The sequence below is a fragment of the Trifolium pratense genome, linkage group LG2, assembly GCF_020283565.1.
Source record: "Trifolium pratense cultivar HEN17-A07 linkage group LG2, ARS_RC_1.1, whole genome shotgun sequence".
Taxonomy (NCBI): Eukaryota; Viridiplantae; Streptophyta; class Magnoliopsida; order Fabales; family Fabaceae; genus Trifolium; species Trifolium pratense.
This window is the reverse complement of record NC_060060.1, coordinates 52831106-52903194: the sequence shown is the minus strand read 5'-3', so window position 1 is coordinate 52903194 and position 72089 is coordinate 52831106. Positions and strand designations below refer to the sequence as shown.

The window sequence follows — 72089 nt, the reverse complement described above, 5'->3', positions numbered from 1 at the left end:
CTTTCACAAACTTGCGACTTTGGCAGTTGATCCGGTCAATGCACACGCGACAAGTGATTCACATGTCATGTCAGCATGTCTTGTCACATGGACACTGACTCATGTCACGTCAGCATATGTGGCAAGCCATGTTGATGTGGCATGTGAGTCACTTGCCACATGTGCATTGACTTGGTCAAAATCAGTGTGGGTCATCCTTTTGCAAAAGGGGCTAAAGTTAAGGTGCCAAAATCGTAAGTTTGTGAAAGTTCGGGGGACAAAAGTGCAATAAAAGTGAAAAACAAAGATAAGAAGTGTAAATGGAATGAGATAGAACTCATAGCTTACTGGAGTTTCATATCCATTAGGAAGCTTAACAATGAAATCATGTGCATTTGCATCTTTCGCTGCGGCTATTACATCTTCCATCGAAGCTCCTTCCTTTCCAAATAGAATGTTCTCTCTTATGGATGTTGCAAAGAGAATTGGCTCTTGATTTACCAATCCTATCAGAGACCTAAACCACTTAAGGTGCAGTCTCTTTATATCATGTCCATCAAGTAATATCTCACCACATGTAGGCTCATAGAATCTTTCAAGTAAAGAGATTATAGTTGATTTGCCAGAACCACTTCCTCCAACTAGTCCTACTGTTTTACATGCCTGAACTTTAAGATTGAGTCCTTGTAGAATCGGTGTATCAGGCCTTGAAGGGTAACTAAACTCAACCTCTTTAAATGTAATCTCTCCTCTTGTACGCTTCAAAATCCTTCCTTTTTCTTTGGTAGAGTTTATGGTTGGCTTTCTGTCAATCATCTCGAAAATCCGAGTAGCCGCTACTGTTGCGTCTAATATGGAAGCCAGATTTGGGAGTGCACTCATCAGAGACCTGCATATGGTAAATTTAAGTCAACACTTCTAAAAATGAAGTTCCAAGTTCAATTATGAACATGTTTCAGCAAGAGTCTTTATCTTAAAGCTTGAAACATTTATTAAGCCTATGTTTGGTATCACGGTGGGTAGGCCAGAATCACAGTGATCCACCATGATTACTCAAAAGCTTCTGTGAAATCACGGTGGATCACCGTGATTCTGGCGTAGCCACCATGATACAAAGCATACATAGCAAGAAAGTTGAAACAAAAGGGAAAAAATGTTAAGATACTCACAATCCACCCCAAATAATGCTTATTTCAGCACAAAACACATGGCCACCCTTTTCTCCTTTGGTCCTAACCAGAACACTTCCAACCCAAGATTGGAATGCCCAAGTAGCATATAGCAACCCAAAACTTCCAATAACCACTCCCTTTGTTTGACCTTGTTTTATGCCAAGCTGCATACATGTTTCAAGAGCAGAACTAAACCTTTTCAGTGTTTGCTTCTCACCTACATACGAATAAACAGTTCGAACCGATGAGATTGCTTGTTCTGCTATGCTACCAGCAACTCCGAACGCGTCCTTCATTTTACCACCAAGCTCTTTCATAGAATTTCCAAATATGAGTGCTGGCATGATCATCATAATTGAAAATGGAAAAGCAGCTACTGCAAGTCTCCAAGAGAGGAATAGTGCCACTATAAAGCTAGAGAAAAATGCTGACAGATGAACTAGAGTACTAGGTACCTGAAAAAAACAGATACAAATTATTTTAGCACAAAAGACTAAGATGGTTGCTGCTCTTCGCACCCCATGAATTGCTCACACTAGAAAACACACTGCCGGAAGATATCTCCCAGTAAAATTTGCACTACCAGGATATATCTCCCAGTAGATGGGTGGGGGGGAGACATGAGGGGGATTCTGATCAATTTGGGACGGGTAAAGAGCAACCATCAAAGACTAAAAGGACGAGGAAGGTTGTAAAAATATGTGTATAGTACCTTATCAGACATGGTGTCTTGGATTGTTTGAGCATCAGAAGTTATGGTTGCAATTACTTGGAATGTTGTGGAAGAGTTACTTTGCTTGTCAAAGAAACCAACTTCTTGCCTTAGGATTGATTTAAGATATTCAATTCTCATTCGCGAAGTTTGTCTTTCTGCAGTTCTTGTCCAACATACTCCTACTGCAAGATAGTATCATACACACTATTGGAATCAATATTATAGTCTCCATTGGTTCTTCAAACCATCTTGTAAGGTGAGGATTGTCCTCACTTATAAACGAATAAATCGTCAACCAAGCTCGGATACCATCTTAGAATTGGGAGTTGAGACTAACTCAACCTTACAAAATTGACTTGTAAGGTGAGGATTGGCCTCACTTATAAATAGATATTCAGGTCATCTCGCAGCAGATGTGAGACTTCTTAACATATTCAAATCATGATATCCACTTCTTAATGTTCTCAAAACAAATTAGAAAAATTACCTTTGCTAAAAAAAGAAAAAAAAAATGCATTGTTGGTGTTTTTACCAAATTAAATAGAAGCAGATAAAGCAATACTTACCAATAAAAGCAGAAAAAGCAACTCCAATGGCAATACCAACTAGCTTGAGAGCATACTGAAAGAATGATGAACAAATTTTTGTCACATGTTTTTAAGTAATTCAAATTTTGAATATTAACAATATTGATCAATAAGATAACTCACTGATTTATTTATGTACTACTAATAATTACCTTGTTGATATTATCAATGGATACAGTATGATCAGAACCACCACGAGCATAATCATCTATCAAATTACCAAGAACAAGCATAGTGAGTGGAGTTTGTATACCATCTCCAATGCAACCCAAAGTTCCAAAGAATAATAGTAACTTATCAAATCCATCTGCATAACGGAAAAATCCACCTTTGTTTCCCATATTCTTAGCTTAGAAGCATGCCAAGATTAACACAAGTGATTACAGCTTCTATATGTCTTATGAATCTTAATGACATGCATACCTCTTATTATAATTTATTAATAAATACTTTGTTTGCGTCATAAGTTTTATATCTACTGCCTATATGTTGCCAAATGGATTGATATACATTTCATAGTACATACATAACATTGGCCGGCACATCTTAGTGTTAATATATAAAAATCATTTAACTGTCCAACTCAAATTTTCTTTTGTCAAAATGTATGTATGCAGATAAATCTAATTCTCAACCCAAGAGTCTTAAAGAAGTTCTACGTCGATTGCGAGATAGTGTGAATGTGTGTTTATAAAGTGAGGGTAATCTTTACCTTAAAAGTCGGTTTTGCATGATTGAGTTAGGCCCAACTCCCAATTTAAAGACAATATCAAAGCCTCTCAACGATCCGTTGGACCACCTATTATCAAGTCATGCAGCAATATTAAGAATTAGATGACTAATTTACCAAATAATAAAAAATCTCTAATTCTCATAAAATATCCATCATACAAATCAAAGAATGATTCTCTTAATATAAAAGTTTGTATGATCATTCTTTTTTAGCCTAATTACATCACATCACGTCACATTCTCTAATTGTCTTTTTAAAATATATCACATTCTTTGATGTTACATCACATCATATAAAATCATCTAAATCTTTAATCAAACATATAGAAAGCTCAATTATTGTACCCCAAAAAAAAAGCTCAATTATGATATTATGGATGATTTTTAATACGTGAAAAAGTCCACGGGACATCTTAAAATAAACTGCCTATTGTACTGTCAATGAAGTGAGTCTAATGGTAAGAATTTTTTGTAGTGATTAATTCACCTTATTAAGGTGAATAGTGGTGAATTTGACCTCGAACTCCAATCTCTATGTATACAATTTTTATTTTTTTTGTTACAAATCTATGTATACAATATTACTATCGACTGAACTATATTCACCGAGACATTTAATAATGCTATTTTTTTTTTAAGTGGGTTCTCACCTTTTTGCTTTATCTCCAAATACAACGGAAGCCTTGATCAAAGTAATTTCTATTCATTTTCTAGGCAAAAAATAATTTTAGTTTTTTTTTTTCTAATGTAATGTAAATTTTTTTTTGTTGATAGACGAAGTAATGTAAATATTTTAATATTTATCTTTAATATTTTTTTTCTTAAATTTTGTATTAATATTTTAAAAATTAATACACTCATCACCGTAAAGTCCATGCTCTAGTTTTTTTTTTTGGTACAATGCTCTAGTATTTTTTTTAATCAGGTATTCCCGACAATTTTGTATATAAGCAACAAATAAAATTCTGATAGTCGTAAATATAAGCAAAAAATTATTATAATTATTATATTTAATACATCTATTCCAAATATACCCTTAAATTTTTTCATACTCTCAATGTTTTCATCCAAAGCTCTATTAACTTCTAAGGATAAATTTGGAAAGGGTGTGTGCTTTTTATAATAACTTAAATGCACTTAATCCAAAAAGAGTTTTTCTTTTTTTTTCTTCTACTTCTTACTTATCTATGTGACACTGGAAGTAGTATTCTTTTGTTTTTTAAACTTTTTAATACCAACATATGGCATATATTATTGGATTGCCGCCATTCCTATCGATTTTGCCTAATGTAGCATCAGCATGAGGCATTGTAGTTTGAACAAGGCATTCTTCAATTTCTTGCTCATGTTCTTTTGTGTTTTTAGGAGAAATTTTTGCTTGTGTTTATTTGGCGTTACTTTGCAATTTGATAACAAAGTCCATAGAAGAACGACATAGTAAAAGATAACGTTCAGGATTAATGTTCCCTGATCATGATTATTGGGCCTATCGAAGTGTAATTGAATATTAAGATTCTAATTGTCATGTAGACATTATGTCTTATATACATACTAAACTTAAAACTACACTTTTTTTTGTAAGGAAGCTAAAAAAAAAATTATTCATGAAGTAAGAAGGTTCTCCCTGCGTTGTTTAGTGAAAAAATCTGCACATTAATTCTCCTCTAAGTGTGTGATAATTAGAGAAATATTAGTTTGAAAGAGTAGCTCGTTTACACTTTATTTTTATATTACTGGACTATACACAACATTAGTGATTATTCTAATCAAATTAAGTAACTTGGCTATGTGACTATTTTGTCCCGGAATAAGGAGAATAGAGCAAATGAATCACATTCACATGAGAATATATTACTGGACCTTAAAAACCAAAGACATAAGAATGAATTTGACTTTGTAGGGTAAAATGAAACGCTAATGTCCAACAAGAAGAAAACAATTCTATAACAACAACTGAAAAGAAAACGGAGCATCAGGACAAAACCAGCCTGCTAAAGTATCTACTAGGCAGTATTAACTTGCTAGTATCTGTTGGATATTTTGATCTTATAATTTATTTTAAAGTTTATTAAAATAATTCTATAAATTGTTTTAAATGAATTAATGGTATTAATAACTATTTGTTAAATATATTCTACTTGGTCAAAGTGTAACTTATTTTTCATTAGTATCAATACTCATTCATTCCTAATTAATAGGCTATGTAATTGGCAACGTAGAAATTACTTTGGAATGATTTTTTGCGTGGCATTGCATATAAGAGTGTGATAGAAGATAATGGAAAGCGATGAGAAAATACTCATGGAAGAGATTGTTTCCTCTTCCTTTGTTTTATATGAGATAAAAAATCACACTATTAAAATAGAAAATTATTTTCCTCTTCACATACAATTGAGTTATCTTCCTGGATTACATCACCGGTATTTAATTATTTCTTGCTAGTTCTGTCACCTCGGATATGATACATATCCGGGAAGGACCTGTTGAATCCTGGGGGATTTGCGCTTATGAGGCGGATAAATCCTTAAGGACAGTGCGATCAGCACGCCTCAGGTATTATTTCATGGTTTACTATTCTCCCTATTTGAGACTCGGTGGTTGTTTACTTTCGCGGTAGTGCCGACAGCGATATACAACAATCATAGATAAGTTCTATAATCTCTATTTTATTTTATTATCATTCATATTTGTTTAATTACATAAATTAATATGTTGTTTATTATTATGAATATTGTGATTAGGTACAATATTTTACAATAGTATCTTCATTGAAATTATACCTATTGGCTAATTTAATTTTGTTCCATTCCATGTTTAATTACTTGTTTTCCTAAGATCATCAGCAATAGTTCAAAAACTAAACACCCGATTTTTCAACCTCCAACACTCCACGTCATTTTCTTTATCTTCCACCTAACAATTAAACATTCATTCAACTTTTACTCTCTCCAATAGTTTTTCATTCAACACTCTACCCACGAAATTTGCGATTTTCCTGCGGATTTACCTGCGGCACAAAATCTGCGGGGAGTCCCACCGCTTTTCCTGCGAATTTTTGCACTCAGACCAATTTTCTGCGGATTTTGATATTCCAGTAAAATTCGCAGGTATTTCCAAGGATTTTCCTGCGGATTATTGCACCCAGACCACTTTCCTGCGGATTTTGGTATCTAAGGAAAATCCGCAGGTATTCCCAAGGATTTTCTTGCGAATTTTGACACTCCAGTTTCCTGCGGATTTCACTACTTCAGAAAATTCCGCAGGTAATGTTAATTTATTTTTTCTAATTTAAAAATTATGAATTTATGATTAATATAAAATAATTTACCAAAAAAAAGTAACAAATAATTCTAAAAAAGTATAAAAACTAGTACTATCTACCAAAAATTTAATACTACTTTTTTTTATACTAAATTTTAAATACTACTCGGAAGGGGGCTGAAACCACTTGATGCCAGAATTGACCCCCAAACCAGATTAATTAAATTAGTGGTGAAAAAAAAATTAAATACTAAACCACTTTTTATTTCATATTTTTTATTTAAATTTATATTTTTGTTTTTATGATTACATAAAATTATAATTATTGATTAAAATTAAATTAAAATAATAAACACTTAACAATTTATAGGATACAAATCATAATTAATTTAAAATACAACACACAAGTAACGTAATTAGTACAATACAAATAATTTAAAACGCAATGCAACACACAAGGAAGATAATTAATACGATACAAATAATTTAAAATGCAACACACAAACAACGTAATTAGTACGATACAAATCATCTTCAATCACGTCTCATTCCAAACTTTGTCCATATGTGCTTCACTAGATCTGCTTGCAATTCTTGATGACCTTTTGGATCACGGAACTCGGATCTAGCACACACATGATTTGCAAAAGCGGGTATCACCTCGGTCGAGTATGGTTGTGGTGCAGTAGATCCGCTTTCCTCAGATTGCTCAAAATCGGTCCAACGTTGAAAATATGAATCTCGTTCATCCTCAACAATCATATTATGTAATATGATGCATGGCCTCATGATGATACCCAAGTCGGCTACGTCCCACAAGCGAGCTGGTTCACGGATGATTTTAAATCGAGCTTGAAGCAGTCCAAATGCACGTTCAATGTCCTTCCGACATCCCTCCTGAAATTTTGCAAATAACTTATCGGGTTCACTTTGAGGATGTCTAATCGATCTGACGAAAGTTGGATAGGAATGGTATATACCATCAGCTAGATAGTATGTCATATTATAGGGACGTTGATTCACAAAGAAATTCACACTTGGAGTATTTCTCTGTTCCACGTCATCAAACACTGGTGACCGGTCTAGAACGTTTATATCGTTCAACGTTCCCGGACATCCAAAAAATGCATGTCAGATCCATAGATCATGAGATGCAACTGCTTCAAGAATAACTGTGGTGGTTCCCTTATCCCCCTAGTAAATTGACCTTCCCATGCTTTAGAACAATTTTTTCACTCCCAGTTCATGCAGTCAATACTCCCAATCATCCCTGGGAACCCCCGCATTTCACTACAATTCGAAGAAAAACATGTTTTTGCATCCGGTACCGACGACGAAACATTGCATCGTCATATGTAGGTTCATTGGCAAAGTAGTCGTCAATTAGTCTTTGATTTGCCGCTGCATCATCTCTATTGAGATATTTTCTAGTACGAGGTGCATTATCTTCCAATATTTTGTTTTGACGCTCTCTAAATCGATTGACTATATAAGTTTCTTCAATTTCACTATTTTGTTTGTAGGCTGCGATATCAAAATGATATTCTGATGGATCCATTTTTTGTGATATTGAAAGTAGATTGGATGAGATTTGGGATATTGGTACATAAATGGGATATTGGTGGACCACTAACGGATTCAAAATAAGTTATTGTATAGAGTTAATTATCATATAAGGATTAGAATTGTGTGGTGGACACAATAATTTATTCAAACACAATAATTAAAGCAAACAATACACTAACATATCAAACACAATGATTAAATCAAACACTACACTGACATATTCAAACATAATAATTAAAGCAAACACTACAGACAAATATTTGATTGAAATTAATTATCAAACAGTTTTTGGGCCAACTTTTCCAACAGCTCTTTCTTCCGGTCATTGAGATGCTCGTCGGAACTTAACTTTAGATACAATTTCATTTTCTTAGTTTGAGTCTTTTCTTTCATCAATTGGTTAGTCTTTTCGTTCAAGCTCTTTCTCCTTGTTTGTATTCCATTCATTCTTTGTCCAACACATCCAAGGCATCCTTGCTTTTCTTTTTACCTTTTTTTAGCTGCCTCCCTACCCATAGGACGAGCATTAGATCCTATAGAGTTTGAACCACATGCATCACTCTCGTGAGATCTCTTAGATCCGCTACTTACTGAGCCAATATTTCCTCCTACTTGACTACTATAATGTGGTTGATCACAGAGAGCATGTCATTCTGCCATTAAAGTGAATTGAACATTCTTCCCAATTGCGTATATTTCCTGCGCTTTTGCCAAAACATCATTCTCCGACCAACCGCTTCTTTGCAAACGCTTAGCGCCATCATAAGCGCCAAACAATTTACCCAGTATTTTGTTCATATAATTAAAACGGTTTCGGCATGCAACTCCATCACGCGAAGGATCGAATGAGCAATGCTCATTACAATAGTCTGCAATTTTACCCCAATATGTTTCACCTTTCTGGTTTCTCCCGACAACATTGCTTGTTCTAAATTTAATTCACCCACTAATTTAATCCCCCAATAATTTTGTTCTTACTCTTAGGAGTTGAATCCTCTGAATTTGGAGTGACTTCATTAGCAACTGTCATGCCACCAATAGTTATTTGTGTTGAAAATTCGGGAAATTCAGGTGCACCACCACTCGAAAAAATTTCATTCACCATTGGCATATAACCATTAAACGGGAGTGTTTGAGATGGATTTCTCATCATAGATCCATAATATGGATGAAAGTTTGGAACAGAGGATGACTGGTTGAAATTTGGTGCAAAACCAAAATTAGGTATGTTTTGAGGATGTTGGTTGGAAAATTGATTTGGATTTTGAAACTTTTTGGGATTTTGATAATTTTTGGGATAATTAGAAGAAATTTGGGTGTTGAAATGATTATTGGGATCCATTTCACTAAACAAAAAGACTAAAACTTCAAAATAAACACTAATAGAAAGATAATAATAAGATTAAGATAGTGAAAAACTTGTTTTTTTTTTCTGTGTCCAAATCAAATGAACCAGGTCTCTATTTATAGACAAAAAAAAAAAATTATTTTGCGATGAAATAATTGAGTTCAAAGTATTATTGTGATAAAAATCCGACCAGCCAATCAAATAGCAACACGTGTCAAAAAACGCTTTCTCTTTCCGTCCCTCTGCTCCATCATGCGTGCTGTCTACGCGTGTGTTGTACGCGCCAACTTTCAGCCAGCAAGAAAGCGTCGTGTGTCCCTCCTTTTCAGATTCAACATAGTTGAGTTTTTTCAACTCTTCCCTCCTCCACATCATTCAACACCCAATCTCAACACACCTCCTCCAATCATTTTAAACTCTCAACACTCATTCATCACCCGTTGTAAATGGTCTAACTCAAAACCTATATATTAGGTTGGACCACACGTCCACACATAAGGTGGGAAAGTCTGACCTGAATTGCATGCGGTTAAAGAGAGGTGGATGTACTACAGTCGATCATATCTAGACCGTGTAATTAATATCAACGGTCTAGATTTTTTGTAGGAATTTCATATTTAAAAATAATTAAAATCTGATTTTAAAATTTACACCTTTTAATATTGAACGATACATATGTTTTCACACATCTAAACACTCTTATTTTATACTATATATATCTCATATTAATATAAATGAAAATAGAAAAATATATATATGTACATGGGGACTATACCTTACCCCAAAAGTAGTCAAAATAACATAGTACAAAACAACCTTCCCCACGAAGGGAATTCACAAAGATCTCTAACTTCCGGTTTGCCAAAACCGTGTCCCATTTTATAGGGAAATGTGAGATGTGTCACCTCTAGAACAAGTGTTATATGGTTGCCCGATACTCCTAGACAATTGTTTTTTCTTCTTCTTTTGGCTTTTAGAAATAAAAGGGGTGAAAGGCTTCTCTCTTTTCTCCATGGCGGCCCAAGCTTGTTTAATCACTCCAAGCCCAAGGTCTGTTTGAACCACCTCATCAAACTCTTCATATGGCAGTATCACAAGCTTTTGCGTTGTTTCGGGTATAGCGGTAGGATAATTGCTTATGGATAGTTCCACTTGCGTCTCAGGCACATCCTGTGAATCGTCTGACCAATCGGAGCAAACTGAAACCTTTTCTTGTTATCCCACAGAGACCATGTAAATGATATCCTTACCGTACGTGCTCATCATTAAACCGCTTGTTGTCAGTTTCGGGTTCTTGGTGTTGTACAGTGTCATCAGCTTTATCACTATAATGTCCATCGTGAAAAGGATCCCACGGGCTGCTGTCATGTCTGAAATTGGACTTCGCAGTGGTACTGCAGAAATGGATTTTGCAGTTGTAATCTTATCAGTTTCTATGTTAGCAGTTGGAACTATTTTAACCCCTGCAGCCGAGATAGGCATACTTTTTGCTTTCTCACAAATCGGTTCTAACTTTTTATGATCATCCAGTTCAATTGCAATTGGAGTATTAGAATTACCGTTAAATTGTCGCATTTATCCAAAAATCATATTTCTTCTTATCTTATTGTAGAAATTCATGGAGGAGATTTTCTCTAGTTTATTTTTCTTATTTTTATTTCAACTATTGAGATTTTAACTCTTAACAAAAAAAGACTGATTTACCTTGTTATGTCTTTCTTCCACTCTCCTGGCAACTTCAAGGTGGACTCTCTCATGTGTAACATTGAGATAATCTATTCTCAAAATTTAGACATAAAACAATAAGATTATAAATTTGAAACGGATAAAAATGTACTACTACTATAATCTAACAACATCGGTATTATTTGTGTCAAAAAAAAAACATCGGTATTATGCTTATAAAAAAAACATCGGTATTATCAATTGAGTTTGATTTTAAAGAGAAAAAATCATATTTCTATTTGCTTCTATGAATGTTTAGACTCCGCGAAGAAAGAAAAAAACCATGTTTCTTTTTGGTCAAGAAAATCATGTTTCTATTTACTTGAAAATGACAACTAATGTACATTAAAAGTCACCTTCTTCAGTTAAAAACAAAATTTGTTATTCACAATGGACAGGGGATGGAGCATGGCATAGATTATAGAACAAATGCTCCGTACAAATGATGTTTCCAAGGTGGTCTGTCTGTCTTTTTTTTTTTTTTTTGAAGGAAAGGTGGTCTGTCTGGTATCCATTCATTTCCAAGTCTAGTTAGACTAAATTTACCATTTTTTATCATTCTAAGACCATCTCCGATGGTGTAATACCTATTAGGTACTCATGGTACTTATTAGGTACTATTATTAGAGCAATACTCATTTGAGTACTTAATAGGTACTGGTTCTACAATAAGCATTAGTACCTATTTTGTTTTTGTGGGTCTCATTTATAAAGATGTATAGTTATTGGTGAGATGTGTTATTAGTAGGGCCTATTTAGAACTTTTAAAGAGATGTAGGGTTGGAGGGATTGAGTACTTATTAGGTACTATTATTAAAAAATTATAAATGAGTGATGTGTATTCGTGAGGCCCAATTAAATACTAAAAAATGAGTATCTTCATTGTAGATGCTCTAAAAGCATCAACAATCAAGCACTTTAACTTTGAGTACTTAAATGGGTTCCACATAGACACATTACTAATTTAATATTTTTAATAATAGTATTTAATACGCCTTTCGTCCCACAATGAGTGAGTCAGTTGACTGCGTCACGCATGTTAATGCATAACTTTGACGATTAATATTTTTAATTGTACAATAGTACAAATTATAAAAATATAATAGCTTGAAAATATTCATCGAGATAAATCCAACAACATCTTATATGCTAATATTTGTTTTTATTTATTAGTAGAAAAATAAGGTCAAAACAAGATATCTGAATTACATATAGTCAAAATGGCTCACTCATTTTAGGACAGAGGGAGTAGGTACTCAACCCCTCCAATGGAGCACTTCTTAAAAAGTTCTAAAATGGGTCTCATGAATAACTTCACATCATTACAATAACTTATTATTTAATTATATATTTTATAATATAAATTGATTGAATGATAAAATTACAAAATTAGTATGTACGCTTATAAAAACAAAAACAAAAAACAAAATTAGTAAGTACTTTTTTTTCTATAATTTGAAAAAATAATTAAAATTCGAAATTTAATTTAAAATAATATTGCCAAATTTTAAGAATTACATAATTAAAAAATAATTTAAAATAACATTACATAATTTTAAAAATAATTAATTTTGTTGATCATCATGCCCAAAACGTTGTCAAATATGCTCGACAAGATCATGTTGAAGTTGAAGATGAGCTCGCCTATCTTGAATTTGTGCTCTTCTTTGAAGGTATGGTGCGAGATTTGGATGAGGATCATTATGTGTGTCACTTGTTGAAACATCATTGTTGGGGGCTGATCATAAGAATAATTAAAATGACCAGCATACGTGTGTCGTTCGTCTTCCACAAACATGTTATGCAATATAATGCATGCATATAATATATGTTTAATTGTATCCATATGCCAATTACGCACCGGGCCACGTACAATTGTGAATCGAGATTGAAGCACTCTAAATGCACGCTCCACGTCCTTTATTACTGTTTCTTGATGTTGGGCAAACAATTTTCTTTTATCTACTTGTGCCATTGGAATTGTCTTGACAAGTGTAGCCCGTTGTGAATAAATATCATCGGCTAAATAATACCTCATATTAAATTGTGTTTTTGTGATGTACCAAAAAAAAATTGTGTTTTTATATAAATATCTATTAATTCAAATTGAATATATAAAATAAAGTGGGTCCATGAAAAAAAAAATATTTTAATAAAAAATATTTTAGAAGTGTGGTACTCCAATGGTAGTAGTTAGAGCTGTAAAAAGGGCCTTAAGGGGTCGGTCCTTTAAGGGGCGGACCCACTTATTCCTGATTATTAATTTTATTTAAATTTTAAACAATTTTTCTAGTGTCGTGAACTTATTCTCTTTTTCTTCAATCAGCACTGTCCACGATCGGCACCCTAAAAAAACTGTGTTTAAAATTTAAATAAAATTAATAATCAGAAATAAGTGGGTCCGCCCCTTAAAGGGCCGGCCCCTTAAGGCCCTTTTTACAGCTCTAGTAGTAGTATTTAATAAGTACCCTAAGTAGCTAATATATTATGGGATGGGTCTAAGTGGCCAACCGTGTGCCCTTGGTTGCACCATAAAGGGTACTCAAACCATGCCCCATTTTTTCATTACTCTTATTTTTATTTTATGTTGGTAATTTTACAAGAGAGAATTAGAGCCTTTAGACCATTCCTTCCACTGGAGAGGTTTAACTCAATAAACATTGGTATATGTAAATTACCTTTATTAGGGAAAAAATGTGATTGATAGTAATGATATAATAAAGTTATTGGTACATGATATCTAAAAATGAAATTCTTTATATGATGGATATTGGATGCTCCTACTCTTTCCTGAAAATAGTGTAAACTACTACTCCCACAATTTCATTTTTGTTTTTAAATCAACAATTGTAGAGGTATATTTTTGGTAAATGGAAAGACGTGATTGATGCAAAAATCATATTTTAGCCAACCAAAATGAGCTATGGGGGAGTCGGAGGAGCCCAGTTCCGATTCCTTTTCCGGTTTACGGATTTGGCAGAGGTGGCTTTCAATGGGAAGCTCACCCAGGTCTCTAGTTCTTATTCTTAGGATCGCAAATTTTAAATTAAATAGGGTTAACTATTTTTTGTCTTTATAAATGTATCAAAATTTATTTTTAGTCCCTATAAAAAATTTAAACCAACTTTTGGTCTCTCAAATATTTCTTACTTTTATTTTTTGTCACTACTTTTCAGTCAACTTGTGTATGTCATTCGAAATTTTAAATTTATTTTCAATGTCATGTTCGGTACATTATAGGAATCTCACTTGCAGAATTTTTTTTTAAACAATCGATGAATTAAATATGAATTTTTTGCTTTTTGCGCTTAAAAATTCATAAATATTAATTTTATGTTAAAAAAATTTAAATTTTTATAGGAGAAGTTCTTATAATATTATAAGCATGAATTAAAAAAAATCATTCTAAAATATGAAAGTACAAAAGAATTGATTAAAAATTAGGACCAAAAGTTGTGGTCGAAAATATTTGATGGACCAAAAATTGCTGAAATTTTTTTAAAAAATTAAAAATAAAATTTGAAATATTTATAGAGTATTTGAATTATTCGAATAAGGACTCTGCATAAAAACAAAGTCTCCCAAAATCATACAATTTATAATATTGTAAAAAAACAAAAAATTCCCTCGAAATATACAATTTTTTTTTTTTTTGCAATAAAAAGGGGCCTAGACTCAAAAATAGAAATTACATGAAGATAATACGAGGAGTAGAAACTCTTAATGCATCTCTTAATAATAGATGCTTATAATTAAAAATAGAGAAAATATATTAAAAAATAAAAAAATTCCTACAAAATCAATTGAAGAGATATTATTTATTTCTACTGTGAGAAAAAAAAAAAAAAAACAGATGAGAATTGAGAACACAACACATAGTAGCAAGAGCAGAGAAATACTATTTCCCTTGGAATCCAAGAAAATTGGGGTCCGGGAAAAGAAATTGGTCAAACACATAAACGGGAATGACCATTATTTTGATGATAACAACAATACTAGGTTTGAGTTGGCAATGTAAGAATGACGTGGAGATCAATAGGTGGGCCACGTGGCGAAACCCCGGAGTATCATGAAAAGAGAACATGTTAAAATCTGAGGGAGGTGGTGGTATTTGTCCCCATGGATGATAGCTACAGAACATAACGAGGAACAGTGTGCATTAAATGTGGTTACTCATGTAGGACAGAGACATGCCTTCACTAACAAAGCAACCCAAGTGCAAACAAAACATAAGACCCAATGGTGAAAACTTCGTAAAGGTGCAAATGTCCTAAAGATAAGTGTGGTGTATATATATGGCAAAAACATTAGTGATTAATATTAATAGTTCATACAGCAGACACTAAAAATAGTGGATACTGGATACATCATACACCCCTCCCAGGCTCCCACAACCCACCACAGACAACTAAAATATGTGGGTCATTTTTCTATATAAGTTTTAAGATTTTTTATTTTTTTTTTCATTTTTCTATTCAAGTCTTGCTCGAGAATTGCAATATCTTACTTTCATAATACCTCATATCTCTTATGTCGTTCAGCATGTATATCTTTTTATTCACGATCCAAAAACGTAACACATGATTGCTTTGAAGCGAATCATTAGGTACATATTAAGGGCACAAAGTACTCACTGACGACTTACACCTATCTCCCTCCTCGGTTAACAAACTCACCACAAATACTAATGTTAACTTGGAGGATGTCCTTACACCCACAGGTCCACTTCACGTTATTGTGTTTATCTAGGAGATAATTTAGTTTCATGATTTGCTAAACGTTACATACTCTTTCTCGTTCTAGTGAAGAAGCATAGTATCGTTGTGTTGCTAACGTTGTTTCTAAATCTTGTTGGATTCGAAATTTACTCTTAGAACTTCAGTATCCTGTCATGAAAGTCATTGTAGTTTATTGTGACAATGTCAGTGCTGTCTACTTTTCAGGTAATCTTATTCAACATCAACACGCAAAACACGTTGAGATAGATATTTATTGTGTATGAAAAGGTTGTATGTGGTGAGATACGCGTTCTACATGTTCCTTCACGCTACCAAATAGATGACATTTTTACCAAGAGTCTTACGTTGCGGTTGTTCAATGACTTATGAGATAGTCTCAACATTCATCGACCTCCCATTTCAACTTTAAGGGTGTACTAGAATGGAATATTTTTTATATCATTCTTAGTATCTCATAATTTTAGTAATAGTTTTCCCTAAATTAAATAGCCTTTAATTTTGTAGAATCAATAATGATTCAATACTCTTATATATATATATATATATATATATATATATATATATATATATATATATATATATATATATATATATATATATATATATATATATATATATATATATATATATATATATATATATATATATATATAGAGTCAGGATCCGTTGACACCAACTAGTTTGACACCAAATGTTACACCTCTCAATAACGTTTTAACCGATATAAATTTTATAAAATCCACCGTTGGATTGAAAGTTTACATCATATAGATCATTTGTGTAAAATTTTAAATAAATCCAAAATCATTTGATATGTTATTGAGATACATCAAAATTAACGGTTTTTGTATTTTTTTAAATGCCGTTAATCTTTATGTGTCTCAATAGCATATCAAATGATTTTGGATTTGTCTGAAATTTTACACAAATGATCTATATGATGTAAACTTTCAATCCAACGGTGGATTTTATAAAATTTATATCGGTTAAAACGTTATTGAGAGGTGTAACATTTGGTGTCAAACTAGTTGGTGTCAACGGATCCTGACTCATATATATATATATATATATATATATATATATATATATATATATATATATATATATATATATATATATATATATATATATATATATATATATATATATATATATATCTTTGATTTGATCATATGAAATAGAAGGAAATCATTCTTTTCTTTTTTGGTTTAGAAGGCAATTATTCATTATTCTGCTCCCTCCGTCACAAATTATAGGGGTTATTGGTTACATGTAAAAACAATTTTTATTGGTTATTGGTTATAGAAAAGATAAGAGGGAGAGTATTGCATTAAATTTCATGAGAATGTGCAAAAAGGAATCGTAAAAAAGATAAAAGTTTGTATTTTTGCCTTATAATTTAGGGAAAAAATGATTTTTTTTCCCAATATAATTTGAGACGGGAGAGTATTTATGTAGAAACTCGAGTATGAAAATCTTCTCGTCAATATTTCAAGAATACTTATTTTTGCATAAATTATCTGCCTAACTCACTTAAAACTATTAACATAATTCTAGAGATGCAAACTTAAGTTCTAATTAATCTAAAAGAAAGACATGGTGACATATGTCTACATAAGAAAAATGTAACATTTAATCTATTCACACTCCCGCAACAATTAATTGCCCAAATATGATTAAAAACACACCAAATCAAGACACTCCAAACAATACACATGCAAGGAGAGTAGAAAAGAACTCTAACAAACCTAAAGAAATAAAAACTCAATATCCTCTCAAAGTAGAAAAACTAAACCAAGCCAGTGAAGTGGTGTGTTAGTTTTAGGGAGAGCTCGTTATATTTACATTGACAATCTCCCCCGTAGTTTCTGTTTTCTTGAGTTTTGGCCTCATTGTATTCCCAAAAAAATAGTACTAATTGTCCACTTACTACTTTTTTGAGTAAACAGCCACTTTGATCCCTGAAAGTGTCACTCGCTGTCAAATAAGTCCTTGAATCAATGAAAATTTAAAAAAACTCCTTGAATGTTGATTCCGTCAGTCAATTTAGTCCAAAACGTTAAACATCTGTTAAATTTTGAAAATGTGTCATAAAACATGCTGAGGTGGCATATTGACTGTCATATTTTAATAATTTCTTAAATTATTTATTTCCACTTGTCATTTATTCTAATTAACATTAATTTAACAAATAAAAAAATAAATAATAAAACAGAATTAGTTAAAATAAATTCATAGCATTCCTACATAGCAACTCATCTACTTCAAACCTGAAAAATTAATATTCATCCTACTCTTTCACCTTCAAACCTCTTTGTAAAAGAAAAAAAACCATCAAATCTGAAAGCGAAATCATTCATCCAGATCTAAAAACCTTCAAGCCTTTAATTAAAAAACATACATCTACTAACAAAAAATCTCTAAAAAATCTTAACAACAACATGATGAAAACAGAAACCATGTTCAAAGCCAATCCACTTGACTCAGTTTGCAACATATTCGTTTGACAAAGCACAGTCAGAATCCGTGATTTTCAAGCAAGTTGATCTCTAGATCTAGTAAGGTTTGTGCTGATTTTCGTGTGCTGATTTTGGATGCATGAGGATTGTGTTTCTCCTTTATTTTCCAAAATGTTTTTTAAGAAAATGGAAGAAGATGTGAAGATGGGTATGAGGCATTGGTACTTGATAAATGGTTGAGAGGAAGAGTTGAGGAAGAAGATGAACATTTATGTTTGTTGATGGGATTTAAAAGTAAGAGATAGAGTTTGTAAAGGAAACAAAGAAAGAAGAACAATTAGAAATCTCTAATTTTTTTTTCCACTTTTGTTTTGAATTCTATGTTTGGATCCTTTGGCGATGAATGTTTAATGATAAATTTTGGGTTTGATTTTGCTTTAATATATTGTGTTTTATTTAGTTATTATTTTAGAAATTTAATTAAAATAAAAGCAAAGTGGACATTAAAAAAACAACAAATTATTAAAATATCATATTCTTAATGCCATGTCATCACACTTAACAAATATATAACGTTTTGGACCAAATTGACTAACAAAATTAACATTCAAGGAGGTTTTTTCAATTTTCGTTAATTCAGGGACTTGTTTGACAGCGAGTGTCACTTTCAGGGACCAAAGTAACTGTTTACTCCTACTTTTTTTTTGTTGTGAATTCTCACAAAAGGTTCTTTCACATTCACCAACTAAGAATCAAATCTCCATTATTTATTATAATCATATGTTAACCACATTTCCAATGTTATTATATAATAATAATAACTGCCTTAAAAGCAGTCCTTATTTATCCACCGTTAAAATGTACCATGCAATAAAAACTAGTAGATAGAAAATCTTGCAGAAATTTAAATTTGTAAGCTAAGAAAATACTAGTACATCTGAAATGCCAGAAAGAACCTAGAGCATACAAGACATATAGTAATTTAAAAAGGACATAAGAAACTAGTCTAAAATATTAAACGCAAGAAACCAAAATAAAAAAAAAAAATAGTCTAAAAATAAAAAACTGAAAAGTGAGAGCAACGAGCAGCATGAAGTTGAAAGTTGTAAGATGGTGGGGACTTGTGAGAACACCTCAACACAAAATGTGGCTCGTTGCTCAACCAACTTTAATTCTTTGATTTGCTAGCTAAATAAATGCACATTCAATCATGTACACTATTTCACCCAGCTAGCTAGCTAGCTAAGGCTTCATAACTTCACTTCTTCACTTCACATCTGTTTTATCATCATCATCATCATAACCTATGCTGCCATTTTTGTAGCAGACACCGTCATCACAAGCACATCGACCTTCCTCTATCTCATCATCTACAGGAGGAGAAGCACCACCTACTCTTACCATGTTCCCAACTACTGGAATTGGGTCTGTTAAATTTTTACCATCTCTAGGTGGTGAAAATACCACTGGTAAGTAATGCTCCATTTCGCATGGGAATTTTGAGTTCTTAAAATGCTCTTTCATTGCTTCCAAACCCTTTTCAAAACAAAACAAAAAAAAATACAAAAAAGTTATTTATGTCTTAGCTTATTCATATGATGTAGTATCATATTATATATACATGAATAGTATATACCTGAATTCTGGCATAGGTGAGTTGACAAATTTTTCTTGAGTTAAAGACCTCCCAATTTTGGCGGTGGAAGGCTTTGTAGAGTCTTAGCGTTGCCTCTGGAGATGTCATATTCACAAACCCATATCCCACGTTGCACTTGTTCCTATATCACGGATTTGCCATTTTGTATTTGTATATTATTAGTTCCATCACAATAAACAAACACTATATATTGCACGGGTTGTAGAATGCTTTGGAGACATAAACATACTAATAAAATAAGGGTCTTGTTAACATGTGCATATAAGGGCATCTCCAATGGGGGGAACTTAGATGGGTGGCTTAAGTTACTTTTTGTGGACCCAAATTGCCATGTAGGATTTAAGAATTTGATAAGCAACTTTCACCAATTTTACTCCAATGGCATTAAAATAAGCAACTCATATTTGACCCCACCAATTTATATATATTTTTTATTTTCATTTAATTTTGATTTAAATTTTTTATATCAATTATTTTATTAATATATATGGTTAAATCCAATAAATGTTTAAAAAACATTAAAAATATATAATAAATACATAAAAATATAATAAATTTATTTTAAACGATGAGAAATACATAGCGACAATAACTAGCAAGTGACGAAAAATACGCAACAATAAGAAATACATAATAAAATAAAATACATAACAATAAATTATATAAATTAATTTTCGTTGGAAAGCTTTAAATTGTTTTTAAAAAGTAAAACAATGTTTTTGGTTTGACACATAAATTCCAATCCTCCAATTTTTCAATAAAAATAATAACTATGGGACCCACTAATACCTATTAAAATAATGATTTTTATTGTTAAGCCACCCAAGTTAAGAGTTGCAATATGAAGTTCCATCCCCTATTTCTAAGCAACTTCCATTGCCATGTCATCCAACTCCAATGGTAAAAAAAAATAAGACATGGTTGCTTAGCCTTAAGAACTCAATAAGATACTTGCATTGGAGATGCCCTAAGGCACATGATAAGGTATCTTAATATAGAAATTTAACATTTAATGATACAAGACATTTAATACTTGAAAAGTTAAAATGCACAAATTTTAAGACATAATTTCTATTTTTACTACCTTAACATGTGCCAATATGCACATGTTAACTTTCTCCATAAAATAATACACCATAAGGAAAATGAAAAGAAAATATGTCTAATGATAAATAAAACACCTTTTGTGTATGAACCGGACACAAAATTGACAAAAAATATTATATTAAAAAAAAAGCAAAAAGATATATTTGTTGTATATTTGTCACACAAATGTGTTTGAATTGATTAATTCAGTTGAATAAATATCTAGTACAACTATTAACAATGATTTTCTGATGCAATTTAAATTAATCATTTATTCAACTAAATTAATCATCTTTATAGCACCGACACCTCTGATGATTATATGTCTATTAACACCGAGACACATAATTATGTTGAATTAATTCATTTTCTCAAATCATTATTTGTATCTGTCGGACATCAACAAACATAATTATATTCGATTAATTCATTTTCTCGAATCATCGGTGTCGGAATTAGTGTTTCACATTTAACCATATGTGGGTGTCCATGAAAAATATTGAAGAAAAAATAAGCACCACTTACTTGAAATCGATAGGAAGGTAGACAAAGTCATAGGAGGATAGAGGCTGATCATCGCCGTCGCCTATCTGGTCATTGCAGTGTTTGCAGTGGTTATCCAACATATTCAACAGTAGCTTCTGACTATATAATATCCATTCAAACAAAAATATTACCAAGTCAACAAACATTTCATATCAAATATACAAAAATACAATACTTTAACTTAATATTTTACTCAATAATAATGAATATATAGAACATCCCTTCTTCAGTCGCTTTCATAACTTTTCTAATATTTCCATGACCCATTGACCCATAGAATGAAGGGTATGACAGTAAATTAACCCAGACAACAAAAATTCAGGTTTTTATTGATTAAAATAAATAATAAATTGGTCTCTTAACCCAGTTGGTGGAGATTACATTATATATGTATTGGGTCGGGAATCGAACCCCAGTAATCCTAGTTATCCATGGCGGAACTTCTAGCCACCAGACTACATGACACGAAAATAAATAAATAATAAATTTTTTTAAAAAATTTACCTGTACTTGTTGGGTATGTTTTTGATCATGAGAGTTGTTCTAGAATCAGATTCAACAATGGCATCTTCTTTGATAAAAAAACGAGCTTCATGCTTCCTTACTTGTTGCTTCCCTTTCCAAACCCAACTTCTTTCTCCAAAGCTCTCTCTACTTTCACTCCTAACAAAGTTCCTCTTAGCACCATAATGTTCATCACCACCAATTCTATTAGGACTCAATGTGAAACTTTTTGGAGATAATTGTGGTGTAGGACCGAAACAATGCCGTGGCGGAGGAGGTGGTGGTTGATTAAAGTTTAAATGAAATGGCTTATTGGAAACATATAAATTAGGATTATTTGGATGGAAAAATTTTGGTCTACTAAACTCAATAACAACATTTTTTCCATCAATTTCTTTTCCATTCATTTCATTCATAGCTTTTGCTGCATCTCTTATGTCAAAAAATTCCACAAATCTTTGATTCTTTTTCTTCCCTGCAGTGTTCCTCACTTCCTTTACAGCTCCTGTAATAAATAATAAAAAAAAAAAATCAGTAGGTGAACTTGGTTCAGATGACAGCACATTGCATTATATATGTATATAGGTCGGGATTCGAACTCCAATCATCTCACTCATGCATCCTAAGGATAGAATTTATATTCAATGAGCTACTTGACAAAAAAAAATAAAAAAATAAAAAAAAATCAATATTAAAAAAATAATAGAGTCAAAGTGGCCACACACAAAAAGAATGTGATAGAGACATGTCTTAATACAAGCTTTTTATTTTTACTATTAAAAAACACTCTACTTTCAGATCTCACTTCTGAAACAAAAAGCTACTAACAAAAAATAACAATAAAATAATTGAAATTGAAAATATTGGAAAAAAGTAAATAAATAATAAATTAATAAAAAAAATACCAAAAGGCTCGAAAACTCGTCGGAGATGATCAGCGGAAACGTTGTCGTCAACGTTGAATAGGACTAGGGTTCCTTGATTTTCAGTATCGGAGAAAACATAGTGAGCCCAAAGAGGAACGCCGGCGACGAGACCCGGCGGCGGCGGAGGAGCAGAGTAAAATTGCGGATGAGAAAGCGGGTTAAAGAACGAGACACAGTGAACATGATGAGTACGAATAGCAGTAAACGCCGTTTCGGCGTGTCTTAGGTCATAGAAGTGAGCCGTTACGATTCCGTGACGGAAGGAATCGGTATTGACGGCTCTGACTTCACCGAAGGCTGCGAGATCTTTTCGGAGGTTGGATTCAGGGGTAGGAGGGACTGGACTTAGGAGGATTGAACGGGTTGGTATAGGTGAGAGATGCGGCGGAGGTGTGACGGCGTAAGGTGGGTAGGGATAGGGAACGCCGACGGCGATTGTTAGGGGAATGTTGTTTGTTGGGTTAAATTCTTGAGCCGTTGGGTTTAACGTTGCAATGTTACCGGTTTCTCCCATTTGTAAGGGTAATGGATAATAAGAGATAGAGAAAATAGAACACTGGTTTTATTTTGTTGTGTCTCGAGAGAGAGAGAGTGTCAAAGGAGGAGAGTGAATGGAAAAGAAAGGAGGGACACGGAGACGACAGGAGAAGGACAGACAAGGGTGAGGAAGGGAATGGGAGTGGGCTGTTTTCCTCTCATTCTTATTAATTACCTATATCACCCATATTTCCTAAATATATGTACTTTCCCTTCTCCAACAAATATGCTTCCTACTAAATTTACTATAATGACCCTCTTAGGCCTCTTCTCTTTTTTGTTTTGTTTTAACCTATGAATCACGGACACAACACGACACTAACACGTCGATATCGATAAAAATTTGGAAAAGTGACATAATTTAGTGTAATCATAAGTGTCCGTATTGGTATCGGACACGGACACCGACACATGTCCGACACGGACACACCTAATCTAAGGAGTGTCGGTGCTTCCTAGATTTTAACTGAATTGGATTTTGGAGACTCGTTGGGGTAAAAAGTGTTTATAGAAGTATTTACATTTACATATTATTTATTTGGAAGGTTTCTATGCCGGTCAGCGTGCATTGAATATGCGCCGTTTTGGGTTAACGACGAACTTCTTACCAATTTTATATGGTGGTAAGAATCGAACCATTGACTGGATGAATTTAATGGTCAAATTTCAGTTTTTTTTTTTTCCATGTTTGGATGCAAATGAACCATATTAATAAAGTTTGACTTTTATTGGTTTAGATATTTGTTTCATTCAAAAATCAGTCATCAAATACTCGATTAGGTTTTCGTACTCATCGGGGTAAGAAATGTTTATAGAAATATTTACATATAAGTCACTCGTTTAGAAAGTTTTTACGAACTCACACCCTTTATGGGGTTTGGTAGCATTGTAAGAACTAAATCAATGACATGATAAAATCAACCTACGATGTAAGAACTAAATCGATGACATGATAAAATCAACCTACGATCAAGAAAAATATAAAATATCAGAAATTGTAAAAATATATATAATATTTGTTTTTTATCTTTTTAACTTGCATTGACATTTGGTGTGAACGTTTGTACGACCTAATTAAACCAACTGACAACATCAATATTATTAGGTTTGATATTTTTACTCCAATTTGAATTTGAAACATCGCACTTGTGGGTGTTAATTTCAATGGTACTTATCACTTCGTCTATATTTAAAAAAAAATTGAGGTGAACTTGATTTGACTTTGGCATTTACGTCTTTTTATTAAATTGTTAAAATTCTCAAATAAAAATATCGATTTTATTGGGTCATTTTGTATGGTTCTACTTGCAATTCCCCAAGAGTTTGAAACCCTAATTAGGTATGTCGTTCATTTTCATATTTACGTGTTGATTTTTACGTTTTTAATATTTAATTTCAAAGAAAAGTCACGTTGACGGTAAAAGTTATTATATATTATGTCAACAAATGAAGAATATTCAACATAAATTTGGAGGAAAATTGCAAGGGGTACTACTAATCACAAATAGGAAAATATAATGAGCTAAAATTGCTCAAAAATATTGAAGGTCAAAATCACACAATTGTGATACTTAGGCGCTAAAAATGTAATAAAACTTCAATATTTTAGTTCATGAGTTCAGTTAAGATAAAATCATTTGATATTACCAATTGCTACTTAGTTGGTCCAATAGTAATTGACGCTGGACTTAGTAGGGAGGATCATAGTTTGGTCCCCGCAATTGCGTCCGAAAGGGGATGGAACCACTTGATCCTATAACTGACTCCGAATCAAATTAGGCGGTCCGGTTGTGAAAAAAAAAATTAATATTGATATATTAACTCTTAAAATATCTTCAGACCAAAAAAAAAATTAAAAAATCTTTACAAATATGTTAATACTAATATGTGATTGGAGTCATTGCATAGATACTTAAAAAAAATAAACTAATAATTAAACTAAAAATGCTAATTTATTTCTTGATACTTTTTTTGACCAACAATTTTTTCATACTTAATTTGTCAACTTTCCAAATATATTATTTACCATTATTGGGAAAATATGTTCAGGGAATAGGAAACGTGTATAAATTCAAGCTAAATATGCAAATAATATATTTTTGTGTATTAAAATTAACTTTTTTTATTAAAGAAATCACATGCAAATCATCTTATTGATTAGGACACGTAGTTGAATTTTTATATCATATCAATATTTTATTGAATAACTATCAAATCAAATCAAATTATTCCTTTCATTCAGTTTTTCAGTCAATACTTCAATTTAAAAAAAAAATAAAAAAATTGATGAATTTTTCATTAAATAACTTAAGTATATGGCTTAAAAAAAAAACTTAAGTATATGCACTATCGCACAATCTATATAATTTTTTTTTTTATAATTTACTAGTGGTGAGACAGTTACATTCCACCACTTATCTGAATGATTCATACTTTATATGATGTAAACCTATGTCAAAAAAAAAATAATTCAAAAAAAACAAACTCACCAAAGATTTTTGCTGCTAAAAAAAATAGAGTTAAGAAGTGTTGATATTATGAAAAGTTCACACTATATATATATATATATATATATATATATATATATATATATATATATATATATATATATATATATATATATATATATTACAATAAGAGTACTATATGTCTTTATACTAAATATACCTTTTAAATTATTAAGATATTTCTCTCTGTAAAAAACAACTATTAAGACATTTTACATTGAAATAATTAAACTTTATATTTTTATATATTTGAAAGTACCTGTTTATTATTGGAAATTGTGTGAGAGGTGATTTTTTTTTGTGTCAACTTCTCTTAGCTTCGCCTCATATTATTATTTTTTTCTTTTTTTATTTCTTTACATCACACACAGAGTGGCAGACTTGTAGTGTTGCGGCAAGAAGTGATCCAAACATGTTTATTCCACAGTACTTTTCAACATTCTTATTAATTTTGATGAATTACCAAAAAACAATTAAGCAAAGGGATAAAAATAATTGTTTAAGTTTTTTTTTTAAACCAAAGGGTGGAATCAAAGTGCTAACCACCACAAAATATACTCCCTCTCCGTTTCAAAATAATTGTCATTTTTACTTTTCAATGTAATATTTTTCAATTGTACCATGAATAATTATTATATGCATTATTCTCAAGGAAACAAATCTATAATTTATAGGGATAATTTAATAAAAATATTATTTCTTTTAACAAGATCATTACATTTTTTAATATGTGTGAAACAATCTTAAAGGACAATTTTTTTTTGAGACGGAGAGAGTATTAAACATGAGATAGGTTCAAAAAGGAGTGGATATAGTCTAAACTCCATCAAGAAAAGTACCTAAAAACTAAACATTCTTAGTTTGTTTCTCATACAATATTCTCTAATAGTTATCAGGATATCTTGCTAAATACAAAGAGAATTCAAAGAGAAGCTTTGGTTGGCAAAAATGTCAGGCACTTGATTCTCTTTTCTATAGGTGTGAGTAACTATGCAAATCATTTGTCTGAGAAGAATTTGAGCATTATATTATTTGTTTCTTAGAGCCCAAGTAATATGTTGTTTTCCATAATTTTTGAAACTCAACACTACCAAATTTGAGTTTGTCTCCATCCAAAGATTATTTCAGTTTCTTTGATCAGCCTAATATGAAGTAGCACTTCCCAAAGGTTCGGCTAAACAACCAAGGAGATCAGCTGTATAATTCCTAAACACACTAGAACAAGAAATCTCGGGACTACCTTTTGAAGCTCCATCAATATTACATTTTATCCGGTTAATCAAAGGAGGGTTCCAAATAGTTTCTTTAATTAATGGATCATTACTACATTAGGGTAGTGAATATCAACCTTGAAATGTTTAAGAAAAGTGAAATATCTGACAGAGCTAGATGAAACTTTAAGTGTTTGCAATGATCATTGAAATGGCAGACAACTAAGATAATTGTTTCTATTGAATCTTGCTTGATTACGAACAAACCGTATGGTGTTGAGAAGGTTAATCAATAATGACTTTGCATTGAGGAGACCATGATGTATTACAAAGCTTCCAAATTTCCTTCATTGAGTCGAATTGCAGGGTCAGGTTCAGACAACTAGCTAGCCAGCACCAAAGCTTAATGAAATAAGGACACTAAAAAAATGTGTGAAATAAAGACTCCACATGTTGATTACAAAGGTTGCACCTAGTTAGGCAGTAGCTACCATCTGAGTTATTATTGTAATTACAGCAAAAATCAATTTTCTTATTATAAAATGCATATATATTTATATGTATAAATGTCATATATAGTAATAATTATTTTTTGGGGCACAGTAATGTTTTTTTTTTTATGTCACACTACTACTTATTGATTTTGAAATAAAACCAATAAAGTAAAAACTTTTTTAGACTCAATGAAATAAAAACTATTTCTAACAGATTTTATTTATTTTTTATTATAAAAAAAGAGAAAAAGAAAAACTAATTCCTGTATGCTCCTTCAGTTGTGCTTGGGCCTCACTCCAACTTAACCGATGGGCCTTCTTCAATTTTAGTACCTACTATTAAGAAAGAGTATTGCTTTTCGTGCCTCCTGAGATTCTCTACAACTCTCTGAACTTCCAATTTTATACCCTTCACATGATAGATAGCGAGTGTGTAAATAGAAAAAATTGAGAAAATAAACAGTTCGCATTATAGGATATAAAGTAAGTTTGCTACTTAGGATGTGGACCTTATAAATATTAATTTTTTTTGTCTTCTTCACTCCCTCAAAAAAATATTTTGAATGAAACACTGTATGAAAGAGTGATTAAAAGATAAAAAAAAGGGTTTTAATTTAAAGAATTATATGGTGTGTCTCTCTTTGTCGCTCGCTATCATAGGATGCGAGATGAGTTTGCTACCAAATTAGCGAGAGAAATATTTTAGTCATTTCATTGGCTATGTGAGAAAGGGGCACGAAAAGAAGATCTCATTAAGAAAAAGAAATTACAACATGAAAGATTAGGCTTAAGAGAATGATTATTAGTAGATCAATTTCTTAAGAACAATATGAACAAAATGAAATTCTTGGATTAAGGTTGTGGTTGTAGCGTATCCATGTTGAGGTTAATTGTTGAGCATGTAAAATTATTTTACATATGTATCTAATAATGTGTTGCCATATCATTTAATGAATGTAACAAATCATATATTTTAAAATAAATTACATGGTGCGTCAATATATTATTAGATGCATGTGTAAAATAATTTTACACTGACAGTGTATATAAATTAAATTCATCCATGTTTGGAAGAGATTATGCTTAAGAGATTGATTATTAGTGATTTTTTTAAACTCGGTATCTGATTCGAATCCGATGGGACCAATCACAATGTCCACTTGTGAAGACCCCATTTAAAGCTAGGGTTTTTTGCTCTATACTGATTAGTCCACTAAAATTTGCACCAGAGATAATCGAACATGAAACCTTGAAATAAGCATACTCCAAGAACTCAAGTCAACCTAAGTGGTGGGTTATTATTAGTGGTTTTTGTTTGGATCTAATTACTAAATTGTTCAAGAATTTCACGGTTTTGGTGCTCACTGAATTTCACATACTTGGTGTTTACTTCTGCATGTTTAACTTGTGCAGATTCAGCTGAAAGCTTGCATAATGTACAAATTCAACAGACGTTATTGTTCATATTGCTCTTCCTTTTTTGGGTTGAGGAAGAAAGGAAGAACACAATAAAAAAAGGAAAACTTATTTGTATCACATCTAACTTCCATAATATTTTGTAATTTCATTTAATATGTATTAATCAAATTTTCGAGTTTAAATTATTGATACACTTAATTTGAGATCGTTTGAGAGAATCCTAATTCAAATTCTCTTTAAATAATTTTTGATCAACTCTAAATTATTAGAATCTCTTTCTATTGAGAACAAAATGTTTAAGAAAAATAGAGAATCGCTAATGAGTGCCCAAAGACATCGATTATATTCAGGGGTGGCCTAAATGCATGTTCTACGTGGACAATGACATTGGACATCTTAAAAATGAGGCCTCAATTTTTTATAGGGTAGTGGTATTAATCATGCTCAATTTCTCTAAAAAAAATGATTAAAGAAAAGAAATAGTAATAGAGATCAACGAATTAGCGTAACACACTAACAAGAATGATTATTTATTTTTTTATGTTATCAATTTAAATTGAAGATGTTTTTCTTTAAAAAAATTACATTTTTATATTTTGCACATAGTCTCCAAAAACTCGAAGACTACCCAGTTATATTGAAAAGTGAAAACCAAAGAAAATAGTGCACTATACTACATGGTAGTAGTAGTTGGTACTTACTTGGTAGGGCAGAAGTGCACTAGGCACAAGAATCAAGAGTGCATGGCAAGAAATAAGGGAGGTTAGGTTACTTAATAAAAGACAGAAGTGAGTGGAAATGAATAACCGCATTGCGAGGAACCAGCCATCCATGTTTGCTCCCCGGACCCTGTTATCAGGAATGTTTGCCGGTGCTGCAGCATGCAGAGGTATGGCTACAAAAAAAAGTATATACACTTTCGGGTTTATGTTATGCCACCCATTAACATGTTTGGATTAAACTATGAATTTCAATTATTTATGAGAAAATAGTATATGTACAGATGGCATAAATTAATTTTACACTACCATTCAATATTAATCATCTATGTTGTATAGGTTCGGGTATGGTACCGATACGAGATACAACATTTTTAGAAAAATTAAGGTACGTGTACACTCGTATATTTATTTTTAATATAGTTATATGCTTAAAATAATAAAATCATATTCTTAAAACAAATAATTAAACATAAAAAATAGCAAACTTTAAAAGTAGTTATATTATGGTTTACATGTTTAGGAAATTATGATTAGTAATAAGACTATGCGGCTCTACATTTAAAAATAAATAAAAAGGGAAGGAGACTGAATTGATTCTAATTTTAACTAAAGTGAATCTTTATTTTAAAAAATAAACAAATAAAAAAAGAATGGGATTGGAAAGTGTTGCAAAAAAAAAAAAAAAAAAGTTTTTGATGAAATATGCACCACGTGTGTACCCAGAAGTACCACGCGCGTACCTCGGAAGTACCACGCGTATACCCACATGAAAGAAAAAAAAGCATACCGGTACCTGGTACGTATCCGGTACCGGTACTCTGTCTAAAACGGAGTACCCGTGCAACATAGTTAGCCATATATTTCGCTAAATTACTTCATTACACTTCATTTTGATGGTATGATGTTAGAAAATGCTTAATTCATATTAGATGTTAGTGTAAAATTAATTTACAATGGCAGATCATATATATTAAACTCGTTATTTATTTACACGTACCATTTGATAAAATCATGAATGAACTAAAGATTATTGTTTTTTTATAATCAAAGTTATATTAATGGAAATATAAGGGATACGCGAACCCTTATAAATACAGATATCCAAAACCAGCATCATAGTAGATATTAGTTTAATGAAGATATATTGACAGTGTAAAATAGTTTTACACAATTATCTAATAAAAAAAACCATCAATTTATCATGTCATATATTAAGAAAGTGGAGTAATAATGTGACAGAAAATATGATTGTTATTGATTGACAGTGTAATATCATTTCACACTGTTGGTACGTATTTCCTTTTCTCTTATTATTATTAGAAATTATGCTTTAGAATTTGTGCATTTTAACTTTTCAAGCATTAAATGTCTTGTATCATTAAATGTTAAATTTCTATATTAAGATACCTTATCATATGTCATATATGCACATATTAACAAGACCCTTATTATTATTATTATTATTATTATTATTATTATTATTATTATTGCAAAAGTAACTAATGTTGTTCAATTTGTCCAATAATAATTTATGAATTGAAGTAAGAAATACTCTCTTTTATCTCATATAATATTATAAGTCATTATAGGTCAGATACATTAATTAATAATTGAATAGATTCAAAGAGCAAAAATTTGTTTATATATGAGATCAGAGAATAATTTGGTTAAAATATTGTACATGAGAGAATAATTTGGTTAAAATTTTGTTTATGTATGATCTATTATTATAAAGATAATCAATCATAGTATTTATATATGATTAAAAAAAAAAATCATAGTATTTATATAAGCAAGATTTCATGTGTCTGGTTTCAATAATCATTGGAGAATGAATGAGTGGTCGCGTGATGCAGCAGGACCACAAACCAAAATATTGCCATGTCTGTTTATGGATAAAACATTAGTTATGGTACTTTACTACTTTAGGAACTCTTTAATTCATTAACCTCTGTTCAAATTACTATTTTATTTTATTTTATTATGCTTAGTAAAAAAAAACTATTTTTTAACATAAAAGTGGCTCGGAATTACTTCAAACTATAATTGATTTTACAAAATTAATTATCAATAAAAGTGATTTATTTGTGGATATATATATTTATGTAAAAATATGTTGAACAATGTATTTGAGTCTTCAAATCAAGTTTAGAACAACAAAATTTAAATTCTAGTTTCAAATTAGAATCAATTGAAAACAGAAAACGGTTTACTGACTTTTTAAAAAACAGAAAACAGATTTTTCAAAATTGGCAACGAATTAAATTATTGGCTGAGTCGCGTACTAGGTCGCTTTCTTTAAGACGTTTCGCGGAACTACTCGAAGAAGTGCACTGTAGTATATCGACCGCGAAGTCCCCAGGATAAAACAGCCGTTTTCAAAGAAAATACCGATAAACTACTGCACTGTAGTATCGGCCAGAATAACACCAAGTATGGTCGAAAATTTCGAACCACTCTAATTGATATACGAATATCAATTCTACGATTTACAACCGTTCAAAATATGAAACAACAAAATAATTTTCGAAGAAGGAAAAATAAGAGAAGGAAAGAAGCAGTTTTCTCAGAATGCAGAGAAAGGAAGTGTTTTTAAAACTGAAGAAAGTGAAGTGTATTTATAGGCAAGTAGGGAGCTGAAATCAGAGGATTTTTAGGAGCTGAAATAACTCAGTCAAAATTCCAAACGTGGCAAAAAAATAGGACACGCAGGCACACGTATTATTTGACCGTTTAACAGATACAAATCTGTTCAGACTTGGTCTTAGCACATTTAACATGTGCGAATTAAGGGACACACTTAAAAGAAATTTAAATTCAAAAATTTCTTTTTTCTTAGTATTAAAAAATTAATATATCACCCAAGCCCGGCCCGAGCCGGCCGGACGGCGGCGGCGGCGCGCGCGCGCGCGTGTGATATTCGACATTGTGTGTGGTCTCCCTTTCTTACAAAAGTGGGTACCCCAAGGGCACACCCTTGGTTGCCAACTTGTGATATATAAACACTACCAAGTGGTGTGATTTTTCCAATGTGGGACTCAAAGAGCCTTTTTTCAATTCACACTACACATGGTTCTTGCACTTGTGTTTATTTCAATACCAAGTTCCCTCCAAATTCCTTCATCATGTTCCAACAATCCCCCACTTGAATTTAAAAAAGTTGTTTCAGTCATAACGTTAAACGTTTCAGTAGGATTGTGCATAAGCGAAGGTGAGCTAAGTCTTGGAACCTTCACGTAGCCAGTAAGAGCCTGATTAAGCAAGAGTGACGTTTAGTCTTGGAACTCTATCTCAGATTTTCCTCAAACCAGCACACAACCTTTCGTAAGGTGTTTTTCTAAGGCCCGTGCATTAATGGCCCTGCACGTCTATCCCAGTTTCATGAATGCTCTAGGAATTCGCCCCGATACTCCAGAGGAACCGGCCTCAGTTCCACATTCATATAGGTGATTCTATCAAGAGTACTCCTGATGTACTCCACTCCTATAGAGTATAGATTTCATTAAGAGTTTTGCTAACTCAACCTTTCTCATTTCAGGATTCATGCTTCTTAATTTGCATGTTCATCTCATATTACTCACAACTTGTTGTTTACCCATTGGAACCTAATTCTTGGGATCTGCAGTCTTTTAGGTTGGGTTACCATCATAAGTAATTCACTTCATAGGCATTAGTCCCATCTTGACAGATGTATTATGGACTTTCTCTCTAGCCAGTCCTTTCGTCAAAGGATCTGCTAGGTTATCATTAGTGCGTACATGATCCACTCTCACAGCACCTGTAGTGATGAGCTCTCTCACTGTGCTGTGCTTTCTTCTAATTTGACGTCTTTTACCGTTATAAAAACGATTCTCAATTTTAGCGATAGCTGCAGTACTATCACAATGGATCAAGACAGCAGGCATAGGTTTTTCCCATAAGGGAATCTCAGATAACAAGCATCTCAACCAGCTTGCTTCTTCACTAGCAGTTGCTAGTGCTATCATTTCAGATTCCATAGTGGACTGTGCCAAAATGGTCTGTTTCTTAGACTTCCATGATACAGCTCCACCGGCTATACTAAATATAAAGCCACTAGTAGCTTTGGAATCATCTGACAAGGTGTTCCAATCAGCATCACTGTACCCTTCAAGTACAGCTGGAAATCTCTGATAGTGTAATCCGAGATTCATGGTCCTTTTCAGGTATCTCATGACTCTCTCAATAGCGTGCCAATGCTCATCACTGGGTCTGCTGGTAAACCTACACAAGAGTCCCACGACATAGGCGATGTCGGGTCTAGTACAATCAGTGGCATACCTAAGACTACCAATGATGCTCGCGTATTCTGTTTGTCTTACGCTATCACCAGTGTTCTTAAACAGTTTTACACTGGGATCATAAGGTGTGCAGGCAGGTTTACAGTTAAAGTAACCGTATTTCTTTAGGATCTTTTCCACATAATGTGATTGATCTAGGGATATCCCCTTCTCAGACCTAGTGATTTTTATTCCAAGAATCACACTTGCTTCTCCGAGGTCTTTCATATCAAAGTTGTTACTCAACATTGATTTCACATTATTTATGGCAGAAAGGTTTGAGCCAAATATCAACATGTCATCTACATAGAGACATATTATAGTGCAAATGTTGCCATCACATTTATAGTAAATGCATTTGTCACTCTCATTGAGTCTGAACCCATTCAATATCATTAAGTTATCAAACTTTTCATGCCATTGTTTTGGAGCTTGTTTAAGACCATACAGAGATTTATCTAACTTGCAGACCTTAGTTTCTTGTCCATGTATAACAAACCCTTCGGGTTGTTCCATATAGATTTCTTCTTCTAAGTCACCATTTAAAAAAGCAGTTTTAACGTCCATTTGGTGTACAATTAAGTTATAAATAGCTGCTATTGAAATAAGTACTCGAATGGACGTTATTCTAGTGACAGGTGAAAATGTGTCGAAGAAATCTATATTTTCTCTTTGTCTAAAACCTTTGGCTACAAGGCGAGCCTTGTATTTTTCAACCGTGCCGTCGGGTTTTAGTTTCTTTTTCAAAATCCATTTGCAACCAATTGGTTTGCAACCGGGAGGTAAGTCTACTAAGTGCCATGTTTTGTTAGATTCTAGAGAATCCATCTCATCATTAATAGCTTCTTGCCAAAGATCTGCATCCATCGATGACAAGGCTTCTTGAAGATTTGCTGGATCTTCATTCAATGTAAAGGTCGCATAGTCTGGACCATAGTCTTTAGCAACTCTTACACGTTTGCTTCTACGAAGTTCATTTTCTACTTCGTCATTGCTATCATCATTTGGTATCACTGGTAAGTGACTCGACTCAGGAATATTATCCTGTTCAGTGCCCCCACTATTTCTTGATTTAAAGGGAAATTTATTTTCATAGAAATCTACATCATTAGATTCTATGATCACTTTATCATTTAGGTCGAAGAACCTATATGCTTTACTGTTTGCTGCGTAACCAATGAATACACATTCATAGGCTCTACTAGCGAGTTTAACTCGCTTCGGGTCCGGTTTACGGACATAGGCTAGACATCCCCAAGTTCTTAAATAAGACAAGTTTGGTTGTCTTTTCTTTAATATTTCATAAGCGGATTCGCTTCTTTTAGATTTGGGAATTCTATTCAAAACAAAGCAGACAGTCAAAATTATTTCCCCCCACCAATGTTTAGCGGCACCAGAATTTAACATAATAGCAACTACTAATTCAGTAAGAGTTCTATTCTTTCTTTCTGCTTTACCATTCATTTCAGGGGAATATGGTGCAGTCGTTTCATGTATAATTCCGTGTTGTTTATAAAAATCATTAAATAAACTAGAATTATATTCGGTTCCCCTATCACTACGAAGTCTTTTGATTTTCGTATTAAATTGATTTTCTATTTCTTTCACAAAAATTTTGAACATTTCAAAAGCATCACTTTTATTTTTCATTAAATAAACAAAAGTATAATCTGAACAATCATCAATAAAAGTGATAAAATAACGTTTGTTATTCCTAGTCATGGTTCCATCTAGTTCACATATATCAGAATGTATAAGGTCCATTGGTTCAGATTCTCGTATTACTGATTTATGTTTGCTCTTTGTTATTTTAGCTTGACTACAAAATTCACATTTTTCTATGTCATTAAAACTAAGTTTAGGAATTAATCCTAAGTTACTAATATTCAAAATAGATCGTTTATTAACATGACAAAGTCTAGAATGCCAAATATTAAAATCACACAAAGAGTAAACAGAAGGAGAAATTTTATTCATAACATTAAAATCAACATTGAGTTTAAACATGCCATCAGAGGCGTACCCTTTCCCAATAAAAATACCATTCTTAGTGATGGTGTACATATCAGCCCCAATAGTTTGATTAAACCCAGCCTTATTCAAGAGGAAACCAGAAACAAGATTCTTCTTCATCTCAGGAACATGAAGGACTTCCTTCAAGATAAGAGTCTTTCCAGATGTGAACTTCAGAACCACATCTCCAACACCAGCAACATCAGATGTATGAGCATTACCCATCTGCACCTTCTTATTTTCAGCATTCGTGTATGTTTTAAACATAGCACGATCATAACAGACATGGCGGGTAGCGCCAGTATCTATCCACCATCCATCAGTACCACCGACCATATTAATTTCGGTGATCATAGCAGCATATGGCTCATCAGCCACATTCACATTAATATGTGCAAGATTAGCCGGTTTAGGCCTCTTTGGATTTCTGCACTTCTTTGATATATGACCTGTTTTCCAGCAATTGAAGCAGTAAAATGGCTCAACAGCGTCATTTCTAGGAGGTGGTTGTTGCTGATGTTGTTTAGCAATATGGCCCCTAACTGGGTTACCATTCTTAACTCGGTTTTGAACGCGGCTCTGATTCTGATTTTTCAAAGGTTTGCCCATAGGCTTCAGAGCTGCACCGAATTTCTTTTTATTGGTGTTAGAAACAACCAATATCTTTTCTTCCTCTTTCATATCCTGTTTCCGGGATTCTTCTTCTATACGAAGACGGGTAATCAGACCCTCAATGGAAAATTCCTTTGTCTTATGACGGAGCTGATTCTTAAAGTCTTTCCAACTAGGGGGCAGCTTATCAATAATAACAGAAATCTGAAACTGCTCATGTAAAGGCATACCTTCGGTTATTATCTCATGAGCAATTTTCTGCAGTTCATGTGACTGCACTTCCACTGACCTTTCATCAACCATCTGGTATTTCAGATACCTACTCACAGCATACTTCTTCACTCCAGCTTCCTCAGTATCATACTTCTTACTCAGAGCCTCCCACACATCACTGGCTGTGTTATAAGTTCTGTAATAATCATACAGATCATCCTCCAATCCATTAATGATATAGTTTTTGCAAACATAATCATTATCAATCTAGAGCTGCCTATCTATTTCTAGCTGCAGCGCTTTCTCTTTCAGCTGTTCTGCCGTGGCCTTGCCTTTGTCTTTCTCGGCAGAGACAGCATCACCGTTGGTGTTAACGGTCTGTTCATTAGTTCCAGAAGCAGAAGCCGAAGCTTCAGCAGGAACCACAGGAATGGGCTGTTTCAAAACGTAGGCACACTTTTTAAGAGTTAGGAAGAAAAACATTTTTTGTTGCCAACGTTTGAAATGGTTGCCCTCAAACTTAAACGGCCTTTCGGTAGCACCGACAGAAGAATTACCAATAATCTCTTCGTTTGCCATGATATTTTTCGAAACGTCTTAAAATTGAAAACAGAAAACGGTTTACTGACTTTTTAAAAAACAGAAAACAGATTTTTCAAAATTGGCAACGAATTAAATTATTGGCTGAGTCGCGTACTAGGTCGCTTTCTTTAAGACGTTTCGCGGAACTACTCGAAGAAGTGCACTGTAGTATATCGACCGCGAAGTCCCCAGGATAAAACAGCCGTTTTCAAAGAAAATACCGATAAACTACTGCACTGTAGTATCGGCCAGAATAACACCAAGTATGGTCGAAAATTTCGAACCACTCTAATTGATATACGAATATCAATTCTACGATTTACAACCGTTCAAAATATGAAACAACAAAATAATTTTCGAAGAAGGAAAAATAAGAGAAGGAAAGAAGCAGTTTTCTCAGAATGCAGAGAAAGGAAGTGTTTTTAAAACTGAAGAAAGTGAAGTGTATTTATAGGCAAGTAGGGAGCTGAAATCAGAGGATTTTTAGGAGCTGAAATAACTCAGTCAAAATTCCAAACGTGGCAAAAAAATAGGACACGCAGGCACACGTATTATTTGACCGTTTAACAGATACAAATCTGTTCAGACTTGGTCTTAGCACATTTAACATGTGCGAATTAAGGGACACACTTAAAAGAAATTTAAATTCAAAAATTTCTTTTTTCTTAGTATTAAAAAATTAATATATCACCCAAGCCCGGCCCGAGCCGGCCGGACGGCGGCGGCGGCGCGCGCGCGCGCGTGTGATATTCGACATTGTGTGTGGTCTCCCTTTCTTACAAAAGTGGGTACCCCAAGGGCACACCCTTGGTTGCCAACTTGTGATATATAAACACTACCAAGTGGTGTGATTTTTCCAATGTGGGACTCAAAGAGCCTTTTTTCAATTCACACTACACATGGTTCTTGCACTTGTGTTTATTTCAATACCAAGTTCCCTCCAAATTCCTTCATCATGTTCCAACAATCCCCCACTTGAATTTAAAAAAGTTGTTTCAGTCATAACGTTAAACGTTTCAGTAGGATTGTGCATAAGCGAAGGTGAGCTAAGTCTTGGAACCTTCACGTAGCCAGTAAGAGCCTGATTAAGCAAGAGTGACGTTTAGTCTTGGAACTCTATCTCAGATTTTCCTCAAACCAGCACACAACCTTTCGTAAGGTGTTTTTCTAAGGCCCGTGCATTAATGGCCCTGCACGTCTATCCCAGTTTCATGAATGCTCTAGGAATTCGCCCCGATACTCCAGAGGAACCGGCCTCAGTTCCACATTCATATAGGTGATTCTATCAAGAGTACTCCTGATGTACTCCACTCCTATAGAGTATAGATTTCATTAAGAGTTTTGCTAACTCAACCTTTCTCATTTCAGGATTCATGCTTCTTAATTTGCATGTTCATCTCATATTACTCACAACTTGTTGTTTACCCATTGGAACCTAATTCTTGGGATCTCCAGTCTTTTAGGTTGGGTTACCATCATAAGTAATTCACTTCATAGGCATTAGTCCCATCTTGACAGATGTATTATGGACTTTCTCTCTAGCCAGTCCTTTCGTCAAAGGATCTGCTAGGTTATCATTAGTGCGTACATGATCCACTCTCACAGCACCTGTAGTGATGAGCTCTCTCACTGTGCTGTGCTTTCTTCTAATTTGACGTCTTTTACCGTTATAAAAACGATTCTCAATTTTAGCGATAGCTGCAGTACTATCACAATGGATCAAGACAGCAGGCATAGGTTTTTCCCATAAGGGAATCTCAGATAACAAGCATCTCAACCAGCTTGCTTCTTCACTAGCAGTTGCTAGTGCTATCATTTCAGATTCCATAGTGGACTGTGCCAAAATGGTCTGTTTCTTAGACTTCCATGATACAGCTCCACCGGCTATACTAAATATAAAGCCACTAGTAGCTTTGGAATCATCTGACAAGGTGTTCCAATCAGCATCACTGTACCCTTCAAGTACAGCTGGAAATCTCTGATAGTGTAATCCGAGATTCATGGTCCTTTTCAGGTATCTCATGACTCTCTCAATAGCGTGCCAATGCTCATCACTGGGTCTGCTGGTAAACCTACACAAGAGTCCCACGACATAGGCGATGTCGGGTCTAGTACAATCAGTGGCATACCTAAGACTACCAATGATGCTCGCGTATTCTGTTTGTCTTACGCTATCACCAGTGTTCTTAAACAGTTTTACACTGGGATCATAAGGTGTGCAGGCAGGTTTACAGTTAAAGTAACCGTATTTCTTTAGGATCTTTTCCACATAATGTGATTGATCTAGGGATATCCCCTTCTCAGACCTAGTGATTTTTATTCCAAGAATCACACTTGCTTCTCCGAGGTCTTTCATATCAAAGTTGTTACTCAACATTGATTTCACATTATTTATGGCAGAAAGGTTTGAGCCAAATATCAACATGTCATCTACATAGAGACATATTATAGTGCAAATGTTGCCATCACATTTATAGTAAATGCATTTGTCACTCTCATTGAGTCTGAACCCATTCAATATCATTAAGTTATCAAACTTTTCATGCCATTGTTTTGGAGCTTGTTTAAGACCATACAGAGATTTATCTAACTTGCAGACCTTAGTTTCTTGTCCATGTATAACAAACCCTTCGGGTTGTTCCATATAGATTTCTTCTTCTAAGTCACCATTTAAAAAAGCAGTTTTAACGTCCATTTGGTGTACAATTAAGTTATAAATAGCTGCTATTGAAATAAGTACTCGAATGGACGTTATTCTAGTGACAGGTGAAAATGTGTCGAAGAAATCTATATTTTCTCTTTGTCTAAAACCTTTGGCTACAAGGCGAGCCTTGTATTTTTCAACCGTGCCGTCGGGTTTTAGTTTCTTTTTCAAAATCCATTTGCAACCAATTGGTTTGCAACCGGGAGGTAAGTCTACTAAGTGCCATGTTTTGTTAGATTCTAGAGAATCCATCTCATCATTAATAGCTTCTTGCCAAAGATCTGCATCCATCGATGACAAGGCTTCTTGAAGATTTGCTGGATCTTCATTCAATGTAAAGGTCGCATAGTCTGGACCATAGTCTTTAGCAACTCTTACACGTTTGCTTCTACGAAGTTCATTTTCTACTTCGTCATTGCTATCATCATTTGGTATCACTGGTAAGTGACTCGACTCAGGAATATTATCCTGTTCAGTGCCCCCACTATTTCTTGATTTAAAGGGAAATTTATTTTCATAGAAATCTACATCATTAGATTCTATGATCACTTTATCATTTAGGTCGAAAAACCTATATGCTTTACTGTTTGCTGCGTAACCAATGAATACACATTCATAGGCTCTACTAGCGAGTTTAACTCGCTTCGGGTCCGGTTTACGGACATAGGCTAGACATCCCCAAGTTCTTAAATAAGACAAGTTTGGTTGTCTTTTCTTTAATATTTCATAAGCGGATTCGCTTCTTTTAGATTTGGGAATTCTATTCAAAACAAAGCAGACAGTCAAAATTATTTCCCCCCACCAATGTTTAGCGGCACCAGAATTTAACATAATAGCAACTACTAATTCAGTAAGAGTTCTATTCTTTCTTTCTGCTTTACCATTCATTTCAGGGGAATATGGTGCAGTCGTTTCATGTATAATTCCGTGTTGTTTATAAAAATCATTAAATAAACTAGAATTATATTCGGTTCCCCTATCACTACGAAGTCTTTTGATTTTCGTATTAAATTGATTTTCTATTTCTTTCACAAAAATTTTGAACATTTCAAAAGCATCACTTTTATTTTTCATTAAATAAACAAAAGTATAATCTGAACAATCATCAATAAAAGTGATAAAATAACGTTTGTTATTCCTAGTCATGGTTCCATCTAGTTCACATATATCAGAATGTATAAGGTCCATTGGTTCAGATTCTCGTATTACTGATTTATGTTTGCTCTTTGTTATTTTAGCTTGACTACAAAATTCACATTTTTCTATGTCATTAAAACTAAGTTTAGGAATTAATCCTAAGTTACTAATATTCAAAATAGATCGTTTATTAACATGACAAAGTCTAGAATGCCAAATATTAAAATCACACAAAGAGTAAACAGAAGGAGAAATTTTATTCATAACATTAAAATCAACATTGAGTTTAAACATGCCATCAGAGGCGTACCCTTTCCCAATAAAAATACCATTCTTAGTGATGGTGTACATATCAGCCCCAATAGTTTGATTAAACCCAGCCTTATTCAAGAGGAAACCAGAAACAAGATTCTTCTTCATCTCAGGAACATGAAGGACTTCCTTCAAGATAAGAGTCTTTCCAGATGTGAACTTCAGAACCACATCTCCAACACCAGCAACATCAGATGTATGAGCATTACCCATCTGCACCTTCTTATTTTCAGCATTCGTGTATGTTTTAAACATAGCACGATCATAACAGACATGGCGGGTAGCGCCAGTATCTATCCACCATCCATCAGTACCACCGACCATATTAATTTCGGTGATCATAGCAGCATATGGCTCATCAGCCACATTCACATTAATATGTGCAAGATTAGCCGGTTTAGGCCTCTTTGGATTTCTGCACTTCTTTGATATATGACCTGTTTTCCAGCAATTGAAGCAGTAAAATGGCTCAACAGCGTCATTTCTAGGAGGTGGTTGTTGCTGATGTTGTTTAGCAATATGGCCCCTAACTGGGTTACCATTCTTAACTCGGTTTTGAACGCGGCTCTGATTCTGATTTTTCAAAGGTTTGCCCGTAGGCTTCAGAGCTGCACCGAATTTCTTTTTATTGGTGTTAGAAACAACCAATATCTTTTCTTCCTCTTTCATATCCTGTTTCCGGGATTCTTCTTCTATACGAAGACGGGTAATCAGACCCTCAATGGAAAATTCCTTTGTCTTATGACGGAGCTGATTCTTAAAGTCTTTCCAACTAGGGGGCAGCTTATCAATAATAACAGAAATCTGAAACTGCTCATGTAAAGGCATACCTTCGGTTATTATCTCATGAGCAATTTTCTGCAGTTCATGTGACTGCACTTCCACTGACCTTTCATCAACCATCTGGTATTTCAGATACCTACTCACAGCATACTTCTTCACTCCAGCTTCCTCAGTATCATACTTCTTACTCAGAGCCTCCCACACATCACTGGCTGTGTTATAAGTTCTGTAATAATCATACAGATCATCCTCCAATCCATTAATGATATAGTTTTTGCAAACATAATCATTATCAATCTAGAGCTGCCTATCTATTTCTAGCTGCAGCGCTTTCTCTTTCAGCTGTTCTGCCGTGGCCTTGCCTTTGTCTTTCTCGGCAGAGACAGCATCACCGTTGGTGTTAACGGTCTGTTCATTAGTTCCAGAAGCAGAAGCCGAAGCTTCAGCAGGAACCACAGGAATGGGTTGTTTCAAAACGTAGGCACACTTTTTAAGAGTTAGGAAGAAAAACATTTTTTGTTGCCAACGTTTGAAATGGTTGCCCTCAAACTTAAACGGCCTTTCGGTAGCACCGACAGAAGAATTACCAATAATCTCTTCGTTTGCCATGATATTTTTCGAAACGTCTTAAAATTGAAAACAGAAAACGGTTTACTGACTTTTTAAAAAACAGAAAACAGATTTTTCAAAATTGGCAACGAATTAAATTATTGGCTGAGTCGCGTACTAGGTCGCTTTCTTTAAGACGTTTCGCGGAACTACTCGAAGAAGTGCACTGTAGTATATCGACCGCGAAGTCCCCAGGATAAAACAGCCGTTTTCAAAGAAAATACCGATAAACTACTGCACTGTAGTATCGGCCAGAATAACACCAAGTATGGTCGAAAATTTCGAACCACTCTAATTGATATACGAATATCAATTCTACGATTTACAACCGTTCAAAATATGAAACAACAAAATAATTTTCGAAGAAGGAAAAATAAGAGAAGGAAAGAAGCAGTTTTCTCAGAATGCAGAGAAAGGAAAGAAATTTAAATTCAAAAATTTCTTTTTTCTTAGTATTAAAAAATTAATATATCACCCAAGCCCAAGCCGAGCCGGCCGGCGGCGGCGGCGCGCGCGTGTGTGATATTCGACATTGTGTGTGGTCTCCCTTTCTTACAAAAGTGGGTACCCCAAGGGCACACCCTTGGTTGCCAACTTGTGATATATAAACACTACCAAGTGGTGTGATTTTTCCAATGTGAGACTCAAAGAGCCTTTTTTCAATTCACACTACACATGGTTCTTGCACTTGTGTTTATTTCAATACCAAGTTCCCTCCAAATTCCTTCATCATGTTCCAACAATAGAGACAAAACCATTTGTACTTCTGAGCAGCCAAACATGTTAAAATCAATTCTACATGTTTAAAAACATTTTGGCCACTAACCAAAAAATATACTCGTATCATATCTTTTATGACCCAAAAGGAATACACTAAAGCCAAAGGTCTCAAGGACTAGAGATCTTTTTTTGCCGCCTTACCTACTTCTCGTACGCCCTACACGTTTTCATTTTTACTCTTCCACTACTTAAGTAGCGAACGTTATAAAAATGAGAAATTTTGAAAAATGTCGTCCACTACTTAAATATCGGACGTTATAAAGAATAGATCTAATAGGGTGTTTTTGGGGTGTATCTACTACCTAAATAGCAGACAAGGGTATTTTTATAAATTCATAGGCACACGACAAAATGAGTAGGGTGACAAAAAATCTTAAAGGACTAAGAGTTCTACTTCTGGCACCCTCCTGGCATACTATATTAAATAGCAAACTATATTTTAGTTTGCACTCAGTAGCGAGTGACAATATTTTATACTAAAACCCAATGTTTGTGCCCCAATCAATGAAAAAATTATGGAAAAAAGAGTTCACTTCCTATAATGCAAATAGAGTTTGCAAGAGTTTGCATCCTTGCAAACTCTGTGAACTTTTCTTTTTTCATAATTTTTTCATTCATGGGAATACAAACGTTGAATTTGAGTATAAAATATTGTCACTCGCTACTTAAAGTGTGAAAAGTGCTTGCATCATATAAAGTGTGAGGGTTAGTTTGGTCACTTCAGGGGGTGAGTGAGGAAAGCCAAGGGGTGCGAAAAGATGGATTGAAGGACTAAATGTTATGGACTTATGGCCCAAAAGGAACAGACTAAGCCCATGGGATATGAGCTACCTAATTATAAACGAAAATATAGCATGTTTCAGAATAATTCTCTTTACCACCCAAAAAAAAAGACATTTTTGCTAACAAAGTTCAAAACGTATTTTCCAAACTTTTTTTTGCCTTTGAAACTAATGTTTTACACTAGAAAAAGTTCGGAAAATATTTTTCAAATTTCCGAACTTTTCATGCATGTGCAAAGTTTCACAAGAAGGATTTAGAGACGTTTGCTTTGCTAAGTCATCTAATTTTGTTGAGTATGTTTTTTTTTGAAGAAGTTAAATTAGCCCACCCAAATTGGCGCCAGAGAGAATCGAACCTCAGACCTCAAGAGGAGCACACTCCCAGGTCCCAAGCCAATACCAATGCACCAACCCAAGTGGATTAATTCATGCGTGTTGAGTATGTTAGAAGAATCCAAAGTATGTGCTGAATAGGATTAATCCATACATTCTGTTATGAGCCAACAATTATCAATAAAATTAATCACATAAGCAAATTTACATTTACAAGTGGAGTAAAAATTATTTTGTGAAAACAACTTAGAAATTTACTTATGTGATTAATTCTCATTAATTATTGGATAAATTACCGACAATTCTTCAAAGGTTAGTCTATACCTCACCTTGTAACATAGTACATCATGAGTCTTAAAGGAAGTTTGAGTTGTAGAAAACCCATTACTGTTTCATTCTGCATTCTCTTTCAATTCCCAACATCAAAGATCCTTATATAATGTAAGGAAAGGAAACAAAAGAAAAACAAGTAATGCACAAATTATTAGATAAAGTATACTAGTTTGTTAAGTTGGTTAGGAATCAACTAGGTAGTTAGTTGCTCTATTATATAGAGCTCATTGTATCAATTTCATCATCTTTTATTGAAAAGATTATGAGTTTTTCTCATTTTCAAATCCTCATTTTCCAACATAATAGACAGGAAAACTCACTCACTAAAATAAATTGGTGGTGGTAATAAAATGCAAAGAACTTCTATAATATTAAGTCAATGAAATTGAGAAAATTGCAATTCAATCATACCCTGCATAACATAAGGGAGATATAAGGACGATTTGGTGATTGAGGTTGTATGAGTAAGAGAGTGGAGTGATAAGGAAGTCAGAAGTTTGATTTTCACCCTCAGCAAAACTAACAATACTAATTATTAATATCGGTTGTTTAAAAAAAGAGAGGGTAAAATAAAGTTGTGAATATTGAATATTACATACATCTACAAAATAAATAATTAAATAAAGGTAAATTGTGGAATGTTCCCATAAATAAAAAACAAAAGGTAAATAAAATAATAATCCAAAACTGTAAATTCCAAAAGAAAATACATTTTTTGAGCAAAAAGAATCAAAACATACTTTTATAATCATGATTGAATCCCCTTTTTGAGCATGCCAAAATAATTTTTGTACCTTTGAGCTAACCCGAACATGCCCAACGTGCCTCCAGTGTGAAGCATCACCACTTCGGCTCCTCCTTCATCCTCTTCGCTAGAAAGAAGCATTGCCGTATCCCAAGCAGCTAATGTGTACACAGGATCCACTAGAATCCCAGTTTGCTGAGCAATTTGCTGACATACTACCATTTCTCCATCCAAAATATTGCCAAATCTAGAAGTATGTGATTGAGAGGGAACAAAACACGAGTTAGAGACCGACTATAAATGTTCGTTCATACAGGTTCTTACAAGTTTACAACTACTCTCGCTTGTTAATAAAAAAAGGTCTTCTTTAAGTGTGTATATTTTGTGACCTTGCAGGGGCTATGCTTATGCTTAGGTGGTTCATTTTTTATTTTTTTTTAAGTTTTAAGTGAGAAATGCTTCCAAAATCATGATATTCTATGACTATCTGAACACTGCCATCTTTCTTGGAAAACAATTTTGATCTTTGTTTAAAAGTGCAATATGCAGTACATTACTGATGGTTTTGTACTTCTTACTATTTCACTAATGGCATTCTGATGATAACTCTGTGAGGGGAAGTAAATAGAAATATAAAAGGCCGTGCTACAATATTAATGATCGCACACCTCTTCCACGTTTCCCTTCATATCTTAAAATTCCATATGTACCATACCAAACCTAACTCATAAATGTTCATATTAAAGGGTGTGCTTCAGATGTAAGCATAAAAAAACGATACCTTCATCATGCATCCTAGCAGATAAGAAAAAATTTGTCGAAATGAAAATCAATATTCAACAGTCCCTCAATATAGAAACAGAAAGTAGCAACAAAGGACAAACAAGTTTAATTGGAATATTTGAGGACATGACCAAGAGTTCCTTACCGCCAAAGCAGGCTTGAAAGTAAAGAAAGCGGGGAAGTAAATCTGTCTTTAAGCTATTGTTTTTTTGATTGAGCACTGTTTTCGTCCACCCTTGCTACTAAAAAACCGCATGTTTCTGAAAGTGCGTATCCGGGCCGCACAAATTGTATGGACTGATGTTGAGGGTAGAGAAAATAACACCTTTTTTATTTATACTTTTTTATAGGGCCTATTGGACTCAAATGTGAGACAGAAAGAATTGCATCAGGTGTTGGACCTAAGTCTAAAGAAAGAAGGCGCGGATAGATTAGAGTTAGTTTGTGACATGATCAGTAGTATAGCAGGAGATAAAAGGATATTGTGTTAGGGAGGGGATTTGGGAGTGAGGAAGGTTTGACTTTGAGGAGAGAACTATACTGTGAAGGATCCATTGACTCACTGGAAGTATCTTTTTTATATATACCTAACAATCTAGTTGCTGCAAATTCTAAGACGTCTTTATATCATAAAAAAGATTATAACATCTTACTTTCTTGGACGTTCACGTTCCACCCAATGCACAATCCCAGCATCTTTCTTTACATCATGGTCAATGAACTCAACATTGAAATGCTTATTGAATTCAGAAATCAAGCGCTTTTCCTGTTTTCGGTACCCATCAATTTTATCAGCCAGCATGACTGCATATACCTCCCATGGGAGTCTGCATGGAGGCAACAAATGAGATTACTAAGATTTCATATAGCCTTATTCTATTATGGTCCGAAACTCAACATGAATAGTTGCAGAGAAACAGTTTAAAAATACTTTTAACTAAATTAGCATATGCTACAAACTGAACCGCACCCTAAGCAAAGAGCTGCAAGTCCTATACCAACCGCTGTTGTGCCAGTACCAGCATCCACGACAAATTTCACGGCCCTTTGTTTTCCAAGTAAATGATTTTGAGATAAGTATTGCACTAACCGAATAATACCTATACAAAGAAGCAATATTTCCATAAAGTTCTTGCCACAACAAACCATTGAAGTGATTCCAGCGCCAATTTATAGATTAATAAAATGAAAAATCTGAATATTATAACCAAAAATATTATGAATTAGTTGAATATTTTGAACCATTAAAGTAATTATCTGAATATTTTGAGAGGTTTGGATGATTTTTCCACCTAGGGTTGTACGACTTGGAATACGGGTTTCCTTGCGCATAATTAACCTGGCCAGGGGTAGGCTCGGCTAATAACTGACAGTTAGCAGCGACATGTCCAGGGGCGCCACATATCTCACAGCTTGGAGCGGGATTAACAGTAAGATTGTCTAGCTTTTGAGTGATTGCGTCAACTTTTGCATTCATATGGTCGAAGATGCTAACTTCGTACATTCCTCCTCTTGGTTGCGACTTTTCTACCGGATTGCGTTCACTCCCCCATTGGTAGTGGTTTTGAGCCATGTTCTCAATGAGTTGGTAGGCTTCAACAAAGGGCTTATCCATCAGAGCTCCGCCAGCTGCGGCATCAATAGTCATTCTCGTTCGTGTTATAAAGAAGACCATTATAAAAGTTATGAATTATCAACCACTTTCTAATCCATGATGTGGACAAGCTCTCATAAGTTCCTTGTATCTCTCCCATGCTTCAAAGAGTGATTCGCCGTCCGTCTGCCTAAAGCAGGTAATCTGGTTTCTCAACTGGGCAGTTTTGCTAGGCGGAAAGTACCTTGCAAGAAACGCCTTCTTTAGCTCATTCCATGACGTTATGGAATTTGAAGGCAGAGACTATAGCCAAGCTCTGGCTCTATCTCTTAGGGAGAAAGGAAAAAAACGCAATAGAATGGCTTCGGGGTCGACGCCATTACTCTTTAGCGTATCAGCGAATTAAACAAACACGGAGAGGTGCAAATTCGGGTCTTCCGTTGGTTTACCGGAAAACTGATTCTGCTGCACGATTTGCAGCAGAGTGGGTTTCAACTCGATGTTGTTAGCCTGAATCGTCGGGTTAACAATACTTGAGTGTGGCTCGTCCTCGGATGGGAGAGCGAAGTCCTTAAAAGGATGGTTATCGTTATTTGCAAGGGCCATTTGGGCGCGAAGTTCGTTTATTCGGCATCTAAGGACGAGTTAGAACAACCGATCAACGAAATCGAGCGTTTTCTTCACCTTAGACGCAGCTACCGTAGCTGCCGTGATTCCAAGCTGTGAGATTTGTGGCGTCCTTGGACATGTCGCTGCTAACTGTAAGTTATTAGCTGAGCCTAACCCTGGCCAGGTTAATTATGCGCAAGGAAACCTGTATTCCAAGACGTACAACCCTGAGTGGAAAAATCCTCTAAACCTCTCAAAATATTCAGATAATTACTTTAATGGTTTAAAATATTCATATAATTACTTTAAATTGTTAATCTATAAATTGTTAATCTGAATATTTCCATAATTATCTGAATATTATATCCAGATAATTAGTTGATTATTTTGAACCATTAAAGTAATTATATAACCTTAATAAAATGAAAAATCTGAATATTATGGATTAGTTGATTAATAGGTTAATAGGTCCAGGCTCTAATATATAACCTTACTGAACATGAATCGTATCCTATTCCTAATAAATGATAATCAAGAAAGAGGAAATAAACCGTGTGCTACTAATTACACACTATCATTGTGATATATAGAGAAGAGAAGAAAATAGTGAAATATTGTGTCAAGAGACGTAAGGCTCTTGAAAAGTATGGTGACACATAGACAAGAAATATGAGACAAACAACAAAATAATATGCATATTCATGTCAGGCATAAGAAATGTTTCACAGTTCACATATTCAAAAAAAAATTGACAGGTAAATAATTCACATTACTACTCGCACAAATGCATATGAATTATCTGTTCTTTTAAACCCGTTCAGTAATCATTTTCATATATGGTATGTAAATAAGATTTTTGATTCGTTTCGATAATGCCAAGAGCCTAACCTCACTTAACATTATTCTCTATTAAGGCGTTATATATTAACTCTACTAATTAAATACAGATGACTCTTATCTAGGAAAATAATATAGCACTAGTTAAACAACACTCCCTCTTGATCAAGCACTCATCTAAATTTTTATCTAGTTAAGAGAAAATTATCCCAAACATATGCATTGTTGTTTTTCAAACTTAAACTTCCCATTACCTAGTAGAGCAACAGAATCACCAGCCCCTTCATTGACAATTAAAATCTTTTGAAGATGGTTTCCATCACTTCTACTTGCATCCATTTGCATAAAATTTTGAGAAGTGGACAATTCAGTTGTTGAAGCAGCTTGAATAATATCATTGAACCATAAGACAGAATCACTGTTTCCGGCCACTGACTTAGCATAGCTTTTTAGCATGTCTTCCCTGTTGGCGTAAATAGTTCTTGGAACATATGTAACATTTCCATATATCGTAGACATCAAGTTGTAGCCGGTCAATATTTCAGGCTGCTCTCCTCGTAGAAGCAGATGGGACATAATTCCTCTCTCGGCACACAGAACAGCTGCAAAAATAAGCAAACTATGTGACATGGATTCTAAAGAAGTATTAACTATTAAGAATTAAACATAACTTCCACCAAACGTTCTCTTCACATATGAAAACTAAGCATAATTTTCACCATAACCCATAAAGCTACCCACCAATAGCAGCTGTGTGAGCACTCTGACAACCTCCACAGGTAACCTAGAAAATTTCCTTGTTGAATGTTATTTGATCTTGGAAATCCTAAAAGCAAGTTCATTGTTTGATAGAAAAAACACCAATAATATGATAAGGAATAAACCAATGAAGAATGAATGGCATCCCTTTCACTTTATGAGTTATGACTCCAGGAAACAACAATCTAATCAACATGCAAAGAAGCACTCGCGATCTGAGTTATATACTAACCTTGTCATTTACACTTTAAGCTTCTAAGATATGTATATACATATTGTACAGTGTACACTAACAAGAAAAACTGATATCAGTTCAGTTATTTGTGGTAAACACTATCGTTTGAAATAAATTTTGAAATTAGTAATGTATTGAGTGCTGAAGTCTCGGTAAAAATTACTCTTTTTTTATTGCTTAACCAATGGACACTAGTTATAACTTATAACATACCCATTATTCTTACGTCAAAAAAAAAAACCCATTATTCTATATAATAGGAAATTAGGCTAAATGCATCCAAATGCTTTTAAGTTTCACGTTTGTAACAGTTAGGTCTTTAAGTTTTTTTACGTAACAAATAGGTCATCTGAGTTTCTAACTTGTTGCACCATTACCCTTCCAGTTAATCTCCTCCAAAACTTAAAGACCTAACTGTTACCTAAAAAACTTAAAGGACCTAGCAGTTACAAATGTGAAACTTAAAGACCCTCGGATCCATTTGGCCTAGGAATTACTATGAGAAAGAAAATTTCAAAACCAAGATTAATACTATGCTCGAAAGGAACCCTGATAACCCTTTTGACAGATAATGAATTATTTTGGGAAGAGGAATATGAAATGAGGCAGTGTTATGAGTTTAAGATAATGCAATTCACAGAAGCCAATATAAAATGAGCTACCAAAGAAGAAAAAAAACTAAACATTGCTGTAATGAGTTGAAGGATAAATTACCACATCAGTGACTGAATAATCTTGAAGCAAGGGAAGTAATCCATCAAGTTTCCTTGCTTTATTACCATTAATTATCGGATGCAACAAATCATCGCGCACGACATAAAAGTGTTTTTTCTTATGTTTATCCATTTCAGCATTGCCACCACCAAAATCTGGATTGGTGTTTAATAGGAAATTACTACTACGACCATCCAAACCTTGTTGTTTATGAATTACTTGATGAATTTTGGTTTCAGGGCTTGGCAGTGTCCATCTTCTGTTGAGTAAGTTATCCATAGATTCATGACTTATGAGTTTTGGTTTTGAAAGTACCTTATTATATCAAAAAAGGGAAGGGTACAGTAAAAGGTTTGATTAATTCCAACACTCGTTGAAAATTCAAATATGTGTATTTATATAACCTAAGCAATACCAATATAATATGAGTTGAAATTGAAACGATGAAACTAAAAAAGAAAAAGCGAACCTGAAAAGCGTTTGAACAAATACTGTTTCTCATGGTACTTCACAGTTTGCAGTTTGGCAACATTGTCTTCAAATACATACAGAGCAACCTTTTACCCTTTTTACTTTGGATATGGATTTCGCAGGTAGTATACTGTCACGGGAGTAATTCGTTTGGTTTGACTGTCTTCAACATATAAATACTTTCAAATAAAAAAATTAAATAAATAGTTTTTTTTTTTACAACACTCATTCCATGGGTTATATGATTTATAATTTATTTTAGTTTATCGTAAGGCGATTGACCAAAAAATATAAAAAATAAATTATAATAATAGTATAATTTATTTTTTTTACAATAATAATATAATCTCATTGTCTTCTTCATACATTGGGTGAGATGAGTAGTTCAAGTAGGTCCATGATTGAAGTCCTGACCGTTAGGTTTGGTCTAGTGGTGAGAAGTTTGGGTAGTACGCAGGAGGTCTTAAGTTCGATCCTATTTTGCTCCATCGTAACAAAACAAAAAGAATAGATGAATTTGTTAATAGTTTTTTCTTTTTTTTAAAAAAAAAAAGATTTTTAAAAAATATACTTTAATTTAAATATTAAATATTATTTATAACAGCAATCTTGCGGTAACCGATGTGTAAATAATAAAAATTGAAAAAAAATAGTTATTTAATATTTTTGTATCACCCCCTATTTTATAAGGTTCGCATTAGAGAATGTGAACTGTTTTTTTTTTTTTTTCTTTTTCAGATTGTCCGCCCCTGAGTTTGCCACTTAAGTAGCGAGGAGAGTGTTTTTGAAATTTCCGGGACGAACTTCCAGGAGCGCGGAAAGAAAAAAAAATTTATTAGTATTTTTGTCTTAATTACCAAAAAAAATCGTTTTTGTTTTTGGGCTTTATTTTTTAAGCCCAACCCATAGCAGTTAGGTTTAAGAGCACTGAAAACTCTCCCGGCAGAAAAAACAGCACCACACTGTGCTCGCACACAATCAAACCTCAATTCCACAACCATGCCTTCTCGCGGCGGCGTTCCAGTGGCGGAGGCACTTCTCCCCTCTGGCCGAAACCCCGAGAGACTAAGCCTCCCAGCACTCCAATCAAAGATGAAATGCGACCCTGAAGGTTACGAATCAGAACTTCTCCTTATCCGTAGCCAATTCGATTCATCACTCGAACTCTTCAAACAACAAGCTGATATGAACTTCACTTCAATCTCCGGCATCAGCAACGATCCCACCGTCGCTAGAGATCTCGCTGAAAAAGCTATGTTTCTCTCACACGTTACTAGCTTTTTCCCTCAACATCTCACTGATTTCCCTCACAAAGTTGCGGAATTGCTTCATCGTGCTGCACGAACGCTTCCTTCTGGATTGAGAAATGACCTAGCGAAATCGCTTATCTTGCTTATCAATCGAGGGGTTTGTGTTTTTCAAGTTTGTTCGTTTCGGATTTTTTTGGAAAGTAGTGTAGCGTGTTGATTGATTTGATTTTTTTTATGTGAATTTTGCAGATTGTTAGTATTAAAGAGATGCTTCCGTTGTTTATGGAGCTTCAAACACTAGGTGATAAACCGTTGAGGGAATTGGCGTTTAAGCATATTGTTAAAAGTATAAAGCGTATGAACTTGAAGCATAAGGATGAAGCAAAAAACCGTGCACTTCAGAATATTCTTTTTGTTATGCTACAGGTTTTTGAATTTTTTTCTATTCTTTGGTTTGTTATATTATAGGATTATGTTTTGTGTTTGTTTGGTTTAGATTAGGGGCCGTTTGGATTAGTTTATTTTTTAGCTTATGCAAAACAACTTATACAAATAAATAAGCTTTTATGTATTATTTATAAGTTTGTTAATGTATTTTATGAAACAATAGCTTATGAAGATACGATTTTAACTAGCGAGAACTTATGAATTAACATAAAAGCTTATTTATTTGCATAAGCTATTTTTCATAAGCTCAAAAATAAGCTAATCCAAATGGGCCCTAGTTTTTAAGGATTTTTTTTGTTGATTTTATGGCTGTAAAGTTTTTGATTAAAATAAAATGTGAAATGAGTTATAGTTCAAATAAAAATTTCTGAGTTAGTGAATGGCTTTGTATAATTTGAATAGCAAGAGGATGAAGATCGGGCTAGGAGGGCGCTTGTGACTCTATGCGACCTTCACAAGAGACAAATATGGTTTGATGAGAGAACGGCAAATGCAATTTGCACTGCTTGCTTTCATCCATCGTCAAGGTTTTTTTTTTTTTTTTTTGTTCGGTTTAATGTTGAGATTTTTTTTTTAATTTTATACCGGGCCTAAATATTAAATTTTTTATGTCTCTCTCAGAATCATGATATCATCATTATGCTTTCTGCTTGATTATGAGAAGATTGAAAACTACCAAGATAGTGATGATTCAAGCAGTGACGAAGACACGACTGAATCACCGCAAGTTATTCTTAGAAGGGAGACAGTTTATAAGGTGAGATTGAAATGGAATAAACACTGTTAATATTTTCTTATCATTAGCTAAGTTAGCTTTCATATATAATTTTCCCAAAAACTCAAACAGAATGGTACATATAAGTTGATATGAATGATATTGGCATTTATTGTTCAAGTTTGTATATAGGATATTTGAAGAGGGTGGGGTTGGGTGGTCCATAATGGAGTGGTTTGGAATATGGAGTGGAAAGGTAGTTAATATAGTGATGGAGTTTTGAAGAGAATTCATTGATTCATTACATAATACCACTCGTTTATTTGATTTTTTTTGAGTTGAAGCCGATTACAAGTTTAGCTGCCAATACCACTCTTGTAATGTAACCACTAACCACTATGTGAGTTCATAAGTAATACAACAAAGACTGTATCATATGGTCTAAAATAAGTTAAAAGCTCTAATTCATTTGTGAAAAATATGCCTTACAAAAAAACAGATTATGATCTTCATCTGAAGTTATATCATATGCTCTAGAGCTTTGTAGATCTGTTCGGTTTGTCAATTGCAAATTGGAAAAAATGGTGGTTTCTTCAAATTCCACTGCAAAATAGTGCCCATATAGACAGTGATTTGTTTAAATTCCGCTACGCTGTAGCACCCATATAGCTGCTATTTAACAACACTATTCACATGAGTTGTTCAATTTTCACTTATGCATGTCAGGTGGGAAAGTAATACAGAGAGGACAAACTCTTGTTCACAATGATTAGATGTAGAACGAGAAAGGAAACAAACTTTGTAAATTAGCATTTAGAAAGAACGCGTTACAAACAACAGATTTAGGTTTGATTGTCTTAGAAATGGATATTGGGCCTAACTCATCCTTACAAAACCGGCTTGTAAGGTGAGGATTGCCTCTAGTATATAAACACTTAGTCAGGCCATATCTCAACCGATGTGGGACTCTTAACACACCCCCTCACGCCCAGCACTATTGAGCTTGGTGCATGGATATAAACGGTAGGTGGCCCGATAGCGGAAACCTGATAACAGGTGGCCCAACGGATCGGGGAGAGGCTCTGATACCATCTTAGAAATGGATATTGGGCCTAACTCATCCTTACAAAACCGGCTTGTAAGGTGAGGATTGCCTCTAGTATATAAATACTTAGACAGGCCATATCTCAACCGACGTGGGACTCTTAACAAATTGTTATTCAGTAGTTTAGGTTTCCCTCTTTAACATCTCACCCTTTTCTAATAAAACTCCCATACAACAGATTTAGATCATTTTACCACTCCACCCAAGGTCTTTAATTTGTGGTTTCATCGCAATTCTTGGTATTCCATAAATTTGCAGTCAAATACAGCCGACACAAATTGCGGTAGTCAGGAAAAAAATTAATATTGTGGCCATAATTGTGGATGCAGACTGTTTTTGAAAACTTGTCTGAATTACTACTCCCTGCTTCTCCATCCAAATTTAGCTTCAAGTACCTTTTGTACTCGCACTCATTCATGGGATATAAGGATGGTAGGATCATTGCAACATGTTTTAGTTTGTTGATGAATTTTGCAAATTACACTTGGTGATCACTAATCATGGATCATTCTTATGAAATTTTAGGCAAAACACCAAGGTACATTAGCTAGCAAGAAGAAAAAGAAAAACAAATTAGACCGCATAGTGCGCAACATGAAAAAGAAACAGCGGATATCTTCTGAAAGGAACAATAACATCTATTATTCACCACTGAACAATCTGATAGATCCCCAGGTTTGTAAATTTTTGTATCATCATCATCATCATCATCATCATAGATATGTTAGCATTTTGCTCTATTAAATCAACATCTTCATTTCATGTGATCTGCAGGGTTTTGTTGAGAAGCTGTTCGCACGTCTGCAGAAATGTAATGAAAGATTCGAGGTACACATTCTAATTAATACCAAACCAGCTTGCCTATATTGTTGTAAATGAAGACTTCTAATTCCTTGTCAAATTTTCCCATGATTATTGAAGATCACATCTTTACTGATTTGTACAATACTCTTAAATTTTAGGTCAAGATGATGATGTTGAAAGTGATTGCTCGGACAGTTGGGCTTCACCAGTTAATTTTGTTAAACTTTTACCCTTATCTTCAGAAATATATCCAGGTATCATATAGTTAAATTTGACAAACTTTGGTATTCTATAAATAACTGAAGTGTGACAATTGTAACATATGCTTTTTGCAATCAGCCCCATCAACGAGATGTTACAAATTTGCTTGCAGCAGCGGTTCAGGCTTGTCATGATATGGTACAGTATATTGTGGTTTCTCTCGACCAGTTTTATTTTTTATAATTAGTAGCTTTATCTTTCAGATTTTGATTCTTAAGTAATTTTGAAGTATTCTGCTTTTGTTTTTCTTTGTTTCCTATTTCATTCAAGGTGTTATTTTTGGATGTAGGTTCCTCCTGATGCAGTTGAGCCCTTATTCAAACAAATTGTCAATCAATTTGTACACGACCGCTCACGTCCAGAGGTTTTTATTTGAATATGCTTATTATTTGATATAGTGCTATGGATTTTTTATTCTGATAGGGGCACTCACCTATGATTTGTTGATATATTTAGGCTATCACTGTTGGAATAAATGCTGTCAGGGAGATATGCCTGCGTATGCCTCTGGTAACTACTCCAATTTCCTGGTCCTTGGACACATGCATTTTGCTGATTTATGTTCTGACAAAATATATCTTGCGCATCCAACAAGGGTTGGTTTAAACTAGTAGGATTGAACTAATCTGACTAAATGTCTTCCTACATGCTTTCCTTTGGTAGTAGATCATCCATGAGTACCCTGTTTAGTAGGCTTGTGTCATGGTCCTTCGAATGGGATAACTCCCTTGCTTAAAATTTATATCCTGTGTTTTTGTTAGCTTCCTAAGCTCTTTCCTTTGTCCTATAAGTTGATCTTTTGATTGTGGACTGTAGTTGATGAATGAAGACCTACTACAAGACCTTGCTCTATATAAGAAGTCACATGAGAAGGGAGTATCCATAGCCGCTCGATCTCTGATTGCATTATTCCGAGAGGTAGTTACTACCTTCACTCCTTTGTGCGGGAGTGCGTGCATGTGTTATAAAGCACAGTAGCACTCATTCCTATCTTCCAGATCTGATTAATGTTGTTTGTTTGCAGATTTGCCCTTCACTGCTAATTAAAAAGGACCGAGGGCGACCTACTAACCCTACGGCAAGACCAAAGGCCTATGGAGAAGTCAATGTTGCGTCTGACGTTCCTGATGCTGAGTTGTTGCAGACTATTGACGATGATGTTGAGCAGGAAGGTTTAAATTCTGATGATTCTGTATGCAGTGGCTCAGACAATGACCAGGAAAGTTTAAATTCTGATGATGAGAACCAGCTAGGCAGTGATGATGATGATGATGAAGTCAATGATCATGATGTTGTATCAGATGATGAAAACGATGGATGTTCTGATTTTGAAAACAGTGAAGATGTTGAAGACGAGGAGGATGATCTAGAAGATAGTGAAGAGGCTGAGGATGAGGATGGTGAGATTTCGGAAGATGGAGGAGATGGAGATGATGATCTCGATACTTATAGTCATGATGGAAGTGTGGAGACAAAAACTACATTAAAAGGCTCGGCAAAAAAGAGGAAGTTTAGCGATTTCAATGATCAACTTACAGCTGCTGATACAAGTCTCCGGGCTTTGAAGAAATTGGCAGGGACAACAACGGAGGATGCCCTACCAGAAAATGAAGATGGATTTCTTTCTACCGAAGACTTCCAGAGGATCAAGGAACTAAAGGTTTGTTAATTTCTTATTCAGTAAACTCAATTTCTAACTTCTGTAGCTTTTATCATGTTGAATTTGTTTGCTTATTTCATAGGCAAAAAAAGAGGCAAGAACTGCATTAGCACAGCACGGGCTTGTAAAGTCAACAACAAATAAGATTCGAAGCTCTGATCAACTAAGTTTAAAGCGAGTGGATGGTTCCATGCTTGAAGTAAGTAGCCGTGGCTTGTTTACATTGTTATATAGATGATCTTTATCTGCAATCCGGGTCAAAAAGAGAAAACAGAGGCAATAAAATTTTCTTATTTGTGTGCATCTTCTAGGCTCATGTAAAGAGAAAGCTTAACAAGCAGGAGAGGCTGGAAATGGTTAAAGCAGGGAGGGAGGAAAGAGGAAAGTACCAGGCCAGAGCTGCTGTAAAACAGAAAAAGGTATGTTAGTTGCTCTTATTTGCTCATTTTAAAAAATATTTGAATCTCTGCAATTTTAATTGTCGTTCTTATACACTTTTTATCAGAGTTTTAAGTGTGTTTACCCAAACATGGACATCTAGAATTTCTCGACAACCCAGTTATTCTTCAAATATAATATTGTGGCAATACAGTTCTTGTCCATATATATATGCAAGACAAAAATCAAAATTGACAAACAGAACCACACTATTCTTGTTAAATTTCAATGAAGAGTCTTGTTATCAAGTAGAACGTATGTAGGTTATTCTTGCTGCATGATTGCGCACTCAAATCCAATGGATGTGTATTTTTTTTCTATTGAACAGACGGGTGGTCTAAGTAACAAACAGAAGGAACACAAGAAAATTATGCCGATAGTTGCAAAGAGGAAAAAGATGGCAAGAACTCGGATAGCCAAAAGGAAAAAAGATCGGCGATCTGGTAAACAACAACGCGGGAAGAAAGCATGGAAACAGTAATCAACAAATATATGTGGTGGGGTTGCATCATAAGTTGATTCTTTTTTATTCTTAAAATTAACCCTTAAGACTGTTTTTTCCGGACCTCTTTTTTATAGTAAGTCAACTCCAATCAACAAGATGCTACTTGATTTTTGTTATATTAATTTATGGTGTAATATTTATAAAAATTCCTTAAGATTGAATTTTGATTCTGCATTCCAGAGGAAGGAATTTTTCCCTAGTTTTTCGGCATAAACTGCCTTCCCTCGGTACTATATATACTGTTTGAAAACTTTCAATTTAATTAATGGCAACACAATTTGGATGAATTTCGTGAACTGTAAGACTTAACGGTATGAAATGTGTATAAATTCAATACAATTGGGGAATCAGAAATCAAAATGAAAAAAAAAAAACCATTAAAACTCAAAAGGACAATGGTGTAACAAGTTAGAAATTTAAAGGATTGATTTGTTAGCTAAAAAACTTAAAGAACTTGTTTGTTACCTAAAAAATTTAAAAGATTTAATTGTTACAAACATAAAAATAGTTCTAGATGCATTTAACAAATATTTTTGGGTAACTAACGAATAAGAAAATGAAAAGATAAGGGAGGAGACTGGAATCACTTGATGACAGAATTGACTTCTGAACCAAATTCAACTGGTAGTGAAAACAAAAACAAAAAATGAAAAGATCGAGGGAAAAAAACAAGAAACAGTAGAACCGAGAGACATTAAGCGTGTCTTTGTTTTTTAAGGGGAAAGCAAAGCAAATGCAGGCTCAAGCAACAATTTGTAGCTTTAGGAAATTCACAGTAGATGTGAGATTTGGCGTCCAAATGCATATCTAAACAAGTACTAATTTTTTTTGGGGTAAATAGGGTTTTATCCCCTGCAAAATAGGTCAGTTTTGCGTTACCTCCTGCAAAAAATTTTTTTGTGATTACCCTCTGTAAAATGAAGATTCCATCATTTACCTCCCTCAGTCGACAACATGGATGTTGACTGGACAAAATTGATGACGTGGGATGCATGTGTGGCTTTTCATTCATTTTTTATTAAAGTTTTTGTGCCACGTAGATAAATAACTTAATATAATTATTAATTTTTCAAAAAGAAAAAGAAATTTAAAAAAATTGTTAATGGAATTTATTTATAAACATTCTTGTTCTTCTTCTAGGTGTAATCACAAATCAAATCCCACACAATCAACAAAATCTTCTTACCCAAATTTCTCTCAAATTTCACATCTTATTAACAACCCTAAATTATTTATCTTGTATAATCACAACTATTGAAGAAGATGAACCTTCAAATCCAATTACTATCGTTTTTTTCTTTTTTTTTTCAGTTTTTTTTTAATTAAAAAAATAATAATTATACATTCATTAATGAATTGACAGTAAAAAAATAAATATAAAATAAATTAATTCCACTTGTACGTGCCACGTCATCATTTTTGTCCAGTCAGCATCCATGTTATCGACTGAGGGGGGTAAATGATGGAATCTTCATTTTACATGGGGTAATCACAAAAAAAAAAATTACAGGGGGTAACGCAAAACTGGCCTATTTTGCAGGGGATAAAACCCTATTTACCTTTTTTTTGGAATGGCTAAAATAATATTAGATTAAAACAAGGTGTGTATGACAAAGAGAGCAACAGATTTGGCTAAAAGCCACAAGAACAAGATAAGAAAATTTGATCCCAAGGCACTGTAAAGAATTGTGCTACCAAAGAAAAAATAGAAAAATCTTTTAACCTTGACTTTAAGCCACCGCCAAGTATGAATCTTAATTTGATTCATTGTTTCTTCTGTAAAAAAGATGATTGTTGCAGGCACCGAATTGTTCCAAAGAAAATCAAGAATCCATAATTGGTCACCTTCAAGGTCTTTCCAGTAGAAAAGAATAAGCTCCTTTAACTGAATCATCATCATCATATCCAAAGCCTCCAAGACCATTGATCCTTCACATTAACCTACAAAGTAACATTATCCAACAAGGAGCAACAACCACAAACTTTCTCCTCCTCTCACACAACCCTCTCTGCCACCTCCAACCACCACCTCCCTCGACCCCCCCCCCCCCCCCCCCCTACACATCTCTTCCACTGACACATTCAGATCATCCACCAAACTAAACAACCTATTGAAACGATCCCCTAAAGACCTTCCATCCAACCAAGGATCTCTTCAAAAAGAAATCTTCTCCCTCCACACCATATTTCCAATCTAGGTGTCCAACACGATTTATTTAACAAAGCTAAATTAAATTCCCTAACAAGACTCACCCCAAACGAACAAACACTCTGATCTAACTATGATTCTAGCCAATAAACATTCAATTTCTTGTAAATAATCATTCAAAATCAAATACTAAAATCGTTAAAAAAAATATTATATTATCAAATATGCATTTGGAAAATAACTACAGTACTATTCAAACATAAATCAATATATGTTTTTTACCAAAACCAAACAATATTTGAATAAAAAGGTACATTTGCAAATTTTTACAGAGCATAGTAATCCGTAGGATAGGATCGTGCACAGTTAAATATTTGACAAATAGTTATGTAAGATTTTTGTATAGGATCGTGTACTATTATTGTAACTAATACTTCTGAAACTTTATGTGTTGATAATATAAAACTTTTTTTTATCAAAAAGAAAAAATGTAAAACTTTTTACACTTGATTGAACTTTTTTATATCCCAATGAAATCTATAAAAAGTTATTAAGAAAATAGTAAACTTTCTCTACATCGTTAACAATAAAATCTATTTCATGATTTTATCACCCAAAAAATACAATCTAGTTCCGGAAAACGAAAGATGTAACCGGAGAGGTGCATTTTTAATGGAAACATTAGTATGAACAAATTGTAAATAACAGACTGATTTCAATTCTTTCTCCCAAAATGCAAAGATTCGTGATCAAATTGCCCAAAATATGCAGCCAGAAGAAATTTTTATGACAGGAACACGATCTGGAAGAAATATTTTATATATAACTTACAACCTACATCCCAAATTGATATATAGCAGAAACATAAGGGCCATAAAGGAAAATCAGTGTTCAGTAGGATACATTCTCTTCAGAACATGAAGGCAAATCACAACCTTGTCCAAATATATCAGGGATTCCATCCCAATTGTTCTTTTCTCTTGCCTCCCAATAGCCACCCATGTATCGGTAAGAACCATCTTCATCCTTCTTAAACCATCTGGGCTGCCATCCTCTTTCTTGCATCTTTCTTGCCTGAATTGTGAATATGAATCAATCATAAGTTACACAAATTTTCAATGAAGAAAAACGTAATGCAGAAAATAGCATAAAGATTAGCCGTTAGGTGTTAGAAAAAACTTGATAGCATGTCCAAACACTAGATTTGAAGGACAAAAAGCTGAGGTGTAAGTGAATTACCTGTCTCTGCAATTGTTCAAGCCTTAGTTTCTCTGCATTTGCATATTCATACTCCCCATTTTCCAGATGTCTTTGATCTGGTCTCAACCTTGAGTCAGTCGGAGGCAACTTCACCAATAAACCGGGCACTATTTCATTCAAGGAAATTGCAAAGGGAGAGAGGTTGTATCTCGTCTTGGGGACATAGTTGTCCTTTTCCCACAATAATGCAGCTTCTGTCATGGGATCATAACCTTTGGGCTTTGTAGTTGGATCCCCAAGTACATAATACATTGCTTCGTCCCACTTCCCAATTAACATTGCTACCTTCTCTCCAGTTCTGTTGTCTTGAACAAACCCATGGACCTGAAATTACAAAACCCAGAACAACAAAATGACATGAGGCAAAACTAGTTTAAACTAATACAATAAAATAACAGAAATATAAATCATGGTGCTATAAACTTCCATAATATCAACTGTAAGTAGCCTTAAAATCTAACCCTAAATTATAAAAGGAATACAAATTCTAGCAATGGAAATGGAAATTTTTTAGATTTCATTTTCATTGATAATTACAACAGCTGCAGTTTGCTTTCACACTTAGTGTTGTGTTATAACGGAGCTTACGTGGCACTGCTTTATTTGCCACTTCATAATAGAACATCGATAGTAAGCTTTAGTTGGGAGATAAAGTAGGAGAGAAGAAAACATGTTTTGACAAAGATAATATAAAGAGGAAAGCACAATGTATTTAATCAAAATAAAGTTTATTTATAATCAAAGGGAACTTGCAGTCTCTATGTCCAGGTTGCATACTATGTCCAAGTTGCATACACAATTCTACCTGATGTGGATTTCGGTCTATGATAGATTGCTCTTTGAACTTCAGTTTGCAAGAGTAGTTTCCGCTCCCCTTGATGTGCATAGTACCATAGTGGTCACAATAAATTTTACCCAGTATAATATTGTATATGGAAGTAGTGACCTTGCTCCACTGAAATGTTTCACCATCTTCAAACTGTAGGGTGAGAACACCCACAGGATCTAACTGAATAGAACGCCCCCAGAACTTTCCTTTCAAATTGGAGTCTGCCCAGAACTTCCATCCTCTTCCCTCACAGTGACAAGCAACAACCATTGGATGATGACTAACCTGCAGCCAGCTTCTTGTTAGATGATATTAGCAGCAATAGATAGACAAAAAGTACAGCTATTTTTGTGATCAATGGATAGGCAATAATGAAACAATACATTTATGACTAACTAGTCTTATTGCTATGTCTTCATATAAATTTGGCTCATTCCATAAATCTAAGTTGAAGAAAAATTGGGTTACCTTTTCCGAAAAAAATTTAACTCCTTTATCTGGATAGTCAGCTTCGTAAGTCTCCCCAAGCAGAGGATTGAAAGGTTTACACTGTCGACCTTCAGTGGACGCATAGCCAGACACAGCAAATGCTGCAATATTTAGAATTCTCATCAATTCATTCCCCTGCACCATGCAAAACCTTGATTAAAGTCATAATTTTCAAACAAGTTCAACATATAAACATGAAAAATATCAAGCATGCACTTTTTAAAAAAAAAATGCACTTGACAGATGAATATTTTCCTTCCTCAACTTTCAACGAATATAGAATCTCAAATGATACTACATTTGACATCAAACTAAATTGTAATGGCCCTAGCAAAGAATACTTTTTAAGGACCCGCAATCCTATGAAAATCAGTATGAGAGCCTATCTAGAATAGAACAATGTCTACTCAAGCCTTTAAAAGATCAATGTTGAACATGGTGTTGGTGTCGGTGTCAACTGTCAAGTTATGACTTTTACAGTACTCGTTAAAGCAATATGCAACTAATTGAAGTGATTTTATTTTCCATCAAATACTAGTAAGTCCAACAGCAATTACAAGCCTGCCTGATATATGCTTGCCTCATTTTCCTATTAATGAAATATCCTGGCCCTGGGGAACTATTTACCCAACGTAATATACTAGTAGCTTATCTATGACTATGACTATGACTAGAGAGCCTAGTTGTAATATTTGAAACACCGTATCATATCCTTATGTTTTTAGTTTAAATTTGTCCAGAAATCCCCCGTCATGTCAGGAAAACCTTAAACCAAACCCATTAGTCCCTAATGTTCCAATTGTCTTAGAGCAGCTGAGAACAATTTTAAATCTACAACCACTGACATTTATCTTATAAGAACTCAAAACTACACAAAGCTTTCAGAGCAGTAAAAAAAAAACAAGAAATACATAGTAAAATGTACTCTCTGTCCTACAGAGTGAATTTTATTTTGACACAAATTCCTTTTGCAAATGCGTCACTCATTGTGGGACAGAGGAAGTATATTTTAGTCCATGGATGAAATTCGTCAAACTGTTACTTTAACTTCCAGACTGACATTAATATTGAAAAAAACATGAACATTACATTCAATCACATCACTTTCATTCCCGTGGTTGAAATTTCGTGACAAATTCACAATTTTTAGTGGAAAATATATTGGGAGAATAATTTGGTAAAATATAGCACAGATTTTATGGGCCTAAATACAAGATGGACGAATCATGAAGAACAACACTTTACATGTTGAACAAGTGGAAACTATCATGTTATATGAAATTTTTATAAGCAGTGATTGCCTTTGATTTAACCAAACATATTATCTACCTTGACAACCTAGGAGATCATGCTTTTAAAACTGCTTTGTGACAAAAGAAAGCACAGCTGAGGACCTGACCTGCTTTCCCCATTCCAATGCTCTGTCAACTAGGTTTGAGTACTCCAGGTCTTCAAAACACTTTTGCAATGAAGAGAGTGGTTCATTAAAATAAACAGGGAGACAAACTCCAGAAAGATCCTTCCCGATATTGTCTTTAATAATTGACCACAAGCCAACAGGTTTGTCTTTCTCTTTTGGTTCTGGTAAATTATCCCTTCTTTTGACATAAGGATAGCTTATATCTTTGATCGCCATCTCAAACCCATGCAAACCATCATGGAGATTAAAATCTCTATCATATATACTGGCATTGCCTGTACCTTCTCTACTTCGATAGGAAGCACTTCTTAAGGCATCTGAATATAAAGTCTCGTTTGTATCAAAATATGTTCCATCTTCATCATCTGTTTCAGCATCTGCTCCATCTTGACTTTCATTATCGACTACCGAGTCTGTAGCACTGCCTTCCGACATAACAGAATAGAAATCTGATACATGAGTGGTCAAATCAAGGAGTAAGATGATTGCCGCCAACATAGAAACTTTAAAACAATCAGTTGGTAGTTTCGTGGAAGCTACAACTACCCAGAACTCAACCATATAGGTACTTGGGGGAAAAAAAAACTTTTATAATATCAATATTTCAATCTCAGACTGGCATAAATATTGAAAATTATTGAATTTATAATACATGACCAGAATAAACACAACTGTTTAAAATGGTGTTCATACTTCATATTGACTTCTACGCATGTATAGATTTTAATGATAGTTAAAGGCAAAAGACGCGTAAGAGAATATTAACACCACACTCACCACTAAACCTTCTATTCGCTTGTCCGCAATATGACTCACGTTCCTTTGTTTCATCTACTACAGTAGTTTCCAACTCTATTTTCTCCGTCTGCATAATTTTTTTTAAGAGAAAATCAAAATCTTGGCTAATAAGAATTTCACCATTTAACAAGGCACCGACAGCATATACAGGGTCATAATGGGATGTAAATTGAATAAATTCCATAAAAAACAATTAGCATCTCAACAGTATTTACTGATTCAGTAATTGCCACAAATCAAAGTGCCACAATGCTAAAGGGAAAAAATAGTTTAATTTGTATTACTATAAAGTGTAACTTGGTGCTCTTTTTTTCCTTTACTAAGTAATAATATCAATACAATGGTTGACCTCGAGGCAAGAAAAATCTACAGACCACCTCTATCACTAAACATAGGTAATGGGACCCTCTCGAGAAATTTGTCTCTTTTTAAAGGACCCGCTTCAAATTTTCTCCTGAATCAAGTCCTTCTTTGCCAACATACTCTTAATTAGATATTTTTCTATTTAGAGAGGTTTCGATGATATACTCTAATCCTATGCTTATGTAGAATTGAAAGTTGTGTAGAAGTGTAAGCATCCCATGCTTCTAACATTAGGTTTATTAATGCCAGCAGTTATATTTGAAATCTTAAGCCAGACAAGGTGAGCTACTGAGCTAGGCAAAATTAAAAACCAAACACACAAAAAAACTTATTCTGCATCCAGGTCAGAAAACTAATATCATGTTATAACCATCCAAATGCAGATTATGAATCAGAATATAATGTTCCAAGTTGTGTTTAGAAAGCAAAAATAAATACCTCCAGTTGTTTTAAGGTGTCCAACAACATAACATGTTTCTGCTGAAGAAACTTCAACTTGCCTTGAAGATATGAGACTTCAGATAGCATGATAGACTCACAGTCATTAATGATTTCTTCATTTATGCCTTCCTGTGATAATCTTGATCGCAGCTTCTCTGTCGAAACTACGATATCTTCTGGAGTTGCAAGATCGCTGCTTGTTAGAGCTCTGGGAAAAAGATCTTTTGCAGACTGCAGGGCTTCAATCCACATGGCCCTATCTTCTCTAGACACACACCTCAAGTGAAGAGTTCTTGTCCCAGTAAATACGGAAAGCCGCTTGTCATCAGACTTGCTGAAGCGAACTGAAGAAACCTGTAACCAAACATAATTAAATTTGGCACTCACAGGAATTGACAAGCAAGGAAAGTTTACATCGAAAAACAAAAGAGAAAAGCACACCCATCGTAGATTTCATCCACAATGCAATGCAATACAAGTGTATGGATATAATCAAAACCCTCATAGGTCATAGCTATTTCTGCAGATGCGGTTTCAGCAACAGTTGGTAAAAGACACGGAAGACCCAATATTTCAACTACCCAAGTGCCAAACGCAGATATCATGAAAGCTTTTAGCTTTTAACCAATTGTTCAATTAACACAAACATCAATAATATTGATAAACAAGTAAAATAAATGTTCATCCAACCACATAGAGAGTACATATTTCAAAGTAGACGCATTGTTCATGTTTGCAAGCAAATACAACAGCAAAAGTGGTGTATGCGGGTCAGTTTAGAGATTTTTCATCTAACACCCCGCGTTATTTAGCATACAACGATAAATGTCTTCGTTCTCTTACCTCACATCCCATCACCCATTGCATTTCATACATATGAGATATGTTTGACTCAGCGTGTTTGGATAATAATTTGATCCAACACTCAAAACCATGCACTAAAGCTACTGATTTTAAACTTATACTGTATAAAGTTGAAGCAAAATTCCTCATTACAATACTATTCAAAACAAAAAATTTGCAGACCTTATGATTACAAATAATAAGATTCTAGTAGTAGAAAATGCAGCAAAAAATTAAACACTACTATGTATCAAAATCAGCATCTAAGATTTACAAGAACAAACCTTCAAATGTATCTCACCAAAAGGCTTGCATTGCTTAGTAGCTCCATTACCACTTCGATTCCAATTCGACTTTTTCACAAACTTCGACGACTCATCTCCGATGACTCTAACACTCCTATCCTTAGCAGGACTCGTCAAGATCTTATCAGGTCCATGAATCTTATAATAAGAAAGCACACCATCTTCCAAAACAAACCACCTAGACCTCCAACCTTTACCATAATTCACCCATTTATACAATATCCCAGCCACACTACCAGCAACACCGCCATTTAACACCTTACAATCTTTAGCCTCGTAAACAACAACATCATCATCATCATCTTCATGATTCAAACCACCAGCAAAAGATGATTTAACCGAATCACCTGTAACCGACGAGTCATGAGTTGAAAAACTGGATTTGGAAGCAGAGTTAACCGTTTTAATCGACGAATCTAACCCTAACTGACACTGAGTATTCGATTTGGACACTACTGAGTTGCCTCGATCTCGATCGATCGAAACCGGAGCAATGCAGCATAGAGGATTCATTGTTTACTCATCGGAGAGATCTCCGATTGTCGACGGTTAGATTTGATCGGAGTTTGTTGTTCAGATTCGGAATTAAGAAGAGATGCAGAGAGAGAGATAGAGAAAATGAATGGAAAAGAAACGGTGTCGTTTTAATAGTAATAATAATGAGAGAAGAAAGTGATGTTGTACAGTTGTTGTAGTTGTTATGGCAGACTATAAAAGAACTGAACCACTGTCTATATACATCCATTTAAGGCACTACTCATCACTCACTCAGTACATGCCTGCCACTCTGTTTCTCTCTCTCTCTCTCTACTTCCATTAAGCATTCTCTATAGTCTAAGCTAAATGCTACTACTACAATAAATGCATTATTAGTAGTTAATGACTTAATTAATGGTGAAATTGTGAAAATGAAAATGAAAAAATTGAGAGGGAGTAAAGTTTTGGTTAGTAGTACTTTTTTTGGTTTCATTGTGAGAAGGGAGTGGAGAAAGGAGAGAGGACATGATTGGAAGGGGACAGCTAACGTGCGCAGGGCAGTGATAGAGTTGGAACTTGGAAATGAGTCTGGCTCAGTTGGACTCGACTCGATAAGAATTACTAGTTCGGTTTAAAACTCAGTTTGAGTTCGATATAAGCTTTGTCTTCAGTTCAATTTGGCTCATTTAAAAGTCACGAACAGTTTAATTCGGTTGGTTAGGTTCAATTTATTTTTACCTGGAAGCTCAACATGTCAATATGGATTTTTTTTTTGGCTCGAACTCGACTTCATTTGAAGGTTTACCTCCTTAGATCAAATCACATAATTCTAAAATAAAAGATTCATAAACAAATTGGAACTCATACCAATTTTTAATGAAAAACTAAATAAAGATATTGTGCGTAATATTTAATATTAGGATTCAACCTCCAAATCTTATTATGGTTTTCTTCGTATTATAGATATAGATAATCTTATCCTTCATTTTTTATATTATGATGTGAGATTATTTATTTTTGAAATCCTTAAAAATTACAGCATTGTACATGGCGTTGTGTATCAATATTAATGTGATTTTTTTTTTGTTACAATGTGACTCATTTTTATCTTATTGTTGTTAAGTATTTGTCTTGGTTTTTTTTTTAAAAAAAATATCTAAATGTAGAAAATCAATTATATTATATAAATGTGTGTGTTTGTCTATATATATGTAATTATGTATGTATAAAAATATATATAAATTTAAAAATATTTTCTTAATATTATATATATATAATTGAGAAATCAAATAAATCGAACTATATATAGCTTAAATTTAACTCATTTAGTTTTATAAAAAAAATAAAAAATTAACTCATTTAGTTAATGAATAAAATTTCCAGCTCACGTTCCTATGAGCATAGCTCAATTGGTTGAGACATTACATGTAAAATGCATGGGTCGGAATTCAAACGCAATATTTTTACTATTTCACCTTAAAAAATGAAAATTTAACCATCATACTACTTGGTGAAAAAAAAAAATCAGCTCAAATTTTACATATTTAATTCTTGGAGAATGTTTTTGAACAAGAATTAAAGAAAAATGGTAACATGTACACCAAGGGCACATGTTAAACAGATAAATGTGGTAAACATTAAATGTTAAGTTTATGAATTCAACTCTTTAAACATTAAATATTTTGTATCATTAAGTGTTATATTTCTACTTTTAGATAGCCTAACATGTGTATTATACACATGTTAACATCACCCTTAATTCATTAACCAAATTCAACAAATTAATCATCAAATTAAGTCTCGAATTGTGATCGACTTGACTTAGTTTATTTTCAGCTAGCTAGGTAGTGATTGAAGGGAGGCAGTGGGGAAGGGTATGTCCGTTGGGTAAGGGGAAAATGCTTCTTTTTTTCTTTGGGCCATGTCCATTTGACATGATGAAAAGTTGAAATGACATTTATATACTGTGTGTCTATTCTTTGATAGTGATGGGGTTGAGGGTATATAGGTAACTTTGGAATGATGAAAGTGATTGTTGGGCGATGGATTTGGGTGGAGTCTGTTACTTTTGTTGGTTGTAAATAAAAAATGATTGTGATTTGTGTGATGGTGTGTGTTTGGGTTTGTTTTGTTTGTTCAATGGATGGATAATAAAGTGAATGAATATTTTTCTACCAAAAAAAACAAAAAGTGAATGAATATTCATCGTTGGATAGGATATACTATAGTTCAACATTGTTTAGCGTTGACACCAATCTCAACCAATAACAGTCATTGGATTTAATGACTTTTGGACCCCTACAAATTTAATTACTTCACTTTTTGCAAATTTGAACAGCACAATCTCGTTTCGGTGGGGCCGCGAGTGAAAACCGGTGGAAAATTCATTGGATATTACATGCACTTTAACTGCAATCTCATGGTAGCAGTAACTCAACCAAACTAGACACCGCAAAAAAAAAAAACCAAACCAGTCTTATGAAGTTATGAGACAAAATTAAAAAGTGTACTAAAAGATCTAATAAACTAGAAACTCATGTTCCAACATGCAAGATCTCTTTGACAAAAGTACAAGAATTAAGGGCTCCAACTCAAAGCACTCGTAAATGCTACGGTAGACCACCTTTACAAATGGTCCACCGTGGACAAGTGATCTACTAAATATGAATTTTACGAAATTTACTGTTGGATTAAAAGTTTATATCGTATAGATCATTCATAAATTTTTTAAAATTTTTTGAAAATCATTTGATATGTTATTGAGACCCATCAAGATTTACGTTATTTAATAAATGTTAATCTTGATGTGTCTCAATAACATATCAAATGATTTTCAATTTTTCTATGGATGATCTATATGATATAAACTTTGAATTCAACGGTGGATTTTGTAAAATTCGTATCCGTTATAATGTTATTCATGACTGGTCCACCATAACCCACTTGATGAAGTGGTCCATATTAGAATTTACGCTCTTTGTAATCACAAAAGTACAAGAATTAAAAAAAAAAAACTTGCATATATCTTTTTACAAAATTATTCTTTAATCTATTATTTATATGTTTATAAGTTTCTCTTTCATGGTCTTTCTCTTAAGTGGCAACCTCTCCTTAATCTATGTAATAGGTGGCACTCTTATGGTTGGACATTTCCTATGTGGCAAATGCTTAAGAGTTCTTTCTTATGAATTCTTTCACAAGACAAATTAGCATTTAATTCTTCCACAAGACAAATTAGCATTTAATGCACTTAAATAATTGCCTATAAATATATAACATTCATGTCGGATTTTTATTCTAAATAATTGTATACAGTAAAAAATAAATTTCTTTTTCTGAATAATTGTATAGTATTATTGTCAAAAAAAATTTAAATGTATAGTAATATTTAATTGTATGA

The 72089-nt window shown here is 33.7% G+C and overlaps 5 protein-coding genes, 1 non-coding gene and 1 pseudogene across 6 annotated transcripts in view; 2 read left to right on the top strand and 5 right to left on the bottom strand.

The window, feature by feature from the left end:
* LOC123908203 (putative multidrug resistance protein) overlaps positions 1-3066 on the bottom strand; it is a 6387-nt gene extending 3321 nt beyond the window's left edge. Inside the window, exons 1-5 of the mRNA XM_045958762.1 lie at positions 2606-3066; positions 2433-2487; positions 1864-2048; positions 1149-1606; positions 328-868 (exon numbers count right to left, since the gene is read on the bottom strand). Coding sequence (XP_045814718.1) covers positions 328-868; positions 1149-1606; positions 1864-2048; positions 2433-2487; positions 2606-2794 — 1428 coding nt within the window. The 5' untranslated portion in view covers positions 2795-3066. The remainder of the gene's footprint in view (positions 1-327; positions 869-1148; positions 1607-1863; positions 2049-2432; positions 2488-2605) is intronic.
* A 3914-nt stretch (positions 3067-6980) lies between these two features.
* On the bottom strand, positions 6981-8004 carry LOC123904926 (annotated as a pseudogene).
* An 11055-nt stretch (positions 8005-19059) lies between these two features.
* Positions 19060-23712, bottom strand: LOC123908598 (protein terminal ear1). Its single transcript, XM_045959285.1, has 5 exons — positions 22982-23712; positions 22077-22581; positions 21552-21671; positions 19920-20061; positions 19060-19819 (listed from the first exon to the last, which is right to left on the bottom strand). The coding sequence occupies exons 1-5, from the start codon at positions 23514-23516 to the stop codon at positions 19550-19552; spliced, it is 1572 nt and encodes a 523-aa protein (XP_045815241.1). The 5' UTR covers positions 23517-23712; the 3' UTR covers positions 19060-19549.
* A 22170-nt stretch (positions 23713-45882) lies between these two features.
* LOC123910865 (D-cysteine desulfhydrase 2, mitochondrial) lies at positions 45883-52273 on the bottom strand. The gene is made up of 7 exons (XM_045962146.1): positions 52129-52273; positions 51660-51974; positions 50693-50735; positions 50206-50553; positions 47882-48011; positions 47565-47738; positions 45883-46375 (listed from the first exon to the last, which is right to left on the bottom strand). The coding sequence occupies exons 1-7, from the start codon at positions 52159-52161 to the stop codon at positions 46132-46134; spliced, it is 1287 nt and encodes a 428-aa protein (XP_045818102.1). The 5' UTR covers positions 52162-52273; the 3' UTR covers positions 45883-46131.
* Positions 48618-48723, top strand: LOC123911991. Its single transcript, XR_006810846.1, has one exon. It is a non-coding gene; the product is annotated as a small nucleolar RNA R71 (small nucleolar RNA).
* Positions 52274-53010: 737 nt separating the features above from the next.
* LOC123903721 (protein SDA1 homolog) lies at positions 53011-59494 on the top strand. The gene is made up of 15 exons (XM_045953301.1): positions 53011-53537; positions 53630-53806; positions 54230-54354; positions 54449-54584; positions 56173-56322; positions 56422-56475; positions 56610-56705; positions 56791-56850; positions 57002-57076; positions 57169-57222; positions 57529-57630; positions 57737-58372; positions 58455-58571; positions 58684-58791; positions 59139-59494. Exons 1-15 carry the CDS (start codon positions 53130-53132, stop codon positions 59289-59291), a joined length of 2451 nt encoding a protein of 816 aa, XP_045809257.1. The 5' UTR covers positions 53011-53129; the 3' UTR covers positions 59292-59494.
* Positions 59495-62159: 2665 nt separating this feature from the next.
* On the bottom strand, positions 62160-69243 carry LOC123907383 (oxysterol-binding protein-related protein 1D). Its single transcript, XM_045957619.1, has 8 exons — positions 68192-69243; positions 67062-67418; positions 66240-66327; positions 65442-65911; positions 64022-64177; positions 63530-63838; positions 62704-63048; positions 62160-62538 (listed from the first exon to the last, which is right to left on the bottom strand). The coding sequence occupies exons 1-8, from the start codon at positions 68723-68725 to the stop codon at positions 62356-62358; spliced, it is 2442 nt and encodes an 813-aa protein (XP_045813575.1). The 5' UTR covers positions 68726-69243; the 3' UTR covers positions 62160-62355.
* Positions 69244-72089: the final 2846 nt, after the last annotated feature.

Coding starts and splice junctions, on each gene's coding strand:
- LOC123908598 (XM_045959285.1), bottom strand. CDS start 23,516: ATGGGAGAAACCGGTAACATTGCAACGTTAAACCCAACGGCTCAAGAA. Junction 21,672..22,076: donor AACATACCCAACAAGTACAG/GTAAATTTTTTA, acceptor GATATTATATAG/TCAGAAGCTACTGTTGAATA. Junction 19,820..19,919: donor TCACCTATGCCAGAATTCAG/GTATATACTATT, acceptor TGTTTTGAAAAG/GGTTTGGAAGCAATGAAAGA.
- LOC123910865 (XM_045962146.1), bottom strand. CDS start 52,161: ATGAGAAACAGTATTTGTTCAAACGCTTTTCAG. Junction 48,012..50,205: donor TGATTCTGTTGCTCTACTAG/GTAATGGGAAGT, acceptor TTCTTTGTATAG/GTATTATTCGGTTAGTGCAA. Junction 47,739..47,881: donor CTTGCAGCTCTTTGCTTAGG/GTGCGGTTCAGT, acceptor GCCTCCATGCAG/ACTCCCATGGGAGGTATATG.
- LOC123903721 (XM_045953301.1), top strand. CDS start 53,130: ATGCCTTCTCGCGGCGGCGTTCCAGTGGCGGAGGCACTTCTCCCCTCT. Junction 54,585..56,172: donor GAAGGGAGACAGTTTATAAG/GTGAGATTGAAA, acceptor ATGAAATTTTAG/GCAAAACACCAAGGTACATT. Junction 57,077..57,168: donor ACGACCGCTCACGTCCAGAG/GTTTTTATTTGA, acceptor TGATATATTTAG/GCTATCACTGTTGGAATAAA.
- LOC123907383 (XM_045957619.1), bottom strand. CDS start 68,725: ATGAATCCTCTATGCTGCATTGCTCCGGTTTCGATCGATCGAGATCGA. Junction 67,419..68,191: donor TTGGTGAGATACATTTGAAG/GTTTGTTCTTGT, acceptor GTTTGGTTACAG/GTTTCTTCAGTTCGCTTCAG. Junction 63,839..64,021: donor TTAAATTTTTTTCGGAAAAG/GTAACCCAATTT, acceptor AGCTGGCTGCAG/GTTAGTCATCATCCAATGGT.